The sequence below is a fragment of the Arvicola amphibius genome, chromosome 3, assembly GCF_903992535.2.
Source record: "Arvicola amphibius chromosome 3, mArvAmp1.2, whole genome shotgun sequence".
Lineage (NCBI taxonomy): Eukaryota > Metazoa > Chordata > Mammalia > Rodentia > Cricetidae > Arvicola > Arvicola amphibius.
This window is the reverse complement of record NC_052049.1, coordinates 92,346,731-92,418,819: the sequence shown is the minus strand read 5'-3', so window position 1 is coordinate 92,418,819 and position 72,089 is coordinate 92,346,731.

Here is a 72,089-nt window from a genome sequence, read left to right as displayed (position 1 = left end):
AATGTCATCTAAAAGCTCAACTCTTGTGGATTTTCCTATCTGCATAATTAAAAAAAGTAGCCAAGATGAATTCCAACTCATCAGATCTCTGGTTAGTGATTTTTGTCATCAATGCAGGCAGCCATCTCCACTGCCAGCTCTCTGGCCCTGCATGGTGAGCAAAGTGACCTGGTGCACCTTACCCTTGCCAGAAAAGTGTGAGTGTTCAGTGCAGCCAGAGAGCAGAGCTTGGTGTACTGATGTCGGAACTGTGGGACAATTGATGGAGAACCCCAGCCTTAAGCTGGTAGCATCAACAATGAGCTTTGGCGATAATTCACTGTAGATATTACAGTCTCCGTCATTACATGCTTACACTTCCAAATATTCCTGGGGCTGGGGTTTCTAGTAAAGTCACACTGCTATGAACTTGACGCTCATTATGATACTTGATATGAACAAGGGGTAGGAACTGGGTAGTCGGTTTGGGATAACACGCCCCCCGCTGCCCAAATGACAAGTTTTTTTTTTTTTTTTTTTCAGTCCAAAAGCCAGAAATGTCTTGACCAGTATCAGTGTCCTTGCTGGAAGCCAGTGACACCAGAAGGATCCAAGCTGAAGCTGTTTCTGTTTTTGCTTGGTCTGAGGCTGGAGACATCGGGCAGGGGTCTGAGGTTTCTTTTTTCTGCTCCCTAAAGGCAAAGCTCTGTCCTAGAAATGATACCAAGGACACAACCAAAGAGGACAGGACATGGATGCCTTTGAAGGGAACTGGGCTGACCAGCTCATCCCCGAATGCCCAGGGGTGCTCTACTGCTGGAGACGCCTGCTGCCTAGGAGATCTGTCTTCCACTTTTAAACTCCTGATAATAAGTACTTCCTTTTTTCTAAAACTCTCCCTAATTGGTCTATGAATTTCATTCTTTGAGTCTGTGAGACTAGAACCTGGAAGCTTCTGGCATAGAGTGGCTTTCATCCCTGTTGAGTTTCTGGGACCCTGGCTTCTCAAGTCAAGCACAAAAGAGCCAAGCAAGGCTGTGTCTCAAAGATGCTGATGTTCCTATATCATTGTGTCACTGGTCTTTGCTAAACAGCAACAGCCACGGTTTTTTTCTTAATTCCCACCTCCCTTGGCCTGTGAAAATCATAAATAACAATTAAAATGTATCTAAGAATCAGAATCATTAAAGATTTGGGAATTTGAAAACCACATAAGCAGTACTGTGTATCACATGCCTCTGAGCTGATGCCAGCCTTTGCACCAAAGCTGTGAAAATGCAGGGTAGCAGAATTGTGTGGCCTCAGAGGTGACAGCGACAATGGGTGCGAAACTGATGCAGGAGCTGGAGCATGTCAAAGGCGTGCATGCACGTGAAAGCTGATAGAGGAGCCAGAGAGCAGCTGTGTGTGTTTGATTGCAGCCTCTTTCCCTTCTTCCCTTCATTCCACACTCTCACAGAAAAGAGTTCCTACTGAAACCTGGTTTCTCCCAAGTCCCGAGGGGCACAGCATTCTTCACCTCTCCACCTGCAGCCCCTAAATTTTCACGCTTGAAACAGGAACGCATCCCTTCATTGGCTCTACAGGTGATGATGATAAAGCCAAAGCCTTCTGAAGACTACTGCTTGCTCCACCCTGTACCTACATCTGGAGTTCTGAAGTAGTCGTGCAGTCTGGGTACAGCCACACAGCTCTGTGATGTGGGATTCCCCTCTGTATGCTGTGAATGCCATTGGTTAAAAAAGAAACTGTCTTAGGCCTGTGATAGGGTAGAGTAGAGCTGGGTGGGGAAAACTAAACTGAATGATGGAAGAAAGGAGGTGGAGTTAGGGAGAAGCCATGGAACCACTGTAGGAGACAGACACACTGGAACCTTGTCAGTAGGCCACAAGCCTCATGGTAAAATATAAAATAATGGAAATGGGTTAAATTAATATGTAAAAGGTAGTCAATAAGAAGTTAGAATTCATAGGCAGAGTAGTGATTTAATTAATACAGTTTCTGTGTGATTATTTCCTGTGCTGGGCAGCCAGGAAACAAACAAGCAGCTCTCCTACTGCAGCTCTGGTACGGTGAAACTGGAACAACCACACAGCTACAGCACAGGAGAACTGGACAACCACACAGCTACAGCATAGGAGAACTGGACAACCACACACAGAGCTACAGCACAGGAGAACTGGACAACCACACAGCTACAGCACAGGAGAACTGGACAACCACACAGCTACAGCATAGGAGAACTGGACAACCACACACAGAGCTACAGCACAGGAGAACTGGACAACCACACAGCTACAGCACAGGAGAACTGGACAACCACACAGCTACAGCATAGGAGAACTGGACAACCACACACAGAGCTACAGCATAGGAGAACTGGACAACCACACAGCTACAGCATAGGAGAACTGGACAACCACACACACAGCTACAGCCCAGGAGAACTGGAAAACAAAGCTTTCTACTTCTTGTTCAAAGCCTGCACTGTGAGCCACTAGATTGCATAATTGAGCAATTTCTTGAAATTTTATTCTGGATCCTTGCTTAGACTGTTTCCTGTGTAGGGCTTCTCTGAATCACACTTTGCAAAAGCAATTTTGCTCCCCTTTGACTAGCAGGAATGGTAACAGCAGGCTGAAGAGATGCTTCTGCTGTTCTTTTCAAAGACAGTATCAGTGCTCTGGCTCACATTATCTGTCCACATAACCTGCCAAACATTAGGTGCTTCTGGTTGTTCTTCTTCTTTTCTCTTCTGCTGATGGCTAATTTCCCCACCACTGCTGCAGGGGTTACCCTGGACAGCATCTTCATGGGTTACTTGCTCTGAAATTCTCTTTGCTCATTTCATGTTCCTTTCTAATGGCACTGGCATGATTTCTTTATGTTAAAAGAACAAAACACATAAAAGCAAGCAGGACATTCCTTCAACCTCTATTTTCCTCTCTTCACATACCTTTATATTTGTTTGCTGCAGCCAAAGATCCTGAAGGAGCTGTCTCTATGCTTTGTCCCCATATCCTCCCACCATAGCCGTTCCTTAGCCTAGAGCCAGGTGTGTGGCTATTCCTGCCCTTTGCCACTATCCATGCCATGGTTCTTTTTAACTAAATACCAGGGCTTCCCTTCCTTTGCCCTTGGGGTCTTTTAGACTCTGTTTACAATCCACTCCTTACAACATCACTTTTTGTACCTTTCCTTTTGTCTTTTTTTCTCCTTCCCTAGATATATCTCCATGACCGTATGAATGAGAAATATCTCCCAGAGTCTACAGTATTTGAACACTTGGTTCCCAATTGACTGTACTATTTAGCAGGTTTAGGAGACATGGCCTTGTTGGAGAAAGTATGCCATTAGAGGCAGCTGTTTAAATTAAGCATTCACATCATCTTGAGTTCACTTTCTGCTTCCTACTTGCAGTTCAAGACATGAATCCTGCTACGTCCACGGCTGTCACGCCTGTGTAGCAGAAAAATGCCGCTAAGGTGGAACGACGCTGAAGGGTTGGGGTCTGCGCTCCCAGGAGCTGAGCCCCAGGCGGTTCCCTGGCAATCAGCCACAGTCACGATTCCAGATCAGCAAACTCACCTTCGCTGGCCCTGGTGCTGTATTGAGCTTTCTGTTCTTTGTTTCTGTATTCTGTGTAGTTCTTTTATCTTGCCAGCAGATCAAGATGTTTTAAGACATTACCAATAATAATCAAACTATTGAGGACATATTGGACTCTGAATCGATCTCTGGAGGAACTTATGGATACCCTAGAACAGAAAGAGCTCATGATAGGAGAAGATGAGTAAATGATGAAGGAAAACGTATGGAGTGACATGAGTTACCATCTATGGAGAGGCTAGCCAGAATGAGAAACCCCTGGTGCATTTTAGATAGGAAAGAAAGGCAGGCTATTCTTGACAATATGAAACCAGCCATTCAATATTGAAGCAAGCCTTGGGAATGATATCCTAAAGAATGGTGCTCGATATTGGCTGCCCTTGGGGCATAGACAGGTTTCTCGATTAGCTGACTATGCGGGATATGCACAATTTCTTTCATAATAATGATAGTCTTTATATATACAAGACAAGGATCATTCTCTTCAGGAACAGCTTTGAGATAGAGAAGCACAGTATGGAAAGCACAGTATGAGACTACAGCAGAACCTTTGTCATACACAGGGAGTATGATGAGCAAGGGAGTAGATGGGTTAATGTTGATGGACAAAAGACTGTTATGTTATACTTTGAACTTTATGAATAGGCTTGCTAGATCCCAACCCTCATGGTGTCTCCTGCATAAGAAGGTACTAAAAAGTATATCTCCACAGGTGCAGAGAACTGATTAGGCATATTTGGTCACTAGATGATATGAAGAAAGGGCTAGAAAGAGAAAAGGCCATGATAGCGATAATGAGACAGAAACTCTCTATTCATAAGATGTAACCACTTGTCTGAGGTTTAAGCTCCCAAGGACAGGATTTCCTTTTCTAAGGATGTTTTATATCTAACACCTGTCCCTGATAATGTGACTAAGAGAAGCTTTCATACTGTGCCAACTGATGACACATGACCTTCTGGTTTGTTCTTTGTTTGAATACTATATAATGAAAACATGAATTTAGTAAAATTGCAGCAGCATATTCAACCTTATTGAGTGTGTCTGTCTGTCATTTCCTCGCCGATTCCTGATTTCTCCTAGAGCCTTCACCCTTGTTCTCCCTCGGTTGGTGGTCTCCACGAGAGGTGGTCCATGGCAGAGTCCTTAGCTTCTGCTCTAGCCACAGTGTCTGTTGCTCACTTCCATGTGTCCCAGTCAGAATGGACCCTTACTGTTTGGGGACCATATGCCAAACAAACCCTTCCTATTAGCTGCTTTCGTCATGGTGTGTTATCACAGTAACTAATTCACTCTGTGTGAATCTAGGGTGCTGGCTCTCTTTGTGTAGAAGGAAGCGGCGGGCTGCGTTCCCGCCGCCCAGTTCCCAGCAACCGGCTAGCTTTACCCAAAATAATTACATGGAAACTGTATTCTTTTAAAACACTGCCTGGCCCATAGTTTTAGAATCTTATTGGCTAATTCTCACATCTTCCTTTAACCCATATTTAGTAATCTGTGTAGCACCACAAGGAGTGGCTTACCAGGAGAGATCTTAACCTGCGTCCATCTCAGAGAGGAGAATCATGGCGACTGCATATGGCGACTGCCTGAAGCGTCTCCCCAACTCTACTTCCTTGTTCCCACAATTCTGTTCTGTCTACTCCACCTACCTAATTTTCTGTTCTTAAAGGGCCAAGGCAGTTTTCTTTATTAATTAACCAATGAAAGAAACATAGACAGATAACTCTCCTCCATCATTTCCCCTTTTTCTGTTTAAACAAAAAAGAAAGGCTTCAACTTTAACATAGCAAAATTACATATAACAAAACAGTTATCAAGCAAGTATTACAGTTACAATATTTAAATCTATTTTATCTTTTATCATAACTAAGGAAAGCTATAACTATCTATTTATTCTTCAATTCCATCAAAGACTCCAGAAGGATATAATGCTACCTAAGTAAACAAGAAATAAGTAACTTATAAAACTCTAGAAATGACAGAGACAACTCGCTGCCTGGACAGTCACCCAAAGTTCCTCTGTACCGTTGGGGCATCCATCTTCAGCCTTCAGGCCCATAGTGTCCAGCAGACATTTCCATGAAGCAGGAAATTCCAAAGACAGTTCAGTCACTTTCTGCTGTGTCCTGCAGAACGTCTCGCAGACTCTTTCATGAATCAGGAACCCCGAAAGACCATCTCACCTTTAGGCAAGTTCAGCAGTCCTCTTTCTGTGGGTTCCTTGTGTCCAGTTTATGGAACAGTCCAGCCAAGAGCAGTTTCTTGCCCAAATGGCTAACAAACTCCATAAGTAGCCTCTTCGATGCCCATCTTCCTCTCGAAGTAGATTGGTGCTCCCAGGAGCAGACGTGTCTCATTGTCATGAAAAACCCTAAGTTATTAAAACATTAAATGCCATATTCTGCAGTCTTTGAAAGATATGAAGAATGTCTATCTAACTGAAATATATCTCTACATATCTAGAAAATCTAATAACATGACTACAAGCTTAACTATTATCAATGATTTTCCATTAACAACCTATATTTCCTAATTATACATTACAGTTTTTAAAATGAACTACAATCACAATAGCTTAATCAAGATCAGAAATACATATACATATAACAAAATTGACCTTAAAATCTATACCAATGCAAATTCATATCTATATCATCTCCCCCTTTAAATGTAAAAGAACATTTATAAGCAATATTTGGGAAAATGGGCGCAGTTTTTTCTCTCCAAACTGCTTCCTGCTGAATGGGGGCGCTGTTATTTAGGTCTTTCATGGTGTAACCTGTGTGCTAGGTTCCTCTCAGTTGGCAGTTGAGTGAAGTAATTTTTTGAAGATGTTCACAGCAACCTTTCAGGAGGGCGTGGTCTATCATACCATATTGGGATAGAAGCAATCCACAGAGTCTCGTCCTCTGTGAAAACAAAAGAAGAAACTCTTTTCCAAAGCATCATGTTCTTAGATCCAAATCCTGAAGTCATACCGTTAAGATGTCCATTCTGGTCTAGCCTGGCAGCCCATATAATGAAATGTCTCTCTGTACTTAGCTCCTTTACAGTCAAAAAAATCAAAGAAAACACAACAAAATACATAATCCAGACTCTCTGTGAATTTTCCATTTTTACGTGGCTTATTTTTACTCTATCACTTTACTTCTTTTAATCTATAACTATCTGTACTCTGTCTCTTTAAAGACTTTACCCTTTTTTAAGGCATTAACTTTATTTTTTATATTTTTTCTTCTCTCTCTCAAGCCTACGTACATTCATATGTCTGAATCTGTCCTATTGTGAATCTGTAATTTTTTTACTGTCGAGAAACATGTTTGATTTGAGCCTTTACATTGCTAAGCGCTTAAGACTCTGAGCTGTGACATTCCTAGGTCAAAAACAGGTACTGTGAGCTTGCCACGCCCAGTCCAACATGGTGGAGCCGCTTGTGCCTCTGAATGGGTTGCCCCTCTGAGCTGCAGAGCTGCGGGCTGCTCTGGATGTTGGCTCCACCTCTCTCCAATTTCAAAATGGAGGATGTACCATTTTCTGCTAGCTCTGGGGCTGCCAGGTAGGAGCCACACTCAGCACTTTAACTCTGAGACTGAGCATGCGGCACAGAAACTCTTTTCATCCAAGTTACAATCAAATCTGACACACAGAGCACTGTGCAGTCTGAAAACATCTCTCTGTATGGTGGCAGAAATCCGCCATGTTCTCCCGCTGGCCTAAGCCTGATTCCTCCATCTGCTCAGGTGCAGGTGGGGAGCTCTGAGCCATTGGCATGGTCTCAGTGCACTCTCCTTCCTATCCCAAGCGGGAACACAAATATCCAGGCCCATAAAAGCCACTGAAATGCTTTAAAGCCAGAGTTCGCACTGGCGGCACAGCACCAGGAAGCCGCGTTTTAAAATGACTCAGCGTTTACTCTGCAGCTATTGCCAAAACAGGAAATCTCTCTACGGCACGTCTAGGCAAACAGCAAAAAGCTGTGTTAAACTCTCTCTCTCCTTTATTTAAAGCTTTTTCAGGTTTTTACGTGGATTTAGTCACCACGTTGGAGCGCCAATCTGTAGTGTGAAGCGGCGGGCTGCGTTCCCGCCGCCCAGTTCCCAGCAACCGGCTAGCTTTACCCAAAATAATTACATGGAAACTGTATTCTTTTAAAACACTGCCTGGCCCATAGTTTTAGCCTCTTATTGGCTAATTCTCACATCTTCCTTTAACCCATATTTAGTAATCTGTGTAGCACCACAAGGAGTGGCTTACCAGGAGAGGTCTTAACCTGCATCCATCTCAGAGAGGAGAATCATGGCGACTGCATATGGCGACTGCCTGAAGCGTCTCCCCAACTCTACTTCCTTGTTCCCACAATTCTGTTCTGTCTACTCCACCTACCTAATTTTCTGTTCTTAAAGGGCCAAGGCAGTTTTCTTTATTAATTAACCAATGAAAGAAACATAGACAGATAACTCTCCTCCATCATCTTTGCCTCCACTACTACCTTGTAAATATACACACTCTACACCACCTTACCTTTTCTTTCCTTGAAGTATTTTGGGCATATCTGCCACACTCTGTCTATACCATCTCTCCCTTAGTTTCCTTCCCCAGTGTCTCTAGTTTCTAACTTGTACTTCTGGTCACTCTGAAATGCAAGCCTTCTCATATCGCATCCCTGTTTAAAACACTGTTTTCTTATGCATCTGCACTTGGGTCAAGTTCAAGCTGTTTCCCACAGTTTAAGTGTCTGAGCCAGACTAAGCTGCCACTGGCCTAGTGAGGTACAGGTTAGAGTTCCAACTGAGTGGAGATGTCCCTCTGTGAATAACCCATAAGCCCTATTAATTCTATAGGCTGAGCCTAAAATGCTTGTGCCTATTTGATGAGTTTGAGGGGGCTGATTCATTGTAACATGCAAATTGTAATATGTGACCTGAAGCTAATTTCTCCTTTATAGACTGATCAGTGCTAGATGTTGCTGTGTAGCACTTTCCTCTGGTATTTTAACAGTACATCCTGCAGAAAAGCTCCTAACCTTTTTAAGCCAGAAAGTAAACAAGTCAAATAGTTTCAGGAAGTCACTGAAGCTGACAGGATTTACTAGGACTCTCCCTGCCAGAATAAGCAATAAAGTCTGCTGAACATCATTTTTAGACAAGCCAAGCTGCAAAGAAGACTCTGTGACCAGACCAGCTGCCTGAAAGAAGCAGGGGCCAGCAAGCTGCCTGAAAGAGGGTTAGACCAATAGTCACTTAGAAAGGACATTCTCCAACCTGTTGAACTTTCTGCAGGCTATGCAGTGTGTTCTAGGCTCCCAATTTTTGTGACCTGTCATCCCATGCTAGGGTAGGCTTTGGTGATGCATCTGTCTTTGAGTAATTTTTGCTCCTTTAAGTAACTCACCAGCCATATCCTTGTAAGAAACACCAATAAGCTGAGTGGTGGTGGTGCACGCCTTTAACCCCAGCACTCGGGAGGCAGAGGGGATCTCTGTGTGTTCGAGGCCAGCCTGGTCTACAAGAGCTAGTTCCAGGACAGGCTCCAAAGCTACAGAGAAACTCTTGAAAAACCAAAACCAAAAAAAAAGGAAAGAAAGAAACACCAATAAAACTCTTTGGTTCTCCAAATTGAAGGTTGGGTTGGTGGTAACAGTAGTTTGGTCTGTTCTGACCTCCCTCTCTTGGGAGTAGACGTGTGTATAGTGTTTCCCCAAGAAAATTTTTGTCACCCAACAGATGCCAGCATGACAGCCAACCCTCTTGTACTTGGAATTTAAGGTTCCTAAGGCCTCATCATTTTTTTTTTAATTCAGCTAACAGCAAGAGCCAGAGAGCCTGGAGGGGGTAAACACAGCTTCTCTTCCTACTCTTCAGATAACCATTGCTAGGTGTTTTAGTTACTTTTTTATTGCTGTGATCAGACCCATTGACAAAGGCAATTAATAGGAGAAAGACCTTCTAAGTTAAGCCTTATAGTTTCAGAAGATTAGAATCCATGACTGTCATGGCAGGAGTATGACAACATGAAGGCAGGCAGTGGCGCTCAAGGTTATATCTTAATCCTCAAGCGCAATACAGAGAGAGCTAACCGGGAGTGCAGTGGGTTTTTGAAACCTCAAAGCCTCCTCCAGCAAGGCCACAGTTCTTAGTCCCTTTCCACTAACTAGGAACCAAGTATTCTACCATATGAGCTTATGGGAGATATTCTCATTCAAGCACCACCCAAGGTCATACCTCTTGGGATTAGCTCTGCACCTTCAAAGAGGCACCAGGTGACTATTGTCCTTTTGCTGAGTCCAGTGTAGTCATTGAAAGCATAGTCACGATGAGCACATGATCCTGCTTCACTGTGACACTATGTATACAGAAAGAAGCCGAAGACATGACTGCTGGATGTTCAGACAAGCAAGTGACCCAGTCATAACAAGCGTGCACAGCACTTCATTTTTCGGAGGTCTCTGGGCAGGATGCTCCTAACACATGGGAAGCAGCATGGATTGCGCTGACATGAGCCTGACTGTTCATCTCTCTATCAAGTGAGATGCTCTTCGGCCTTTGAGGTCATGCCAGGCTCCACAGCAGATGAGGTATTGGCTCATCTAGTTGATCCCTTTCCTATTTGGCAATTGTTAGATCAACCCTTTCTTTTTAAGGAGAAACATGTCATTCTCTAAAAGAGATCGTTAAATGTTGTTGATTTCCTCTGTGGGAGACTTGCACACTGGTGGCCTCTGAGGATTTCTTTGGAATTAGCCTGTGTTATGAAGCTCTCAATTCAGGATGAGATCAATTCTTTTGGGAATTTCTTCTCCTTCAAAGAAATTTTTTCAGATAAGCCTTGAGAAAAACTTCCTTGGATATATTCATCATCAATAAATTGCTCCTGCAAATGTTTTCCTTGCAATCTTTTATTCAAAGACAGCAGAATATTAGTATGTAATAGTTATCACAGACTACCAGGAAATAGAAATCTATTTAATAGGCTGGTAGGGAAAACCACTGAAGCTGGCATACTTGGGACAAAACCACTTCAAGAACTGGTTCTTTACAATTGCTGTGATCCCACTGCAACCATTTTCAGATCCTGAGACAGGGAAGGGCATTAGCCCAAAGAATTGTCCAAAGAACTGGATGAGTTTCACACAAGGGGCCGGCCCTGAATAGCTCAAGTCATCTTCATTTATACTTCAAAAACACGCATGTTTTCCCCATTCTCCAAGACAAGATTAACCTCAGTAAAAATAAATACATTTCCCCCCAACTTTTACATCAAAAGAGCCTTTAAACCAAAAACGACCCTCAGCATTTTGGTAACTTAGCTAAATATGAAGCAAGCCACATCCTATCCTTACAAAACTTAAAGGTGACAAATATAGGCACACATTCTCAAGAACAATATCATTCAAAACTTAGCAAGCGTATTTATAGACATAATGATGATTTGCCATAAATTCATGCATACAGTTTATATATTTTTCCAAATATTCCCTTGTTCCTACAAAAGGGTCCTTCATGCCTAAGCCTTTTGAAGGGTGAACTTTGACAAGGCACTATTTTATTATGTTAATGTTTTTTCCCAGAATTAGGAGATGCAATTAATGTTCCCTGTGTTGGTTCCTTATATGTGCCCATTAACTTTTATTGCCTCCGATACTGTCAGCACTGAATCAGGAACATTCTCAGGGTCTTGGGTGACAACTAGTGTTTTTAGAGAGAAACCTGAGAAGCATCAGTTTCCATCAAACTTCGGTGGGAAATAGTGGAGAAAAACATGGGGCTTCAGGGAATGATCACATCTGTCCCTTACATGACTGACAAAGTGACACTGAAAACAGCCAAAAGAATCATCAGTATTATGAGAGAGAAGAGAACACGCAGACTGTGTGGTCTCAGCAGGATTCTGTGCTGTCTCAAGGTCCACTGGCTCTTGCCCAGTGAGAGACCATCATAGTGAGTGAGTCTTGCCTTATGGATAATCTGAAACTAGACCACAGGGCTCCCAACACACAATCCTGCTACCCCCCTTCCTCTCACTCTCAGCCCCGCCCTCTCAATCCCATGTGACCTTGCCTTTTTGAGAGTTCTTCCTGTCACACTCTTTGGCCCTGACGGCCTCCTACTTACACATTATTTAATGTTTCCTCAAACTGTGTGCTCCATTTCTGCAGCTGTTCCCTTCAACTTTTGGTAGACTTTGGATTGATGAAGAATTTGCATAGGAGTCGAGTGGAAACCTGAACAAACTGCATGGGATACCTACAAGAATTCTTGACCTCACTCTCAAGTGGTAAGACAGAGTAATCCTGAGATATACCCAACCTAGTAAGTCACCATGGGGAATTATGAAAGTCATCCAAGGTCCGGAAGTTTTCAGCACAGCAAAGGAACAGAGAATTTGAGAATGTTCTTGGATGGGTCTGGGCTTGATGGTATTCTACGTGGCCCATTAGTCCAGAGACATCGAATGACATTGGTGAGGGAGCTTTGATTTTGTTATCAAGCATGGTTAATATTATTATCATTATTTTAAATATGTGTGTGTGTGTGTTCATGGGTATCTGTACATGAGTGCAGATGCCCGAAGAGATCAGAAACATCCTACGGCCCCCCTGAGCAAGAGATCTAAGTGGTTATGAGTTTCCCATCTTTCTAGCCCCTTGCTGTGATATCTTAAAGTGCACATACTTTTTATGATTTTTAACACATCTTCCCTTAGTCGGGATTTGATTTATTATATAAAAAGGAGGGTGAGGGTTGCTACCACTCGATGCATATGCCAATAACCCAGAGTAACTAGGACATGAAGACTTCTGGCTTGTCTGGGTTTGTGCTTTGGTGGCCACTCAGCTCTGGACAGCCGTCTTCTGTGCTCTGGCTGCGGCAGCCTCTCTGCTGTACAGTTCTCATTTTTCTTCCTCTGGAGCCTCCCCTTTCATGTCATCCTCTGGTGCTCTGCTGCTGGTGGACCTGCTGTGCTATCGTGATCATTCATTTCTTGCCAGCTCCATTCTGGGTGAGATTTCTTAAAGCTAAACAAACAAATACGGAACTGGCCACACACATTCCACCACTGATGAGCATCCAAACCCTCTAGTCCTCTGCTGCATGCCGAACTGGTAACTCGAGAATGATTGCCTTATGACCTCCCACAAGACTTGAGGAAGTGTCCCTTGAGGTCCATTCCAATTCTCACTCCTTTGGGGAAGACGATGCCACTTCAGAACTGGAGTGAGGCATTCTGCCCTAGGATCTGGAGGTTAACATCCTTCCTCCTGTCTGTGAGGTCAAAGTTTGATGGACAGTGTGATGGCTTGAACGAAAATGGTCCTCAAAGGTTCGTAGAGTGTGGCATTACGTGAAAGAGTTAGGTCACATGGCCTTGTTGGATTAGGTATAACCTTGTAGAAGGAAGTGTGTCACCAAGGGCAGGCTTTGAGGCTTCAGAAGTTCAAACCACATCCAGTGTGTATGTGTGTGTGTGTGTGTTTCTGCTGCCTGCCAATCCAGATGTATCCAGATGTAGAACTCTCGGCTTTTTCTCCAGCATGATGTCTGCCTTCATTCTTCCCAATATGATGACAATCGATTAATCCTCTGAACTGAAAGCCAGACACAGTCAAATGTGTTCCTTTATAAGAACATATTGTCGTGGTCATGACTATAGAAACCCTAGCTAAAAAGAAGGGGCAGTGTTCCCCAGAAGGCATACATGCTTTGAATCAGCATCTAATATATTGTGCAGTTTCTCCCATAGCCAGAATCCATGGGTCCAGGAATGAGGAGGGGGAAAGAGGGGACAGCTCCACTCACTATTACTCTTAGTGACCCACTAAGAAAATTTTTGCTTCTCACAACCTTAAGTTCCGTTGGTCTAGAAGTTTTGGTTCCAGAGGGGGGAGCACTCCTGCCAGGAGCCACAACAAATATTCCATCAAACTGGAAGCTCGGACTTCCCTCTGGGCACGTTGTCTTCCGATGTCCTTAAACCAACAGGCTAAGAAAAGAATAAGTGTCTGGAGGGGCAACTGATTCAGATTACTATGGGGAAAATGGATTGTCTCTCCACATGGAGGTAAGAAGGATTATGTCTGGAGGGTAGGAGATCCTTTAGGCCATCTCTTGGTGCCCCATGTCCTGTGATTAAAGTCAATGGGAAACTATTAACAGCCTAACTCAGGCAGGATGACAAAGAGTACAGACCCATCAGGAATGAAGTTATGGGTCACTCCTGCAGGAAAAGAGCCACAGCTTGCTGAGGTTGTTGTCAAGTGTAAAAGAAATACAGAATGGGTATTAGAGGAAGGTAGATATACATACCAGCTAAGGCATCATGGGCAGTTGAAGAAATAAGGATTATAGGGGTCATGAGTGTTTCTGTTGTATTTTGTTAAGAATGCCTTTGTACAGATATTTGTGTTTTCTTTCAATTTCTTTATCATGTGTTGTAAAATCTATTAATAGAATGCCATAGATTATTATTTAAATTTGAGGTACTAAAAGACTGTCCCCCAAGGGACATTGCCACCAATTCTAAATTTACAGTGTGTTTGTGGTTGTATGTGGTATAGTTAAATCATGTTTGGCATAATTATGGCCTGAATAAATATATAATGTGCTTGTGCTTGTATAAGGGATAGTTATGTTTAGCTGTTGTTATGACATGGTTATTGTTTTCAATGAGAAATTAATCATGACATAAGGACATGTGACTGTATGTCAAATTGACAAGGGATGTACTGGTGTTGACTCTTCTTGGTTGTCAACTTAACTACATCTGGAATAAATTACAATCCAGAAATGGAGGGCACACCTGTGAGAGATTTTTTATTTGCTTAAAAATAGGTAAATTTACTTTTAATCCAGACCTTTCATCTGGGTATTGAGGTGGGAAACTACGCCTTTTATCTGGGCCAAATGTGCTCCTGGAAATCAGTGTAGGGACATCAAAGAAGGAAGCTTTTGATCTTTGCCTGCTTGCCCTCAACATCCCAGGAATTTATTCTTCACTGGCCGACTTCTTTGTGATTCCAGCATACACAGAAGACCAACTGAGACATCCAAACTTGTGGACTGAGCAACTACTGAATATCTGGACTTTTTAAATTCATAGCTAACCATTGTTAGATTAGCTGAACTGCAGCCTCTAAGTCATTCCAACAAATTCACATGTGTGTGTATGCACATATATAGGAATACTATGTGCATATATACAATATATATATATATACATACATAAATTTATGTGGAAAGAAAGAGATCCCTTTTATGATTTCTCTTATTCTCAGAACCCTGGTTAGTACAGACAACAAACAAGAGGTAGAGGTAGAGCAAAGTGCAAAAACAAAAACTGTTTTCCTGACACATTAAATATAGCTGTTCAAACATATGAGAGGGGCCAAAAGTATCAAAGACATTAAAAATAATGCATCCTTTAAGGAATAAGCATCCCTAACTCATGGAAACCATTATCTTTGAAGTAAGCAATGTGAGTCTTTGGCTGCATTCTGAGACCAGGGCTGGTACAGCTTGGCATAGGAGGGGCCTCAGCCAGGCTTCTGGCTTCTCAGGAGCCTGCCGTCCATCCTTCCCTTTCTCTCTGGCTTCTCGAGAGTCTGCCATCCATCCTCCCCTTTCTCTCTTATCCACCTGCTGTTTCCAGGTTGTTCCAAAAGAGAAGGAATCTAAGAAAAGAAAACAGATGGGACCATTAGCAACTGTGTTTTTATAACAAATCACTAGAAATTAGATGGCACAAAACAGTGTATTTGCATCTTCTCCCAGTATGGGGTACAGGAGTCTGCAATGAAAATACCCAGAGAAGCGTTCTTTATCACTGCCGATTCCGGAGGCTCTAAGCTTTGCATGGCTTCAATCTTCATGACTCTTCATGACTTTTTTCTATGCTCTCTTCTAGGGATATTTGGTATTGGCTTTGAGATCTGCATTGATTCAAGATGACCTCATCTTGTGATTCTTAAGTAAATCACACTTGAAAAGACCCATTTCCCAAATAAGGCCACAGTTGCAGACTCCTTTGAGACCATTTGGTGTAAGACCTGGCAACTTGTCTCCAGCCATTTTCCCAGAGGACACCAACTTATTCTCTCCCACTGCCCAGCCATACTGACCTTGGTTGGGACCCCAAGTCCATCATATTCCTCCCCACACTGGGTGGCTATACTTTTCATGATGAATTTCCAGGTAATGCCTTTCCGCAGTACTTGATGCTCAGTTCTCAGTCCAGGTTGAGAACTGACCACCCCATTTATATTTTAACTTTATTTTTGGATGAGATATAATAATTGCATCTATAAGAATTAAAATGTGACTTTTAATTCGTTTATGCCTACTATTACACCACTTTAAATGATGGTCATTTGGAATCCACTGTCACAGCTACAATGTCCTCTTTTTGACTGTCTGTCCCTCCAGTATGTCACAGGACACCAGCACTTCTTCCTGTCTAACATGGTATGTGCTGGCCAAGTTCTCAACCTTTCTCCCTACTTCTGTCCTCCACTGTGTCTGGGGACCACTATTCTATTCTCCACCACAAAATACACATTTCTATAAGACACATATGAGTAAGACTGCAAGATTGTGGTCTTTGTGGTCCCAAATTATTTTCTTTAACAAGAAATGCACCTCTCTCTTTGACTTGAACCAGTGTTTCCCTGTCTTCCAAGAAAGCAGTTCTAAAGTACGGGGAACCAGCTGGGTGACCTGTAAGCCAAAACAGCTTTGACACTTAACCTGGAAATAGTATCTGGCCCCATGGTGGTATCCCAAAGCTGCCCCCTCACTTCAGATGTCCAGGTAAACATCCAGGTTAGCCTACCAGTTCTAACAGACAAGCTATAGATTGGGGCTCCTACAAGCCCCTCATTGATTTGTCTGAGCAGCTTTAAGCACTTGGAGAAGCCCATTTATTATAAAAAGATAATTAAGTGGCTGTAAATGAAAGAGCTCACCGGATATGGTATGGCAATCCCCCTGCTTCAGTCTCCCTTGGGACTGGATTATAGGGCTGTACTGAGTGACCACAATTTTACTTATCTTGTTGCATTGATTTCTACTAACCAAATTGCAAAGTAGGGAAAAAGAAAAACCAAACCATAAAAATAAGTTTACCTTATTAATCCTACATACCTAAGACCAGAGATAGGAGGTGGTTCAAACAAACAAACAAAAACCAAACCAAAACTACAACAAAAATAACTTTATTTGCTATTAAATAAAAGACTGAATCTGTTGATCAAATGAGCACAGGGTGTTCATGACATCATCTTTCACCTTTTCCTGATTCTAGCTTCCACTATGGTCATTAAACCTTCTTCCTCCTCTTTTTGTAATGAACACATACACACACACACACACACACACACACACACACACACACACCTGGATTAAGTAAGGCAGCCACTCAAAAAGACTTTGTGATTAATTAAGTTTCTAGTGGTATGGTAGAAATCAGGACCAAAAGCAGTCTGTGAGGAGGGTCCTGATCACAGTCCATCACTGAGGAAAGCCAAGGCAAGAACTCAAAGCAGGAATTGGAACAGAAGCTGTACAGGAATACTGCTTACTGTCATGCTCCCTCAGTACTTGGAAATTTCCCAAGTGCACACACGACTGCCACGTTCCCTGGCGCAGTTCCTTGCTGCATGGCGACTTGTGCAGCTTCTGGTTTCTGCTCCCTGCCTGTGAGTTCTGGTTTTCTTGCTCTTTGTATGGAATTAATTTAATTGTTTTTAATTTGTCAAGCAAAGCATATTTCGCAGTATTTAACCAGTACCAAGGCAGAAAACTAAAGTGGCTCAGAAATTAAAGTGGAACAGGACCATTTCTGTCACCACTGGTTGGATTACTTGTAGTTACAACTCTGCAAACAGGACCTCTGATGGACAATAAAGATTACAGTTTACTGGATCACATAACAGGCAATTAATAAATCAATATGGCAAACTACATTAAAATTGAAACTTTTAGTAACGTTTTTGCTAGTAGTATGGATTGTATTATGCGAGGCTTATGTGGTTATGGTGATACTTCAATTTATTGGGTATTGGGACTCACTTTTCTTTTACATATTCTATTATTAAGAAAGAATATGGCACTTTTAGGAATGATACAGTTTTTACAGATTAATAATGAACAGCTAGTTGACAACATTAATACCATCAAAAAATAAAAAGTTACCTGAAAAATTAATACTTTTAAAAAGGATAACATTAATCTTGCAGACAAAATTAAATCCATATCTAAGGGTACTAAGAAGTTATCTGAAAGAATTCATACTGTTGAATTTGACAACCAAAATTTGTTAAAAAGTTATGTTAAGTTAGCAGATAGACTATCTCTTTAGAATGGGAATCTGCACACTATTCAAATAATGTCCAACGATGAGATGTTATCTTTAAAGGAGAAACTTCAGACCATGGAATCACATGTGCAGATTGAAGACCAGAGGCTAGGTGCCTCAATGAAATATCTTTAGAAATATATACAGTCCAGGAGATCCAGTCTTTACAAAAGACAGTAATAAAAAGATTTGAAATAATTGAGGAAATTGCTGGAGCTGATGAACAGGGAAAGAAGGCACAAGGACAGTATTCATCATCTCCAGTAGCTGTCAGAGATGACTTACCCAGGGTTTTTAGCTTCCTACCCTGCAATCTATTCTGACAAAGCACCAAGCTCTAAAGGCCCAAAAGGATCCAAAGAAGGTAGATGGATACCCATAGGAATGAATGATCTAAAAGAAATTAAGCAAGCTGTTGTAACTTATGGTTTGCATTCCACATTTGTTAGGGAGATGATAAAGACATGTTCTTTTAGCATTAAAAAATGCCACATGACTGGATTCAGTTAGTTTCAGCAGTCCTGGAAGATGGACCTCAATTAATGTTTAAAATTTACTTCAGAGAAGAAGCAAAAATTTGGAACAACAGGGAAAAGCAAAAGGCCTTGAGACTTCCCAGTATCAAATTCTTGGTGAAGGCCCTTATGCTGACCCACAGGTTCAAGCTCTTTACGATGGAGAAATCTTGTCTTTATGCCACAAAGCAGCCTTAAATGATTGGGACAGGACTCAAGAATAAGGAAAAAGAATTGAATCATATACCAGGGTTAAACAAGGCCAGAGAGAACCCTTTACTGACATTTTACAAAGATTAACTAAGCCTATACAAATAGGAGTAACAGACCCAGGTGCTAGATGACTACTTATTGAATCTCTGGCTTTTGAAAATGCCAACTTAGAATGCAAAAAGATACTTGGGCCTTTAAAAGTTAGATCAGCACCTATGAATGAATGGATCCCGCATACAATGAATGTTGAAACATTTGACTATAATACTGAATCTTGGGTAGGAGAAGCAATTTCAAAAGGAATGAGGAGACATCAAAATACCAAATGTTATAATTGTGGTAGAATAGGACATTTGAGTAAGGATTGTAGACAAGGAATTTCTAGGAATAATATATCCTCTGGGAACAGCAAAAATAGGAGGACTCAGTGTTCAGGTATATGTAGAAGGTGTGGCAAAGACTGACATTGGACCAATGAATGCAGATTAACAAAAAACAGACAAGGCAACCAGATACCTTCAGAAAACTCATTGAGGGGCCTCTTACAGACACCCAAGCCAAAAGTGGCCCCAGTCATTCCCAGTAACTGTGGAGAACATGTCTCATCAGAAAAATTTAAAAATCCAGAGCCTTCTATAAAAGACCATACTGTTCTAGATGATGGCATAAACATGGAGGATAAGTCAAAAATTTCAATAGAAAATAGGAAATGTATATTCTGGCAGACTTCTATAAATGATCAAAGACTGAAGCTAAGTGTGTATAAATGGCATTGTAATTGTTGGCTTGATAAGACACAGGTGTGGTTGTGAGTGTCATTACCCCAGAATCTTGGCATCCAAATTGGCCTCTTGAAGAGGCAGATGTTCAATTACTAGGAATTGGAACCATATCTCAAATTAAACAAAGAACGAGATGGGTTGACTGTATTGGAACAGAAGGTCAAAGAGGGAAGCCGAGGCTATATGTGGCTAACATTGCAGTAAATTTATGGGTCATGACCTGCTGCAGCAATGGAATACCCAGATTAACATTTTTGCAGTCATAGCAACTCATAATTATGGAAAGAATATTATAAGATACTATACACAAAGGTTACCAGTCATTCAGGCTGTACAAGAACATAAAGCAGTTAGTAAATCTTTAGAGGTACCAACAGCCCTACCTTTAAAATGATTAACTGGAAGCCTATATAGGTTAAGCAGTGGCCTCTAGTTGAAGATAAGTTGCAGGCTTTAGAACAGCTGGTACAAGAGCAATGAGGTACTTACCATATTGAAAATCAACCAGTCCTTGGAATTCTCCTGTATTTATTGTAAAAGAAAAGAAAAGAAAAAGAAAGAAAGAGATAAAGAAAGAAAGAAAGAAAAAAAAGAAAGAAAGAAAGAAAGAAAGAAAAGAAAAGAAAAGAAAAGAAAAGAAAAGAAAAGAAAAGAAAGGAAAAGAAATCTGGTAAATGGAGAATGGTGACAGACCTAAGAGCTATCAAGAAGATAATTCAACCTATGGGACCTCTAAAATCTGGAATTCCTCTGCCTTGTGTAGGAGCTTGTGTAGGAGGGTCTGCTTTCTATGTGTTGCTTTCATTGGTTAATTAAAGAGACTGGTTTGGCCTTTTGATAGGACAACAGCTGAGATAGGCGGAGTAGACAGAACAGAATGCTAGGAGAAAGGAGGCAGAGGCAGAGAGCCGCCCACCATGAAGCTGCCAGGTCAGACATGCTGAATCTTTCCCAGTAAGCCATGAGCTCACGGTGACATACAGATTATTAGAAATGGGTTGAATCAAGATGTGAGAGTTAGCCAATAAGAGGCTAGAACTAATGGGCCAGGCAGTGTTTAAGTGAATACAATTTCCGTGTAACTATTTTGAGTGTAAGCTTGCCGGGTGGCCGGGTGCCAGGAACGCAGCCCGCAGCTTCTCACTACAACAGTCAGCCATTGGAAATAATATGTAAGCAATTTCCTAAGTCTATAATTTACCATTACATGGATGACATTTTGCTATCTGATTCAAACATGGATACTTTAGAAAGAATGAAGAAATAAGAAAGTTTTGCCAAAGTGGGGATGAAAAATTGCTCCTGAAAAATACAGAGAGGAGAGTCTGTCAATTACCTAGGTTATAAAATAGGTTTGCAGAAAATTAGGACACAAAAGGCACAAATTAGGAGAGTCCAGTTGTGGACTCTTAATGACTTTTAAAAATTGTTAAGAGACATTTCCAGTCTACGACTGGCTGTTGGGATAACACCCAATCTAATAATTCATTAAACAAAAGCTTAGATGATGATAAAGACTTGAATAGTCCCAGAGAATTAACAGTTGAAGCAGAAAAGGAATTGACAATTTTTGAGGAGAAATTAGAGGAGGCACATGTGGATAGGGTGAATCTGAATCTCAATTGTATTCTAGTCATATTGCTTTTCAGAATTTCTCCTACAGGAATCTTAATGCAGATGGATGATATTTTCTTAGAATGGATCTTTTTTACCACATAAACCAAGTAAAAAATTAAAAACTTATGTGGAAAAAGCTTCTGAATTAATTATAAATGGTAAATTGAGACTTTGTCAAATAGCAGGTATAGACCGAGCAGAAACTATAGTGCCTTTCACTACTGATGAAATAAAAAATATTATGGGAAGACAATGAACCATGGCAAAGAGCTTATGCTATTTTGGGGGGAGAAATTAATAGCAATTATCCCAAAAGCAAACAATGAATTCTCCTGCAGTAAACTTTGAAGTTTCCAAGAAGAAGATGGGGCTCCACAAGCACAATTCTGCCTGGTTGATATGATGTCATGATTCTGATAGCAGTACTACAAGACCTGTTTTGGGTACCAGCTGCTCAAGATGGTTCCAACTTGGTTAGCTGAAATGGTTCACTTTTTTACAATGTTCTGGCCAGACCTCCAAATAGGAAGCTCAGAATAACCCTACCAAATACCCAGAGACTACTTGCAAATTATACCAGTCAGTTATTTTAAGTTCCAAAAGCTTGGAACTTAACCATCATTTTACTTTCACAGGATCCCATAGAAAGAACATGACAGCTGGAACTGATTCTAGAAGATGACATCCCCTCTCCCAACCTCAGGGTTAGGGACATCATTTAAGGATTAGTTATCATTGGTATAGGGTTGGGGAAAATTTTATAGGCTCAGGAATCTCTTTGGAAAAAAATGGGAAAATTGGATGGGATAATAGATTAGTATGAGCTTACTCACACTAATAATAATAGTGAGTAATACTTGTGAATATAGTGAATACTTGTGAGTTATTATTTATAAGCAATTACATTCTTGTATATTGATACAAAGTTAAATTATATTGAATATTGTGTGCATATTCTTCTTAACATGCTTAACATGCATACTTAAAACATTTTTATTATTGATATATATCTATCATATTGCAATGTACATTTCTACCTCTGATCAAGATACTTATACATTGTTTACATTTTTTGGTCATTGTCCTCATTTGTTTCACATTTGTTTGTTGTATAATATTCTAATATGGATACTTAGTCTTAAAGTTATATAGGTACTAAGAATTATAGATCAATAGACATCCATGTTTGTCATACTTATAGTTAGACTAATCAGGTTCTTTAGATACATAGAGATTATATTCTGCATAGGTAGGTAATCTTCAACCACTTTAAAGAACTATAGAGTATGGCATTTAAATAACTTAGGGTTCTGTTGACGTGAGACACAATTGTTCCTAGCAGCACCGATCTATCCCCAAGAGAATGTTGAGCACTGAAGACACTCCACTAGGAGCTTGTTTTCTTCTTGGCAAAACTGACCTTTGGACAAAGAAATGTCCATGCCTCAACCACTGACAAGACACGTGGTATCTGGAAATCGATAAGCAGGACTGTCGAATCTTGCCAAGACAGGGTAAGATGGTTTTGAAAATTTTCCAGCCTCTGAAAATGGTCTCTCACTTATTCTAGGCCTTAGCCAAAGTTGGTTGCTTCATGTTGCAAATGAGACTTTGGATGATTGCCCAAGTAGCCAGTTGTCTCTGTCATTTGTTGCACATTTTGGAAGTTGCTTGATTGGACTTCCTGCTTACTCAAGTAATATTATTTCCCTCCTCGGATCTTTGATGGAGTTGAAGACTAGATAGTTTTAGTTACTTTCCTGTCATGACTTGACCAAGTTATTTATTATATAAGATTTAAACTAGTTAGGATAGGATAATTATTTAGTATATTTGTTCTTATTGTATATAATTTTGTATTAGGCTTAGGACTTTCATATTTAAACAAAAAGGGGAGGTGCTGTAGGAAGTCTTAAACCAGTGGTTACCCACCTACTATGGCACAGCCTCTTATACTATATATGCTGATGTAGAGCATGTGTCCACTCTCTCTCTTTTCCAGTTGCAGGATTTGGTTTCTGATCTCTGTTCAAGCAGAGGATTCTGATTTGTGAGTTTACCTCTAAATAAATAACCATCCATTTCTCAATTTTGAGCTAGTGTGGGATTTCTTTTCAGCATTCTTCCACAGATTTCTTTGTGATAGCCACTCTGCCTGGGATGAGACAGTATCTCAAAGTCCTTTAACACCTTGTTCTTACTTTCATCTAATCCCATTAGGAGAAGGAGCAAGCTTTGCACGTGTACCCCCCTAACTATTTACAGTTGGTCTTTCTCAGGTCCACTGTAGGGATGACTAAGTGTACCCAACAGCTGCTTTTCTGACTCCAAGCACAATGATTGCTCAGTGGCCACAACAATTTTCTCTAGCAAAGGACATGAGGAACAAGAGAGAGTGGAAGCCATGGCCTCTAATGCAAATGCCAAGTTCCTAAGGTGCTGTACAGGATAATGAATAGCTGTTCCCCATGTTTCTAGCTGAGGTTTCCCTCCCTAAAGAACACTTGCAATAGTCAGAGTATTCCACATTTCCCAAGCTTCTGAGAAAACTCTATTAGTACTTTATTTTTTTGTGATTATGTATGGAGAAATGATGTTTCTTGCTGTAAACATCTTAGGCTTTTTGAAATGTATTAGCATGAAAGCTTTTATAAATCACTCAGACCCCACTACTGAGAAGTGCTGTGCACATAAACATAAGAAAGACTGGAGGGTATGCAAACAGACAGTGTGGTTATTTGCATAGAAAGAGGGTAATACTGAACATAAAATAATAGTCTTGGTGAGAAGATATGAAATCTATATCTTTATGAATTATGTAAAAGGAAATGAAGTTGACTTGGAAATCAAGTATCTGATGAACTTCAGGAATCTTATGAAAGAAATATCAGACTCTAGAAGAACCATCTAGAAATTAAGGAAAAGATTTATTTAAAATGATATTCAAAACTCTTGCAAGATTTTACTATTTATTCTATATTTTAACTGCATCTGAGATCCCCAGCTCTTCTACTTATTCTTATGCTTCTATTCTTGATGTTTTCATCTGTAGGGCCTATGTTCCACAGTTTTCTAAGATTGGCTGCTTTCCTTTTCCACATGCAGTTAACATTTACACTTCCTTAGGTTGTTCTAGGTGAAATTCCTGGAATAACTACTTCTCACAAGGTGCCTCTGCCTTACTTCTCACCCCCTCCCCAGTTTGTATCAACGTATCTATACTTACGTGAATTTGAGGACTCTCCTCTTTTATCTCTGACGTTGCATTTACTACTTTTAGATATAGGATTTCTATCCTTGTTGTTTTTTTTTTTTTATTTTGTTGGGAGATATTTTCAGCCAACTTCCTGATTTGATTGCAGGGAAGAAAAGCTAAGAGAGTTGCTCTGTGTCTGGAAGATTGTTTGCTTGTTGGCATAGGATTGACAGGGGCTAGAGTCAACTGTCTCAGTGAGTGTTTTCTCTCAAGACAGCACATAGACTCATTTCTTCTCAGGAAAGGGCCTATTATCAGCAGGAATTAATTAATGATATTTTCTTCTTTTTATTTTAGTTGAAGTCAGTTTTATCAAAAAGAGCATGAAATTAGTTTTAATTGTTAACTCAGCATAATATAGAATCAACTGGAAAAGCACTCTCGATGAATCATTGTCTAGAGTAGGTTGGCCCATAGGCATGTTAGTGGTGGTATTAGAGTCACATCCAGCATAATTCTAGAGACCAGTCTAACTGGGGATATTGAGGTAATGAAGGAAAGACAAACACACATACACACAGACCAAAGGCTAGATTGAGCAGTCTGGGCTGTCTGATGAAAAACTGTAGAACCCTGGACATTTATTGTGTTTATTATATAGAGTTGAACAGAGTGGTGGGGTTGTTGTATACAGCTGAACAAGGAGCTAGGGATGTTGACAAATAAGGAAACAGAGTTTATGATACATGGATGGATCAAGAAGACAGGTTTAACTCATCTCAGCAGGAGCAGTCTCTGTGAGGAAGCAGTCTTCAGGATGTGTCATGGAGGAGAAAGCCACTGTGGGCATCTTCTGCACACACACTTCAACAGCCACACAGGGACCTAAAGGAAATGTTTTCCCATTTCCCTCTGAGCCTCATCCCAGGCCATTTTCTAGTGAGCCTGAGGTTGGTATCTAGGTCAATAACATATCCACTTGAAGTCTAAAGCACTCAGGGTTTCCTCTGCTACCCATGGATTGTCTTGACTATGTTAACTGAGGGGGGAAGACCTGCTCACTGTGGGTAGCACCATTCTCTAGACCTGCCTACTGTGAACAGTGTCATTTCTTATGTAAACAAAGACTGCTCATTTATTTCCCAGCCACCCAGACCCAAATAATCTATATTTATCACAACACTGTTTGATCAATGGCTTAGACATATATCTAGCCAACTTTTGCATATTAAATTAACTCATTTTTATTAATCTGTGTATCTCCATGATATTGTGGCCTACCTGTAAGGATTGGCATGGCATCTCCTGACTCTGCCTACTCTCTATATCTCTGTTCAGATTTCCTGCTTGGCTGTACTCTGCTAAGCCATTGGCTGAAACAGCTTCTTTATTAACCAATAGCAATACAACACTCATAATATACAGAGAAATTCCACTTCACCCCTAGACCTGTCCACAGTGGGCTGTACCATTTCCTAAATCTGCCCATCACAGGGAGGGGAGGGGTGGCACCATGCCTTATCCTTGCCCACTGTGGATGGCACCATTCCCTATCCCTGCCCACTATGAGCAGCATCATTCCCTAGACTGGAATCCTGAACAGTATGACAGTGAAGAAAGTGGCTAAGCACAAATGCAGTAATTCATTATTTTCTACTCTTGACTATGGATATGATATAAGCTGTTGATTCAGGTTCCTTCCATCTGGACTTCTCAAAAATGATAAACTGTTTATTTTTTACCTGAAATTATAAATCAAATAAATCTTTTCCCCACAGGTGCTTTTGTTAGGTTATTTTATCATGCAGAGGGAAGTATGCTATGATAAAGATTATAAAATGAGCTTTTCTAGAAAGCTTTAAACCATTTTGTAAAACAGATACATTTTTACTTTGACTAGTCATATGTGCAAGTCCTAGGACCCCCTCATCTTTGCCAGAATTTGATTGATGAGATTTTTTTAATTGAAGCCATTGTAGCAAATAAATACTCAAATCCATTATAATTTTTAATTTATAATAATGTGAAAATTAAAATGTTTTTAACAATTTTTGCATACTTACTGGTTATTAATATACCCTTGTTTTCAAAATATCTATTTAAATAATTCATCAATTTAAGTAAGTTTTTAAATTTTAATCATTTTGGAGTGCTTGTGTGTAGAGCTATGTGTGTCTGTAGAGGATTGAGGACAATATTGGATGCTTCTCTGTCACTCTTAACCTTTGTTTCTGAGATGGGGGTTTACCACTGAAGTGGGGCACACATCTTCTGCTAGACTGACTGTCCAGTAAGCTCAGGGCATCACTCTCCACACCTGCTTACACATAGGTGCTGCAGATTGAAACTCAGCATCCTCAAGATTTCCTGGCAAGCAGTTTCCCACTGGATCAGCTCTAAAAATGAATTTTTAAAATGTTCAATATATTTTCAATTCAAGTACTTTGCTAGGTATATGCACACAGAATATCTTATTTCTATTTATCATTGCCTGTATAATTTACTGTTTAAAAATTCTAGGGTATAATTGTTATATAATATATAGCAAAGTTTTAAGGAATTTTGGCATATATGTTTACCCATAAAACTATCACCAAAACTTGTATCTCATTTACCTGAAATGGTCTTTTTTTCCTCCTAGAGTTCAATTCTCGTGACAATAATACTTTATTCCTAGGGAATCCAGTGAACTGGATTTTTAGTATTATAGATTTATATGTTTCCCAAAGTTTCATATAAATAGAACCATAAATATAAACACTTTTCATTTTATTTTACTTAGTAATAGCTTTCACAATTACCTTTGTAGCTATATCGGTCAGTGTTTGTCAACTTGAGTGTGTTAAAACTATCCTTGTCTTTCTTCCTGAGTAGGCCATTATGTATTGCATATATATGCTTGAGTTCACTTTGCTAATAATTATTTATTCACTTATTTAATTTTGCAGTTCTGGGATTGAACTCAGAGTCTTTTGCCCACTCAGCTCTCACCTCCAGCTCTTTGGCAGACTTTTGTGATAGGCTCTGACTATGTCACTCAGGGTGGCCTTGAGCTTGCAGCATTCTTGACTCAGCCTCCCATCTAACTCGACTTAAAGGTATGAGCAGCCATGCCTGACATTAAACTCATTGAGGCTTCATTGTCAGTCTTCTGGAAGTGTTGTGTAGAACTGGAGTAATTGTTTTGCTGAATGGTTTTGGTAATCCATCTGTGAAGACTCTGATCCTAGAGATTCTATTGTAGGAAGGCCTCAACAGCAATCTTGTCTAGAAGTGACAAGAACAGATGGACTTTGCCTTCTCTCCAATCTCAGTGCTAACGTGTTTTGTCTCAGCATAAAGTGTGGTACTTGCTATGGCTCCATCATAGGTCTCCTTTATCTTAATTGAAACATCTTGGTCTATCACTGATTTGTTGAGATTTTCATCATGGAGGATATTAAAGTTTTAACAAATATTCTTCTACAAGTATTGATATATCGTTTTCTCTGATGTTCTTTTAACCCTGGGTTTTTATATTAACAGAATATTGATCTGACTTTGCTTCTCGGGTCTTCATGCCATGTTTATATGTTTTATGTGTTCAAGTTCAATATGCTAGTTGTGAAGACAGTGTCCACGTGACTAGAGCATCCTAGTGTTCAGTTTTCCTTCTTGTGAAATTGTCCTACAGCTGCTTAATTTCCTGAAGCGATTCTAACTCTTCTAAGCAGACACATAAATGAGGAACTTACATGACTTTTCTGACAATGACACACAGAGGAAGTAAGTTGTCTGTTTGCGGTTCCACACCTTTCTGCTACTTCTGGACTTCCTGAATCCAACCCTCTCTAGAACCCTGGAGGCAGGTTGCTGTATCTGGGTTTCATCTTCTTTGTGTACTCTAGAAGGAGCTCTGTCTACTCTACCTCAGCAGATAACATCTTTAATTCAGTTTCTTTAAAAATTATAGGTGTTTATTTTCTGATGGCTCCTAACTCTATTTCCTGATTAATGTCAATGCATACTTTAAAAATTCTTCCTTTTAATTAAGCATAATCTTTTAGGAGTTGATGAACTGTATTTTTTTACAATGTCTATAGCAATAGTTTCTAGCCAACATGCTCTGCTACAATATGAACTTGTTATTTTCCCTTTCCCAACTTGAGGTAGACTCTAATTTATTTCTTCCTTTTTGTTTTTAACTTTATTTCACTTATTGTTATTTAACATATAGAGTATTAACTATTTTTAAATAAAGTTTATTTTTATTTTTTTAACTCCTTCTTCTCCTGAACCCTGACCCTTGAATCCTTCTACTCACCCACCTCCATTAACTTTTTTATGTCTTTTGTATCATCTTGCCTTTCCCCATTTCTTTAGCACAAAAAATAACAACAGTGTAGAGCAAAATGCTATTCACTATATATTGCCATAGGCATATGACCAAGTATAATTACTATGAAAATCAGGATAAAAATTTTCAAAAAACTTAAAAATACAATCTGGAGAGATGGCTCAGTAGATGAACTGCTCACTGCACATAGTGAGGACCTGGCTTTGGATCACAGAACCAAGAATAGGGGGGAGATAGCTACATTTGTCTGTCATCCACAGCATTGAGAGAACCCTGGAGCCTCACTGGCCAGCTAGGTTATCCAACCAGTGATCTCCAGCTTCAGCAAAAGACAATATCCCAAAACAAAAAAGATTAGATAGATAGATAGATAGATAGATAGATAGATAGATAGACAGACAGACAGATAGATATAGGTAGGTAGGTATGTAGGTAGGTAGGTAGAGAGACAGAGATAATGGATAGATAGATGATAGATAATGGATGAATAGATAGATAGAGAGATAGATAGATAGATAGATGGATAGATAGATAGATAGATAGATAGACAGACAGATAGATATAGGTAGGTAGGTAGGTAGAGAGACAGAGATAATGGATATATAGATGATAGATAATGGATGAATAGATAGATAGAGAGATAGATAGATAGATAGATAGATAGATAGATAGATAGAGACAGATAGATATAGGTAGGTAGGTAGAGAGACAGAGATAATGGATATATAGATGATAGATAATGGATGAATAGATAGAGAGATAGATAGATAGATAGATAGATAGATAGATAGATAGACAGACAGATAGATATAGGTAGGTAGGTAGGTAGAGAGACAGAGATAATGGATAGATAGATGATAGATAATGGATGAATAGATAGAGATAGATAGATAGATAGATAGATAGATAGAGACAGATAGATATAGGTAGGTAGGTAGAGAGAGAGAAAGAGAGATAATAGATAGATACATGATAGATAATGGATAAATAGATAGATAGATGGTAGATAGATAGATAGATAGATAGATAGATAGATAGATAGATAGATAGATAGACAAAGACAGATAGATATAGGTAGGTAGGTAGAGAGAGAGAAAGAGAGATAATGGATAAATAGATGATAGATAGATAGATGAGGAAGAAGGGAATTGGAAAAGACTCCTGAAATTTACTTCTCACCTCCATACATATATTTCTACACATGAGTAAAACACACATATCCTATATTCTTTTTTAAATTGAGAATATAACTATCATACAACCAAGCTACATCACTACTAAGCATACAACTGAAGGACTTTGTAGTCTACCACACATATAAATGTGCAACCATTGTTGATTTCTACTTTATTTATAATAGCAAGGAAGTAGAGATGACCCAGAATGTCCATCAAAAGATAAATGGATAATGAAAACATGACATGCATATATTTCAGGGTGATATATTATTATTGAGATGGTTGCAAACACATCATTCCTACCTATCAACCTATGTTGCCTGAGTATCAGAACAAGGACCAGAATGGCAAGATATCCCTAAAAATGCTATAGTGGTACCCACATCTTGACTGTAGACAGCAGCTGCCTGCTTGGATTTAAGGCTGTTCAACAGCAGGGTAATAAGTCTTGGTACTGGAAACCTAGGCAACTTCCCAGGGCTAGTGAGGTCACACATATTAGATGGGAACTTATTGCTATCACTTCACTAGTCGATTGTAACTCCTAACTGCCTTCAACATACACATCCTTATACCACAGATAAATAGCTCTCATTCCCTTGCCTAAGAAGCCTCTCTTCACAATAGAAGGATACCATTACAGAAAATCATAACCGGTAAAAATGCAAAGAACAACTAATCATTGGTTACCAAGCCCCATTGGATACATCTATAAAGCAACCCTTGCACCTAAGTCTCAGGACACTTAATAGAAGTAAGGCTGTTAAGGTTGCAGAGCAGAAGAGCAGGAAGTGAGCTGCAAGACTGTGTCTCCTAGAAATAAAAGGGAAGCTTCACTTGTTATATTTTAACAATATGGCTGCCTAAAAGATACCTGACTGAGAACATCAACAGACATTCTAATATGGAAGGGGAAATCTTACTGGCCCCTATCCCTAGACAAAGAACTAAAGGAAGCTATGCATTGCTGAGAGAAAAATCAGTTGTTTCTAGGATTGAAGCCCCCAACTGGTTTTCTAAATGGTAAACCCTGAAGCAGATACATATAAGCAACACTAGATAGACTTATCAGGCTGTGCTATGTGTTTACACATACATACATACATATACATACACACACGTGCATGCACACACACACACGTGCATGCACACAAACACACCCCCCCCACACACACACACCAGTATACAAAACAAAGAAAAGAAGCTCATGAATTTGAAGAGTGAAGGTGGTGCAAAGTTGGAAAGAGAAAGGTGATGGGGAAATGATTTATCCAAAATTTAACTATAAAAAATAAAGGACAGCAACTGATCACAGGATGTAGGAAGAAAAAAAAATGTGTTTCCTTTTCCTTACGACCCTAGAGTCTCATCAGGACCTATTCAATCATTCATGGGAGATCTCTGAAAGTAAAATACGTTGGAAGTGGAACACAGCAGACTTCTGTGAAGTGGAAATGGAACTAAGTCTCTAGTTTTAGTTCTGGTTTAAACTTGGCAGGATTTGAGAATGTAAGCTCATTCTTGCAACTCAAAAATATTCATCGAACATTTTGTTTTTCTTATTCACATCATCACCCTCGGGTGTCATCACCTTCACTCTGAGAAATAGAGTTGTAATCCACAAAACCTGCGGTTTCCTTTCGGGTTCTCAGAAGAATTTAGGGACAGACCCAGAAGGAAGTTTGCTAACAATATTATTAGAGAAAGCAAATAAACAAACCAGGGCAGGAAAGTGAGAGTCTTGGTGGCTGCTAGGAGGATGGGAGGAGAAGAGGAGGAGAGAAAGCTGTGTCTATTCTAAAGGAGGACAGCAAGCTGCCAAGCAGTGGAAAAGGAAGACTAGCAGAAGAATAGAAAGGAGATAAAGGTGTCTCCACGACACGATGAGTTATTTTAGAACAAATCTGTACAGGATTCCCTCAGAGAACGTGAGAGAGCTATTTTCTCTCACGGGCAGGGTTTAATCTTGATGGCAGCTGAGGCTGAGGTACCATTCATCCAGCTAGTGTTGTTCACTGGTCAAAATAGGATGTGCAGGAATGCTGCTAGTGGTGTTGACTTTAGAATATTAGAACTGCTAGCCTCAGCAAAGAGGAATATTTAAGGTGGACTATATATCATGGGAGGAGGTGAATCTAGCAAGATCTAGCAAGGAAATTCCAAGAAAAGAAAAGAAAAGAAAAGAAACAGAAGAAATAGGAATAGTTACTTTTTTTAAAAAAAATATTTATATATTATTTATACTGTGTTCTGCCTGAACAGATGCCTGCAGGCCAGAACAGGGCACCAGATCTCATTTTGGATGGTTGTCAGCCACCATGTGGTTGGTCACTGGGAATTGAACTCAGGACCTCAGGAAGAGCAGGCGGTGCTCTTAACCACTGAGCCATCTCTCCAACCCCAGAATAGTTACTTTTTCCAAGTTTAGACTCAGTGAAAGAAACGGACTCTGCAGTGTTGCCTGATGGAAGGAAGCATTGCAAGTATCTGACCTCAGAGATGGGCATCTGGGAAACATAAGTGCTTTATCTCAGCAGACAGATCTTCTGTTCTCCTTAGCTCATTCTTGATGGGAAGGATGGGTGCTGTACTCCCAGCCAGGTGATTGACAGATCTAGCTGAATTAGCTTTTCAAAAGAGCAGACAGTAATATGGAACGTTTTGGATAGCTTAAAATACTAGGTCTCTATACAGGGCCAGAAATAGAACTTAGATTCTGTGTTTGTTTTTTGTTTGTTTGTTTTAAGCAGAAGCCAGGAGCTTGACCTAGTGGACCTCAGCAAAGCTCAGATACTTCCACCTCCTCATATGGTAACCTAGATCCTATGGAGGGTCCTAGGGAAGATCTCCTCTTCCAGGAATTATCAGAGAAGCAGGAGGTGGGGCTACAAAGTTGACCTTGAGAGAAGGGTCCATCCTTAATTATGTTAATCCCTCTGACAGAGTTATCTTTATAAACAGCTGATGGCTTTCTGATTTCCAATTTGTTTAGGTTTGGCAGAACGCTGGAAGGAGATTGGGGAAAGAAGGAAATTGAAGTTGGATATTTATTGCCCCAGGTCTTTTTATATTATTGTTATAGTGACCATATTCCCCAGTGAAGTTAATAACCTCTCTCTAAATGAGACTTTGTCTCTCTAGCTCCATGAAGTGCTCCTTCAGGCTTAGGAGTGGTAATTACATCTCAGTATGACTGGCCCCAAGGTACACCATTATGCTTCATCATGTTCTTAAATATTCCTTATGTCTTTGTGACTAAATCCTTTAAAGAATTCTCCTGGAGTTATCCTATTTCAGACATGCCATCTGTCTCCAGCAATGAAATTAACAGTGATGTTCAAATGGTCCTTGGCACTGCTATGGCATAAAGCGTTTTATAATTCTACAAGGGAGACTTTTGCTAGATATGATTCTTTGTCCTCAAGATCCTACTTTATAGTGTCGACATATTCTTGACATGATATATTAAACCTATTTCCACGGGCAAATGCCTGCATATAGTATACATGTGTTGATAGGATTCGTATTCTCCATTCACGTGAATTTTACAAAGAATAGGAATTGGCTAGCCTGTGTTAATTCAGCTGAAGTTCACTTTCTTGCCAAAGAAAAGATGTAAGGAATGAAGATAACATACTTTCATTCGTGCTTGCCATTTTCAGAATGCGGTCAGTGGTGGTGTGCTTCACAAGACAGCACGATATCTGCCCCGACTCTGAGACCCACACACAAACTAAAGTTTTGATTGTTTTCTATTTGGAGGGGGAGGGGTCTTCTCACCTCAGATAATCTGATGAAGAAAATCCCTCACAGTGTCTTGAGTTTTAATTCCATATGGAATCAAGTTGACAACCAAAATCAGTCATCACAATATTTTAATTTTTTGCTGTTTTTGAGACAGATTCTCACTCACTGTGTAGCCTTAGGGTCATTATCCCCATGCCTCATTTTCCTAAATACTGGGATTACAGGCAGGAAACACCAGAAATGGTGAACTAATAACTGACAGCTGAAGGATTGTTAGGGGATAGAGCACTGACAAGCCCAACATATTGGTGAAAGATTTTGAAGAAACATAAAGAAATGGAAAGGTATTTTGCTTATACTGTACACGTAACCTTGGGAAAACTATCCATACTAAATGTCCACCAAAATTCCAATGGCATTTTTTATTAGAAACAAACAAACAGAAACAATCCGTATGCTTGTAATGAACTCAAACATTTCCCCAGTGTCTAAAGCAATCTTGAGAAAAACTGCACAGCTTAGCTAGAGGCATCAAATGCCCCATTTCAGAATCTCCTGTACAGTTCTAGTAATTAAAACACCATATTACTGGTCCTAAAACAACAGGATAGACCTTAGAAAGAAACTCATAGCTGGTAGGGTTCTTGGGCCTCTTCCTCCTGGCTCCTCCATTTCAGACTCTTCAAATCTCTACCTGTTGATCTGCTGTCTACCACAGACCCTTCAGGTGCCATCCATGAGACCCAGGACCTATCCACATAGTCAGCGAACTGGCCCAAGATGCCCTGGGCACCAGAATATAGCTGACATCTAGAAGGTGGGCTATAGAAGCGAGATCCAGCCATTGGGATCTAATAAATCTTTAGCTGGCTTGAAGTAAGCTTAGAGCTTTGTAGGGAATGGCTACCTGCCCCCTGCCTGGGGATAGGGGCTGGTTGGCAAATCATAAATAAGTCTGAAACGCATTCAAGATGCGCAGTGGGTAAAGGCACTTGCTTTGCTCTGATCATCTCTTGGGACCACGTGATGCGAGGAGAGCACCAATTCCTGAAAGTTGGAAGTTGCTCTCTAATTTTGCACGCCTTCCCCCATCCCAATAAGTAAATAAATAAATAAATTTGGTTTAAATGTGTTTTTTAAAGAACTTCAAATCTCACTGACACTATGTGACAAGGATTCTCATGAGGCAAAGCAATCCATTTTGTAAGGAGTGTTTTCTGCCCACACATCATACTCTCCTGCTCATAAGAGCAATTCTGTCTTTATCTATGCTCAGAAATTCACATTCTTTTTCCTCTCTCCACTTACTTTTTTTTTTTTTTTTTTTTTTTGGTTTTTCGAGACAGGGTTTCCCTGTAGTTTCTAGAGCCTGGCTGGCCTCGAACTCAGAGATCCGCCTGCCTCTGCCTCCCGAGTGCTGGGATTAAAGGCGTGCGCCACCACCGCCTGGCCTCTCCACTTACTTTTAATGGTGTGTGTTTATTATTTATTTATTTATTATTAATTTCCTTTGTTTCTTTACACCAAGTGATGTGACATGGTCCATCTCAGGAGAAAAAGACCCGGGGGTTATAGTAACAAATCATTAACTATTACCCCACTGTCTGGCATGCGATGGGGCTTTCCTGTGGGAAGGCCCTTCTGTAACTGCAGTGCATTTGCAAAGAGAAAGCTGCTTCTCAGAGATCAGCGAATGTGTATGTGTGCATGTCAGCCATTGCACAAATCCACGGATTTCCTTTTATTCTTTTCAAATCTCCCTATTCCCTGTGAGACTCTCCCAAAGTTTGCTAAATAATAACTAAAATCACAATTCCTCCCTATTAAATGTTCTGGCAGAATACATGCTTTTTTATCTTTACAATGATCCCATGGAAGACGGAAGAAGCTTTCATGAATATGATTAGTAAACAAATAAAGCCAAATACCCGTGTTAACCCAGTAGCTATAGTGAGGGGGTCTCTGAATCAGGGTCAACTGAGCAAACTGAGACCAGTAATATAATATAATATAATATAATATAATAATATAATATAAATGGATCTAGCATAGAACTCCTGCTCTTTTTTTTTTTTTTTTTTTTGGTTTTTCGAGACAGGGTTTCTCTGTAGCTTTGGAGCCTGTCCTGGAACTAGCTCTTGTAGACCAGGCTGGCCTCGAACTCACAGAGATCCGCCTGCCTCTGCCTCCCGAGTGCTGGGATTAAAGGCGTGCGCCACCACCGCCCGGCTCCTGCTCTTTGAAATACTTCTCCTGCCCACTTACTTAGATGCTTGGCAAAGTTTTAGTAGATTTTAATATTTTGCAATAGTCTCACAAACGCAAGCAGATGACATAGACAGTGTGTTAGTCATTCTAGGCTGCTGTGACAGATTATCACAGGCTCAGTGACTTAAAATGCAAACACTATTTATCATATTTCTGGTAATGAGGAAGTCCCTCAAAGTGTGATGAGAGTGTGGTAGAATGTTCTTCCTGATCTGGGGATGACTTTTCTTTTACCTGTACCCTCCTTGCAGTATTAAAAACAAGGTTTCTTAAAAGACCACGAATACCATTCATGTGAGTTCTTCTCTCATGATCTAATTACCTTCCTCCAAAGCTCACTTCCTGATACCTTCCTATTTGTGTCTTGTCAGGGTCTTCTTAAAAGTGAGAATTTCTCAATTTCTCAGAATCACGTTGATGGCACTATTAATGCTGGTTGTCAACTTGACACACCTGAGAAGTGCCATCACCTAAGAATTGCCTCCATCAGAGTAGCCTGTAGGCATATCTGTGAGAGTATTACCTTGACTGCAGATTAATGTAGGAGGAGGCTCAGCCCACTGTGGGTGGTACCACCCGTAGGTAGACGAGCCCAGGGTATGTAAAAGAGCCTACTCAGTGTGAGGTTGGTGCAAGCCAGTAATAAATGTTCCCCTGTGGATTCTGCTTTGGCTCCTGTCTTGGCTTTCTTTGAGAATGAACTCGAACCTGTAAGCCAAAAAAACATTTTCCTCCCCATGTTGTTTTTGGTCAGGTTGTTTATCATAGCAACAGGGAAGCAAACTGTGACATTTGTTTTCTCTTGCTTTTGCTATTGTGATATTTGGAAGAATACTAGTTAAACATTTTCTACAATTTCTGGAATAGAGATTGCCAATGTTTTCTCAAATTAGACATGGAGTCTACGTTTAGGAAGAATCATAGAGCAATGTCATTCTCAACAATCCAGTCATATCCAACTGTCAAAATTCTTTCTCCTTGTGACACAGTATTCTGGCTGCAGTAGCATTGGCTAGAGTTCTCCACCTCTTCTCCATCCTTTCTATACATGGTTCCTCAGATCCTACCCTCTTGCCTTGCTGAACTCCTAAGTCTTCAATAGCAGAACACTTGTATATTCTATAGAGAGGTCTTCTGCACAGAAATTGACCATTATACTTTTAGATTCAAGAGTTCTGTGGGTGAAGTTTTGTATCTTGTTAAGGTCTAATTTGCAGTCAAGCATGGTGGTGTATGCCTGAAGTCCTAAAAGATGACCAATAGAACTGTAGCCAGCAATTCAGCCTAAATAATGCTTAACTTACATTCATTCTGTCACAGTTTTAAGAAAACATGTAAGAGCCATGTATACTTCCATTTCTGTAAGCATCCAGCTCGTCAGATTCTTTGCTAATCTCTTTTGCAGTCTTGTCTCATTATTTTGCAAAAACGATTTATTTAGAAAACTGCTTTAATATCTAATATATTGATATATTAGATATAATATTTAAAATATTTATTCTTAATGTTTTTGTCTATTTTTAAATCTTTGTTGATTTTTTATGATAAAACGTGAATTTTGTATAGGACTCCATTTATTTATCGTTTATGCTAATTCTGCTTTTATTCTGCTTATAAGTATCTAAAATTATTCAACAGGCTTTAATAACTTTAATATTCTAGTATTATATGAATCTGGATATTTGCATATCTATCAAGATCTCCAACCTCATATCATTTTTACTTAGTTAAACTGATATCCAAGATATTTTAGAAAGATGAATTAGAAAATACAACTGTAACTCTTGTTTATGGGACTTTCAAAAAAGAAAGGTATTTAATTTAGTCCCATTGTCTAAATGTTCTAAATGTTTACATACTTATGCTGTAGGAAGTCTTATAGCTTATAGTTACCCGCCTACTGGGGCATGACCTCTTATACTATATATGTTGATGCAGAGCCTGCGTCCGCCACTTCTTCCCCTGCCTCTCTTTTGGGTTGCTGGATTCAGTCTCTGTTCACCATTCAAGCAGAGAATTCCGATTTGTGAGTTTACCCCTAAATAAATAACCATCTATTTCTCAATTCTGATCTAGTATGGGATTTCTTTTAAACATCCTTCCACATATTTATTTGTCCTTTAATAAAAAATCCTTGTAAAATTAGTCAACCTTTTCAGCATATTAAGTTCCCTTATTAAAGCATAAAGTAACAACAGGATCTAAGTCATGGCAGCGGCAGACAGTATTGAGGGAGAGGATGATGCCTGCCTGACCAATGCTAGGAAAGTCCAAGACAGATGCCTGTTGTGTGGGGGCACTGTGACCTGTGCCACTGACAACACACAGCAACAAGGGATTCGTGATGATGTCACAGCACAGTGGGGTCCGAGACAGGAATTGTTAACAAGGCTTGCTTCTTAGACAGACAATGCAGGTGATCCCACAGGGCCTCTCATAGAGCAGGCTCTATGCTGGGTGTTAATGGTCTTTGTCATCATTCTGAAATCCACAACTCTATCTTTGAATCTGAGATTTTTTTTTTTTAGTGAGGACTAGAGGGATAGTGGTTCACACACCAAAGGCTTTGAGCTTAGGTTCATGTGCAGCCCCAAAGCTGGTAACCTCCCACCACCCTGATGGAATATCAGGCTGCCTTTCTACCTGCAACACCGCATTTTGTCTGTTTCTTTTTGCTAGCTCTGATTGTTACCGCTGTCCTTCTCTTGTAGGCTGGAGTTTGGTTTGGAAATGATTTGGGCTAGCTACATGTGTCTATGGTGTCTTGGTGAGGCATATGAAGGTTCTGCCCTGTCCCAGGCCATCACTACTGTGGCATGACATAAAGCCCTGGAACTCAGGGTCCTAAGAAGTATTTCAGCAACACTGTGTCCCTCCTGAGGGCTCCAGGATACATCTGTTCCCATATATACTGGGTTCAAGAGGATACCTAGATTTCTTGTGTGGAGTTTTCTTTCCAGTCAAAATGTCTACCTTCGAATCTCTTCCTCTGACTGACTTCCCTGCCTTGTATCAAACTAAGAAGTCTTGGGAATACACTGAGTCCAACCAGTTTATCCAAGAGAATTCTCTCATCACAAACCTTTGTCTCAATCCCATTGCTAAGTGCTCTCTTCCAAAAAGGTAGCATTCAAAGTTCTGAAGATTAAGTTATGGACATGAAGACATCCTTTGGAACAAGAGATGATTTGCTCCATAATAAATTACTAAATGACATGGGATTGCTCTGCTATAGGAGCACATCTTTTATTTCCTGTGTGTGTGTACGTGCGCGTGCGCGCGTGCATGTGCTTGTGTGTGTGTGCTTGAGTGTGTGTGTGCGCGCACGTGCATGTGTGCCTATGTAGGTGGTCAAAGGGGCAAAAGATTCTCTGGAACTAGTTACAGGCAGTTATGAGCTGTCTGATGTGGATGCTGGGAAATGAACTTGAGTCCTCTGCAGGAATGGTATGGACTCTTAACCACTGAGTAATGTCTCTAATTCTCATCTTTTATTTCTTCTGAGCACTCTACTCTGACACCATAAAAATTACTTCTTTTCATTGCTTGTTGATCCTAAATACACCATTCCCAAGATTCTACTCAGTACAAAGTTGATAAGACAAGAGCACTGGTTTCTGGCCACAACAGATAGTTGCAGAGACTTAAATGAAGGCCTGAAGGATGCTCGGTCAGCCAGAAGATAGACTTTTGTCAGTGTGTAGCTTACTTTATACATGGAATGCAGATGGTAAGGGCTGGGATTTCTGAGGCACAGCGTTAAGAGGATGCTTAAAGGTTAAAAGAACATCACAATGTTTTCCAAACAAAGAGATCAATTTTGGGTTCACATTGGGAGATAACTTTTCAGTTATAAGGAAGTAGTATGGAATATAATTTATAACTGAGAAAATCTACTCCCCACACTATTAGTAGAATAGATTTCCAGCACTGTAACTTATATCTGAGATAACCAACTTATAAAGATGAGAAGGTGATTTGGCCTCATAATTCTGGAGGGATTCAGTAGAAGGTCAAATGGCACCATGGCTGTGGACTAGTGGCGGAGAAGAGGGGACAAATTGCAGAGCATGAAAATCACTTCACTCTGTGGCCAGGAACGTGACAAAGAAAGAAGAGGCTGACCAGTGTTCCACTGTCTCCTTCAAAGTAAGGCTCCCAGTGACCTGATAACCCCCTATTTGGTCCATCCTATTCTAGGTCTCAGGATTTCCTGATACATGATTTTGGGAACAACATCTCAAATGTATGGGACTTTGGGGAAAACATTTGGGTTCTAAACTATAGTAATCTGTGTCTAAAAGGGAAATTTTATTTCTCTGCTGTATAAATACTTGCCTATTCTTTTGATGATACTGATGAGCTGCTAAACAATTTAAAATATGAACTTGATAAATTTGGGTATTACCTGAAATATGCAGGTGCATAAATTGACATTGAAAACACATTGGATTGATGTTCAACCATTTGTCTTATGTATAGGCAAAAAACTTAAGTACAGCATAGTATTTTGCAACCACTTTTTTTGAGACAAGGTTTTACTTTGTAGCTCTGGCTGTCCCAGAACTCTTTGTGTAGACTGGCTTTGAACTCACAAAGATTAGTCTGTTTCTGCCTCTGGAGTGTTGGGAAATAAAGGCGTATGCCACTAGACCCTGGTCAATGAACATTTAGAAAACACCATCTTACTACTATTGGAGAACTCTTGCTTTGAGGGGCTGAAGACCTGGATGTACGGCTTTGATCTCACTCCTGGCATGCTGCTGTACTCCTGAAAAGTCCTCCGTAAATACAAGCACAGCATGCGTAGACTTTTGCTTTCTCTTCACATTCTTCCTTTCTAGCCTCAAAGCTCAGTCAGTTACTGGGATAGAATCTAAGAATTCTGTTGCTTGACATACTGATTTCTAGAACACCTGATAGATTCCAGCCACCACGTTTTACACTTTTTAGTTGCTACTGGAATTCATATATGTAAAGTTTCTACCTAAAAACTTTAATTTTGAGATAGCAAGCTAAAAGTCCAACTTCTCCCTGAACTGTGGTTTGTTGTGGTTGACGGGTGTGATAGGTGGTTGTCTTGACAAAAGTCATCACTTGGTCTTCTCAACCTTCTCCAGGATGAAGGTGATGTGGGCTCTTACTCAAGAGATCATGAGAGAAGCAAAACCAGAAGAGTAATATGTGATATCTGGGTGCATTAGTGACATTTGGTGGCTGGGGTAAAAGGCCATGACCAGAAGCAACTTATAGAAGAAACAGTTTATTTTGTCTTATTGTTCCAAAGGGCTAGAAATTAAAAATGGTGGGGAAGGGAGGCATGGCATCAGGGGAAGGAAACTACACAAAGTAAGCAAAGAGTAAGAAGCAGAAGTGGGGGGAGGCGATAAACTCCGCCCCCAGTGCTGTAAATCCTCCAATGGGGTTCCATGTCTCAAAGTTTTCACAATCTCTCTAAACAGCGCCACCAAGGGTTCAAACAGATGCGCCTATGGGGCCATTTCTATTCATATCACAATAGTGAGGTGCGGGAGAAAAATCAAGGAGGTTGGAGATGGAGTGCATTCAGCAGCTTGAGAGCAAGGGTTTGAACTGTCTGATGATGTGTCTCTGGGTCTGTGCTATACCTTGATCCTTCATCCTCTCTCTCCATCTAACAAACTCGTGACTCACAGAATGTTCTGGGCTCTGCTTCTCTGCTTTCAAGAGTAGAGACTGCTGTAGGGTGCTGAGTTATTTGGTCAAAGACGAAGGGAAAGTCTATATCAGCTAAGATGACTGTGAGCCATCCAAAGACAGGTACCATGTTAGCAGGTGGAGGCACAAGTTAAGAATTCAGGAGAAGATTGTGGCTGGAGGTAAAACTTGGGAGTCCTAGGCTATAAAAAGGATCTGACGCCTTGGGCCTGTGAGCTCTAAGAGCAGCGCTGATGGGAGGAAGATGGCTGAGGGCAGCCATTTCTCAGCATCCCTGCTGCCGCATTTGCCCTCTTTCCCACCTTCTGTAACAAGGACAGCTGGCAGGAGGAAGCCGGACCAGGAAAAGCAACAGACAGGGAGAGACCGTCCTACTTTTCTAGTGAAGCCTGCTCTGTTTTTCCCAAATACTGCTTAATTTACTTTTCTTCCTTTTCATTTTAGTTCCTTTAAGGCTTCAATCTCCTAATGTCCTGCATTTATCTTATTCTAAAGTATTTTCTTGTTAACCTACTAATATATATATATATATATTAGATATCATATATATATGATATATATATATTAGATATCATAGAATTAGTATTGTGACGTGCCTCTATCAAATCACAAGGAGATCAAGAACATGAAGTCCTTTTCGCACTCTTCTGTGGTTCAGAATGGCACTTGCTATGACTAATCTTCCATGGCCCTTTGATTAGACCTGTCAAAAGATAAGCATCTGGACAGGACTGGGAGATTATTTCCAGGAAAAAAAATTACCTGATGGAGAAAGACCTACTCCAAAAGTAGATGGCATCATCTGGGCAGCAATCCAGACATAAAGGGGTTAGAGGGAAAAACAAGGCTGCTTGCTTGCCTGCCTTTATTTTGTGTTGAGTAAATCTATCTAAACACTCGTATCAGAATCCGGAATCCAGCCTCTTCAAGTTCCAAGAAGACAGAACGTCAATCATTGTCTGCAAATTTCCAGGCCTTCAGCACCAGATTAATACTGCTGAGGGGTTCTGTTTCCTAATCAATTCTCAGCCTCTCCAGCCAGCAGTCAGTTTTGAACTACCTAGCTGCTATCGTTGTAAGCTATTCTACTAAATTTCCTTCCCCCCTCTCTCTGTGTCTGTGTCTGTGTCTGTGTCTGTCTCTCTCTCTCTCTCTCTCTCTCTCTCTCTCTCTCTCTCTCTCTCTCTCTCTCACACACACACACACACACACACACACACACACACGCACACACACCAGTTCTGTTACTCTAGAAGACCCTGTATAATACAGTGCCCCTATTGTGAACTCTGCCAGGTGTGGATGAAGGATGAGTGTTTTTATTTTTTTCTTTCATTGCTTTTTATTCTACAGTCCTGGCCCTGACTTGCTGTATAGACAAGGCTTGGCTTGAAATCATAGAAATCCATCTACCTCTGCCTCCAGAATACTTGAATTAAAGGCATTGCGCCACCGTGCTTAGCTTCCTTTCACTTCTTAGTAGTTTGAATTGGGATTTTAAGTCCAGACTCTTTCCTAGTAATATGAATAATTGTTAGCAGTGTTTCAAAATTATGGTATAGGCTGTATTCTATTTGAAAGCTCCTTAAAGGAACCATGCTCAAAGACTATGTATGTGGGTGCACACTGATGTGTCCAGGCTTGTGTTGGAGGTCAGAGGACAACTTGTTGGAATTGATTCTCTGCCTTTACAAGCTTAGATTATCATAATTGCAGCAGGTGTCTTTACCCACTGAGCCATCCAATTGGCGCTGAAAATATCCTAGTGATTGTATGAACATATTTTTTCATAGCTTTGCTCAGCTCAGTACAGAATTCTTTCTCCTCAAGATGTATGATAGTGTCTCTCCTAAAACCTTAGCCGTAATTCCATTTGTATTCAGTGTACAAAAGAACAAAGTTCAAATCAAAACAGAGCGAGAGCCTCTGTTTGTTTGTTTTGTTTTTCTCCCCTCTTTGGGTAATGGTTTCCAGCTGGAAAGCATTAGCGCTTGCCATTGTTTTATCTGATATCTGACCTGTTGAAATTTCATTTTCCTGGAAAAGGGTACAAATTTCTCTTCAACTGGGACAATGTTCACTGAAGTCCTCTTTGCTTTGGTTTTCTTTGTGTTCAGGTCTCTCCTCGCCGCTCCCCACTGATCTTGCATGCTGTGTCTCCAGGTGCATGTTCTGTCTGCTGTCATTTTCTTTATGACTGCGTTCTTCATCTGCTTTGCTCTAAGTGCTGGGACAGAAGTCTCGGTCCGATGTTATCAGCTTCTCAGCACTACTCATTGCCCGGCTTTCTAGTCGTGGGTTTTTAATTTGCAGTCACATTTACTATCTGAATGTTTTTTCCTATAGTGGTTTCTAAAACCACTCTGCAACTTTGGGAATCTCACTGAACACGTTCATTACAAAGGCAGATGTTTGTCCAATTCCTTAGCTCTATTTCTTTTCCTTCTTTTCTTTCTCTAGATAGGTTTTGCTTATTCTCAAGTAGAGAACTATCAAGGAAATGTCACAGCTATACCAGAAGACTCTTCCCTGTGCTGCATGGACCCCAGTGACAGCTGCCAGAGACCTTTGGTCCTCTTGCCCTGTTCTGCACGACAAGGAAGCATACAAAACAAGCCCGACGCTAACTTGTGTGTGAGACTGAGAACCATCAACCCTGGTACATTTCCTGAATCAAGGTGTCTTGCTTAGGGTTTCTCTTAGTGTGATAAAACACCATGATCAAAAGCAACTTGGGGAAAAGGTACATTTTACAGTGTGAAGCAATCCAGAGAAGTCTGGGCAGGAGCCTGAGGCAGGAACTAAAGGGAGATGGAGGAGGAGGGCTACTTAGTGGCTTGTTCCTCAGGGCTTATTCAGTCTGCTTTCTTATCTATCCCCAGGCCACCTATTTAGAGCTAGCACCACTCACAATGGCCTGGACCCTCCTGCATCAATCACTAATCAAGGAAATTCCCCACGGGCTTCCCCCAAGGCAAATCTAGTTGGGGCATTTTCTCAGCTAATGTTCTTTTCCTCCAAAATGACTCTAGCCTGTATCATGAAAACTAGTCAGCGCCCAAGGTCAGTTTTTAAACTTTTGTCTCTATTCCATACTCCCTTTAGCTCAGAATTCAGCTACGATTTATACCATTAGTTCCCCACCTGCCCTGTCTCTTCATAAACAGTAAAATGTGGTGTTTACTGCCCCCTTCCCTCAACTGCTAATGGTACAAATATTCCAAAATTGGAACCCCTTACAAGACTGCAAGATCTATATTACAATGAGTTAGAGATCAGAGTATAATAAAAACAATTAAATTTATATTTAGGTGGAATTTCCAGGGCCTTTTACACTAATCTAGGACCACAAGAACTGTAAGCTCTCTATTACTAAATGGTACCATACATGGGCTACTCTTGCAGGAGTTGTTTGTGGACAAATAAGTCAACCTTTTACCACTATCTATCTATCTATCTATCTATCTATCTATCTATCTATCTATCTATCTATATAATGTATATATATATATATGTATATATATATATATATTCTATGTAGAAAAGAATTTTATTTAGTTTGGGGTGGGAAGTCATCTAAGGTCTTCTCTGCACATGGAAGAATTTATATCAGATGTGCTCACATACATGGAGCCAGAGAGAGGCAATGGTAGGGACAGGTTCAAGCTCTTCCAGATATTCTCCTATGAGAGCTAGCAGGGTGTCACAAGAAACATCTTTATCCCTGTGCAACTGGACATTAGCTAGAGTCATCTGGGAAGAGGAACCTCATCTGAGAAAGTGTCTTTATCAGGTTGCCTTTCAGTAAGCCTGTAGGACATTTCCTTGATTAACATTGATGTGGGAGGGCCCAACCAACTTTGGGCGGCCCTTTTGGGGAAATTGTCCTGGGAAAGCAAACTCAGTAAGCCACTAAGCAGCACTATCCCATTGCTTCTGCTTCAGGCCCTGCCTCCAGGTTCCTGCTTTGAGTTCCTGCCCTGACTTCCTTTGGCAATGGACTGGGACCTGGCAATGTAAGATGAAATAAACCCTTTCTTCCCCAAGTTGCTTTTGGTCATGGTTTTTTTTTTTTTCACAACACAGAAACCCTCACTAAGACTGTGCTATTTATGGTATACTTGCAGTTGAACTAAGGACCATCCATTAAGCCCCATCTCTTAACAGCTCCATCACTTAAAAAGTGATCAGACTCCATACATATGCAGCTTGGGGGAGACAGAAGGAGACAAACTCTACCCAAACCACAGCAGTGAGAGTGAATTGCACAGCCACTAAAGACACTGAGTCTCTGTGTCTCATTCTTCTTGTGTTATCTGAGCTGTGCTTTTGTCTCTCTCCATGTGTTCACCCATCAGCTTTCTGCTACCACTTTCATCACAAGTAAGATAATTATATTTTCTTGCTGACTTCCAAGCTGCTTAGCAGAAGTGCTGATCAGTCTCTGTGCAGGCCTGCTTTGATAATTAGTTCTGAGTAGGTACCGATGTCAGTGGCACCTCAGTCTCCTCCCTAACTGCTGTCACCATGCCCAGCAGACCATGCTCAGCATGGTATAAGACCTATTTAACAGTCTCATCTGTTGAATAATCTTGTTAAAAGTATTTGCCGATCTCATCTTTTCACCAGAATTACCTCTTTCTCTAGCCCAAGCTGCAAAATCTTAAGCAGAACCATTTCACTTGCTAATTTCTGTTCGCCATTAGGGATGATATGAGTCAGACAGACCTGAGCTTACAAAAGAGGCCCTGTGATGCAGGTACCTTTCATCTTGGCGGAAAGGATGAACTGTAGGGAAGATGGGACATGGACATAGACGAACAACAAAGTTTATTGACTTCTGTTGCCTTGTGACTGGGTTTCCATAGTATCATCAAACTATCATTTTTTAACAAAATAGGTTGAAGACAGTCTTCCCTGCAATCTGGCCAAAGCCAATTGAAACCGCTGTTTGAGATGCAACATGTTTGGTCTGTCTGTGTTGTAGTGCCCTGCGGAATTCACTGAGCTTTGTCCCTGAAGGATGAGGGAGGGAAGAGAGGAAGCTGACATTCTCAATGCCTTCCCCACTTCAGGCTGGAATCCTACCTTCTGAAGTCATCTTAAACGGTGGGAGAGTTTTCTTTATACAGCTTACGTGTGAGCCATAGAGGGCTGGAGTAATTAGTGCAAGTTCAAACTGGAAAGTGCTCTAGCCAGGATCTGAATTTTAATTTCTCAGTTGTGTGAGTGTGTATCACTTTCTCTCCATTCTACTTCATCACAGTAACGCGTAGGCCCACAGGCCACATTTGGCATGTCCCCTGGTACAAACGCACTCAAAGTCACTCTTCCCCATAGTCTATCTGGCTCTTGTACTAATAAAGGCAAAATGAGCAGCTATAGCAGAGAATGTATGGCCCACAGTCTAAAGTTTGCAGATTCTCTATCTCTACACTGTGTCATGGGCTGGTCACATGTATTTAAAGCACATGAAATTTTGCCACAATCCAGGTAGTGGTGCAGAAGGTTCTTAGTGACACCCAAGATTCTAAATTGTGTTGCTTCTCCAAAAGAATGCCCATCATGTAGATAAGATGTACACAGGGCAGAACGATCTGAATGTAATGTGTCCAGGCCAAGAGAAGAAAAATACCCCCTCTAGTTAACTTCGGGGTGAGCTAGCTATAACTCTGGGTTCTGCTTCATTGGGCGGGGAAACAACAGCAAGCTAGGCTTAGGTTGATATACAGTGTATACCAACAGTGTACTGAGCAAGCCAGAAGAGCTCCAACTTGTCCTTTCAGTCAGATGCGAGTCCCTGTCTCCCACATGCCCAGCTGTGCCTCTCAGCCCCAGCTACCCATGGAGATTCACTGGAGAATATCCAAAACACTTGAGCAGCCCTGAGAACCAAACACCCAAGGCAGTGATTCTCAGAGTTAACATCATAATGAAGAACCTTTCAGAGAGAATACACTAAATATGTGGACATGGCAGCCAGAAAACAAGATTTCAGAAATCCTCCACAGGACTCCTTAACACATCCACAGTTCTAATAGCTAATCCTAGGTGAGATAGAAAATTCAAGACTGAGGGATTCAATGTTTGCCTGTGACTTTCAAATGTTTTGCAAAAATATTATGTCTAAAAAATTATGTTCACACACACACACACACCCTGCAAAATTACAAGAATATTAGCCATAATTCATATTACTGCAACAAATCTTGAGAACTACTTCTGGAAGCTTCATTCGGTTTATGGTTTCAGTTCATCCTCGAGGGATGGTGTTGGAACAGGCCTATTTATGTTGCGTTGTCCATGAGACAGAGAGGAGAATCCTGACACTAGCTGTCCTGCTCCCCTTCCCTGATTTTTTCCACCCGACTGTCTGGATTAAACAATGATGCCATCCACACTCAGGGTAGGTCTTCCATCCTCAGTGAACCCTGTGGAAATTCTCTCACTGATGCGCCCAGATGTGAACTCTAGGACTCTCCTGGGTGTAACCTAAACTGCACATTTGTTTCCTAGGCATTTTCAAGGAGCAGATGCGGCCCTTGCTGTGTTCCACCACCCGTGGTGATAACAAGTTCGAAAGTCCCCCTCCCCCAACTCTACTTTGGTCACCTCCTTTCCTCTGAGATGTCTCACTGCTTCCAAGTTAGGTCACTGCATGTGAACCAGTCCTTCCAAGTAAGGATATTGAAGACCCAGAGCAGTGCAGAATTGAGGACAGATAGCTGGCATATATTAAAGAATGAACACACAAATGGTAGCCATAGAAACAAGGGAAAATATGAACATGCGTGCACAGTGTTAACCTCACTTAGTTCAGTGACTTCTAAAACCTGAATCCCTTTCATCGCGTAGGAAGAGAAGAAACTGAATGTTTCCCAGCAGAGGGCTAATTGGCATCAGAGCCAAGACCGTCACCCCTGGCTTCCCATCCATCTCCAGACCACAGCCTCTGAGGCACGAGGCATATTTAATTGAATGACTAGAGAACATTTATATTTCACTGATGAAACTGCCAAGCTAATAGCATATCTAAGGATTATCTAACAAATTATTTTTGCTAATTAGAATTTAACTCAGAAGTAGTTGTACATTTTTACAGACGTTCTCACGATCCCATTATTAATTTCCTGTGGCCTTCATGAAGCCATTCTTTCCTTATTCCATATAGTACTTTTTCCTGAAGATCTGTAAGTAGCGAGCACATTTCACAGTTGGTAGAAGCTGATGCTCCCCCAACAACCCTGCCAGCATAGTTGCTATGGTGATAAATGGCTTAAGAAAGTCTCATTTATTTGAAAATATATTTAGAAATAATTGAGCCCCTTGAGAGCAAATTGTCCTAAATTCCCTCTGTGGTAGTGGTTGATATGTTTCCTTTGGAGGGACCAGTAGTCTCTAAAGAAAAATTCCCTTAATCATTGTAGTTCAGCTACTCATAAACACATCTCTGGTCTCCTGTGGTTGTCTTGGGTTGACAGGACTGGTCCAGACCAATAATAGCTGCCTTCACTACACCCCACCTCTGATTAAGAGTAGTCTTGCTGGTGAGTTCCACTGCCTATAGCAATTATGGATTGCTATTGATGTTAATTAGACAAAATGGGGTGAGGACAGAAATGACTTCTAGAGGCGTAACAAACTGGTAAAGGTGAGACAAGAACTTAATATTCTGACAAGGAGAAAGGGGCCAGGACAGTTTGTATGACCTATGATTGTCTGGCCACTTTTGCACATATTCTGAATGAGTTCCTACTAAGGCGGCATTAGCTATTAGCTCAAATGAAGACTAGACCCACTTGGTCGTCTGGGCAATGATCTCCTGGAGTGTCTGTCTCGGGATGCTGGGTTCAGCGTCAGCACTTCACGCTGACTATAAACTTGAGTAGAAACCACAACTGTCCTACTCTTAGACAGCTATAGGACCTAAGTTTCACAACAGTAGATGATGTGCCGGCAACACGGGCATTGGTAGTCGAGCTGGCAATCAAATGTGTACCATATGGCCCTGTTTCTATGTGGTTAGGTTGTGGATATGATCTCTAATTAACACGTCTCTAACTTGCACAGACACCTCAACTACATCATATCACAAAATCCCTTTCCTTACCCTTAATGAACACAGAGCACAAGTAACAGCCCTGATGTCTTGAGGTTCCTAGTGGTATTTGCTCAGGGTCACTTGTCATTTAGTCTTGATATTGGCTCGCTGGCTTATTTTACTTTACCTACCTTTTTGTTCTAATGCATAATCCTATATGACAGGGACACAGAATGGGGGCTTGTGTCATCAGGCGTCAGTAGTGGCAGCACAGCGCAGAGTTTGAGCTTGCGCTCTAGAATTGAGCTGCTGAATAGTCTAGTTCTAGCACTCACCCTGTCTGGCTGAGATGGTGTGACTTAGTTTCCACACTGACAAACTGGGAATGATAATACTGCCTGCCCCAGGAGAAGGATGCTCTTTGTGATGAGAACGGAATGCTAATTAGAAGGCGGGGCCCAGGAACCCAGAGCTTTGCTGATTGGCTCTGAGGCGACCACACACTGGTGTCACTCAGCACAGCTATGGGGCATGAGAAAATGAACAGGAACCCTGAGGTCAGCATCATCTCTGTGCTCCTGGCTTCTGATTTTGTGAGCCTCCTGGGTGTTTATTTGTCAGCTCCTTATCCCTGCTTGAGTTTACCTAGCTTATGTTTCATGTGTCCCAAATTGAATTTTTGGTTTTTCTTAAACTGTGTATTTCTAACACTCTCTCCCTACCTTAAGAAATGATATCACTGTTTTTACTCAAAACTGAAACTTGGAAGTTGTCTTTGATTCCTCTTCTTTGCTTAGAATGGAACAAGAGTGTACGTCTCACTCCAAATCAATCATCATCACCTTCAGCCTGACCATGGCTGTAGTAGCTTTCTCTGCTGTTTGTTACTTTTACCATATCTATTCTTCAAACAGAAATCAGAGTGCTTTGTTAGAAACACGAAGGGACTTGAAGACATTTAGCTCCGTGTTGCACTTAAGATATAATTTGCATTCTCCACACTGATCTGTGAGGCCTCCACATGTTCAGGCCCCACCCATCTTTCAAAATCTAGTTTTACCATTCTCTCCCATGGGCAAGAAGGGGTAGTCACATTGACCCTTACTTTGCAGCAAATGTCAGCGTTCATTGTTATAAGAGCATCAGTCAAAATGCTGAGGTAGGAATGTTACAAGTTCAAGGCTAGCCTGAGCTATATCACAAGACCTTGCCTCAAAAAAAAAACCTCAGAGTACCAGAACCCCATTTTCTCTCTTGTCCCAGTTACTGCTTCCAACCCATTACCACCACATGTCTCCTTCTCTTACCTCAGCAGGGCTCTGTGCACAGTCCCAGACTCCAGGGCCTCAGGCATGGCTATGCAGGAACATCAGTGACTGAACTGTCAGCAGCTTCAGGAAACTTCTCCTTTGTTTCATGGATAATGGACAGACTGCTCCTCCTGCCCTAAGTAGGCTGCATGTCCCTTCCTTCCCCTGGGGGACATGTGTTGCCTTCCAGAATGCTAAGCTTGCTCTGTGTGGAAATCTTTCTTGGTTCAAAAACATCGGCCCTATCTCTACTCCCGGACCCACCCTGACACACATACACACACACACACACACACACCTCCTCCAAGTGTGAGGAAGGATTGTTTGTACTTCACTGAAGCTGTAAGTCTGTGATCAGGACCTCTAAACAAATACATTTGACAATGGCATGCTCTTTCCTGGGCAGGAGAGTATTCAGTTTGTATAAGATGTATCATATTATCTCTCTACTGAGTTGCTCAAGGAATCATATTTCAAGAGGGAGACACTGCCTAGAGTTCTTAAGGTGACCACCAACGCCAGCCCACTTTAGTCATGAATGTGAACAAGTAGAACATTATTTTTCTTTTATGTCACTAGGCCTCAAGAGTTTTTGTTTCTTTAGCATACAGTAAGCAACTTATGCAAACAAATGGAATCTGGGGATTCTGCCTGCCTCAGCGCCTCTGGGTTTAAACACCCTGCTTACTTTAGGGTGCTTTGAGCATCCTTTGCTTTCTTTTTAGGAGACAGCACCTGAATCCATTCCGGGGAAACTCATTCTTATCTCACATCTAACCTAACTCCTCTCCAAAGACTGTGTGGATGGTATATATTTTCAGAACAATTTTAACTGTGTCTTGTGGCATGGTGCCTGCATTTTTATATGGCAAGGATAATAACTGGATATTTCTTTTTCTGGTGATAAAGTAAATCTCAGAAACGAGGATGAAAGCTGAAATAATCACTGGGAATTATAACCTCAATGTTCTCTGAACATTTCCAAATTTGTGCTGAGATATGGCCAGGCTGCTATTATTTGGCTACAAGCAATGATAACTCTGATGACAACTACAGGACGTCACGGTACCTGATTTAGGCTCGCAAAGCTGCTCAGGATTTCAAGCTGTCAGTCACTTTCCCTGGCTGGAACTCACAGAAGGATTGTTCAAATGTGGAACAATTTATGATAATACCTGGTCTTCCATTCAATTGAGCACAGAATGTTCTAGAAACATTTCCCTATGGCCTTCCTCTTCAGGATTGAGTCTGGTAAGCTTTTCCTTTGCAAACCTTGCTTCAGAGTCTAATAATGTAAATAGAGAGGCACAGAGCCACTTCTTCCCTCTACTCAGTTTAATGAAAGTCATTTCTTCTAAGTTCTCCTCAGAGTCGATTTTAAATTTATTTCAAGATTTAAGAAAAGCTCAAATTTCTCCCTTTCAGCCCTGTGATGGTGTGGTGATGTTTTCCAGACACTCCGGTTGCCACAGGTTCACCAAGCAACAATCAAGGTCATGGCCATGAGAAGGGAAGACCTGCTAGAAGGATCACACTTGTAATGGTGACTTCACTGTCCTGTAACTCTGTTTCCCTGACCTAGTCACAGTGGCACCAGGTGCTATGATCAAGGCCTCAGAACCACACAGCAGAAGCAGGACAGAATGTTGTTCGTACCCCATATTGCCTTCTCTTCAGAGACACTCAAGTTCTAAGGAAAGCACCGACTTTAATATTCTACATCACACCCACGGAATTCCAGGCTCCGGGGATCACAGCAGGAATCCATGGACAGTGGATAGCTGGAGACAGTGCTGGAGCTGGAAAAACGTAGATTTCCCGACTCTGGTTCTGATACTTTAGAGTTATGTATGTTTGAGACATTATTTCATTTTCCCGGGTCAACTTTTCCTGGGATAACACCATCAACTCCACTAAGTCATAATAATTCACATTTTAAACTATAACATACATGATGTCAAATGCATAGGTTCTTGGCATTGCGGTTGCTCAATGACTCAAATTCAGACATTCATTCAACATTTTTAATTCAATTAATCATCAACTTAAAAATCAACAATAGTACTTATTAGTAATCCTGGGACAACTAGTAGCCACTACGCTGTACCAAATGTTATTCAACATAATCTTTATATTGCTCCCTTAACATTGTGTGTGATCATTTACAAAGTGGAGCTAAGGTACAGAGATTTTTAAAATCTTGCTCACAGAAGTAGTGCTGAAGCCAAATTCAACTCTGTAAGTGTGAGACCCCCGCTGACTGCCAGTGTGCTCAGCACTCATTGCCCTGCACCTTGGCATGCATTGTCTGAGAGGCAGGCAGTGCAGTAAACAGGTGATTTCAAAGAAGGGAACAGAAGACAGAACTCCACAAAGTCCAGAGACAGACAACTGCTTTAGAGAGAAAGGAGGCGTCATGCTGATAAGGCGATGTGTATGTAGCAGCTACAGAAACGACAGGGATGCAGACATGCTGCAGGTGCTGAGAGGGGCCTGTGAGGCCAAAGGTATGGAACACTTTGTCCCCACACTTATTCTCGGACAAAAATTGGTGTGTGTCAAGATTAGTCCATGTATATGTACCTCATATGTACCGTGTATATGTCCAGGTGGGAGAATGGAACAGAGTGATTGTATAAAGACGGGCAGGCATAAAAGTGTGGTTAGGGGAATATCATATTGCATGGCTAACATACAATGATGGGGATTTTTTGTGTCTGCTGGGATCTAAAGGGACTGAGGGCAGGGGGAATTGGCTGGCTAGGTTATCCACACAGACACTCCGAGACTGTGTCCCACTTGCCAATGTCTTTACAAAAGAAGGAGAGTCATCAGTAATCAAGTAACAAAGACAGCAAGGATAGGGGATGGAGAAATTCCCCACAATGCTGGTAGACACAATTGCTGAAGAAGAAACAATGGCTTATATTGCTGAGAATTTTTCCTATTTCTTAAAATATTTATTACTTCATCCTCTTTTGATGTAAAACTTCCCATCAATACTCACTGTTCTTCACACTATAGTTTAAAAGAATGTAAAATAGCTACCATACTGGTCTCATGGCATATACAAATCTAAATTCAAAGGGAACTTTCAAATATAGTCTACATATTCTGGTGCATCTGGTTACAGCTTCCTTAACTAGATGCTTTTTAGATGGAATTTCTCCTTAGGCAGCACTTCTGTCTTTAGGAATTGCTGACTTTTAAGATGGTAGATGTAGAGATCTTCCCTACTGGCAAGCAAGGAAGATGACCTTTGTGCACAGGAGGACTTGGGGAGACTCAGGGTCAGGATCACAAGATCTACCAGTGAGAACTTTGGTGGGAAAAGTCAGCCAGAAAAATAGGGAAGTGGGGTGTTAAAGCAGATTTAGCATGGCAGATATTGGGACAAGAAATCTATGTCATGTACAGGTTATTAGAGGTTGGATTAGGGAGAAGAATAATGTGTGAGTCCCCTCTGTGTGCTGTGATTACCATTAATGAATAAAGAAACTGCCTTGGCCTGTTAATAGGGCAGAACTTAGGTAGGCAAGAGGGACTGGACTGAATGTTGGGAGAAAGAAGGATGGAGTCAGGAAGCCACCATGGAGCCACCAAAGAAAGACATGCCGAATCTTTGCTGGTAAGTTACTGCCATGTGGCGATATATAGACTAATAGAAATGGGTTAAATTAAGATATGAGTTAGCCAATAAGAAGCTAGAGCTAATGGGCCAAGCAGTGTTTTAATTAATACAGTTTCTGTGTTATTATTTGGGGCCTGAGCAGTCAGGAACAGCCAAGCGGCCTCACTCCCTGCTACAAAAGAAAAACTGAGAAAAGAAGAGAGGCCACAGGGAGAATTCCAAGTCCTTTTAAATTTTAATTTTAAATTTTTGATAATTTAATGTATGAGAACTATATTTATATAATTTCTACTCCTCTCATTGCCTGTTCCAACTCCTCCCAAATCTCCTCTCTCACTCCTTCTTGAATTCATGAGATCTTCCTCTTTAATTATTATTATTATTATTATTATTATTATTATTATTATTATTATTATTATTACATGTGTGAGCATGCACACAGACGCACACACACATACAGAGAAAACATGATGAATTCACTTAGTGTTGCTTGTATTGTTTAGGACAAACCACGTGGGATCACAGATCCTACCTGAAGCTCCTCCCTGAAGAGGCTTGTTTAAAACCTCACAGTGGGGGACTGGAGAGATGATGGCTCAGAGGTTAAGAGCATTGCTTGCTCTTCCAAAGGTCCTGAGTTCAATTCCTGGCAATCACATGGTGGCTCACAACCATCTGTAAATGAGGTCTGGTACCCTCTTCTGGCCTACAGACATACACACAGACAGAATATTGTATGTATAATAAATAAATAAATATTTAAAAAAATAATAAAAATTAAAAAAATAAAACCTCACAGTTTTAAGCATCTTTGAATTGCCTGTAGCTCTTCATTACAGACTTTGTGTGTTACAAGAAAAAGCTTTTCTGATGAGGGGCGAGAGATACATTGTGACTATAAGGATAAGCATTTAGAATGTACTTAGGGTCGGGCCTTGGGAGATTGTCTCTATTCACAATGGTACATCCACTAGTGTTTTCATTTTTAGATCCTGTTCAGGTGATCAAAATTTTAAGTTTCCCTGTGATCTATAGAAAATACCATTTCACAGCAGATGTCCTGGTCCTCTGTTTCAGACAGTCACCCCACTCCATCTTTTTCAGAGTGTTGTTCTCTGGGCCTTAGGCATGGGGGTTATAATGTTTGTAGATGTATCAATTGGCTTGAGCACACCACTGTCTGTCTTTTGACAAATTGAGGTCTACAGTGATCTCTGTCCTAGTTTCTTTCCCATTGCTGTGATAAACAGCACAACCAAACAGCACACAGAGGTAAGTGTGTATTGGCTTATAGGTTATAGTCTGACATCAGAAGAAGCCAAAGCAGGAACTTAAGGCAGGAACCTGGAGGCAGGAACTAAAGCAGAACCAGGGAGGGATACTACTTACTGACTTGCTCCCCATGGCTTGCTAGGTCATCTTTTTATCTGACCTGTCCAGAGGTGGCACTGCACACAGTGGGTTGAGTCCTCCCACATCAATTATTAATCAAGAAGATGTTCCACAAACATGCTTATGGAGAAATCTTTTGGAGACAAGTCCTCAACTGAGTTTCTTCCTCCCAGGAGACTCTAGTTTGTGTCGAGTTTACAAAAACTAACCAGCAAAGTTTTTGTCTGATACAAAATGAAACTTTTGCTTTATTTGTTGTTGTTGTCTGATGAGGGGTGAGAGGTAATCTGTGTGTATAAGGTTACGCATTTAGGATGCAGTTAGAAATCATCCTGGTTTAGGGAAGGTGATGGTAGTAGGTTATTCTCTAGGTCTGTCTTCTCATCAGTCATGGACACTTGCATTGGTTTACAGCACCAGGAATGGACTTATTCCTATAGAGTTACTTAAGATCCATTAGACAACTTCTGGTTAGCCCTAAGATGTAAATGCCACTGTTGCACACCATGGGACATCTACCATGCTGCCATTGTTGTGGTTACTAGGCTTCAGACCTGGGTAAGGCTATTGATTTTTTCTCTCATAGCAGCTTGCACAATACCTTTGGATGCTATAAAATTCTTCAGAGAGAGGTTTCCAGGTCCATTCCTGCTAATTTCTACCAAAACCCATGTTTAATGTGTATGGTGTATCCTGTAATAGGATTTGACCTTCAGGTTCTGGAGCAACCAAAGGCAAAGACAATGTCTACGGCCCTATGGGGAGCATTGCCACCCCCACATGATATAACTTCATTTTTTCCTCTCTCTCTCTCTCTCTCTCTCTCTCTCTCTCTCTCACACACACACACACACACACACAATATGTGGTTTAAACAAACACAAAACGTTTCCAAATGCCCTTTTAAACCTCCCTGATGTTATAATCCCTCTTCCTTCTCAGTACCTCTATGTGGTTCTCCATCCCCCCCTTCCCAGACAAATCCCTCAGTTTCCCCACTTCTGGGTTCATAGCACTTGTGTCCTACTAAATCCCCTCCCCAGGGTGCCTTCTCTTTCCTCTGACTACAGCTCCTTTTGACTTTACTGGATTCTGAGATTATTTCAAGTTATATATTTGTATAATATCCAATGGTGACCGAGGAAAACATTTTGAGCCACAGTGGGCCATGCTATTTGAAGCTGGGGACAGTGTTGTGGTCTGTCTAGATAGACAGACTGGGAGAGAGAGTCGATTAGGAACTCCACAACAGCCTTGACAAGTCTTGCTGAGACCACAGAACAGGGAAAGTAATACACAGGCTTAAAAAACTGATAATATTTAAGAAAGGGAAATAGGAGACACCACAGTCAGTGAGTCAGGAGAAGGCGTCATTGGACACCCAATGGAATGTGGACAGTAGATCTGGATAGGTGGGGTGCTCTACACAAAGCCAGGGGTGGGATACCACTCTCTGGAGTAGTAACCTGTTTGGCAGGCACTGATGCTGAAATAGCTGGAGGAGTTTGAGAGGTTACTTTCAAAGGAAAGACCCTGATGTTTTCGTTGATTTTCCTGGATCACACCTATAAGCCCATGGTGAAGTGATTTTCTTTATTCCTTTGATGTGAATTAGATGATCAGCCCTTCCAGGCTCCAATATGGTAGATATTTCTACAGAACTTATTCCGACCTCAGGACACTGTATCTGTTTTGGAACTGAATGAGTGAACGTCTTCCCCAGACCAAGTTCTCAAAGGAGATTCTCTCAAGCATCTACTGCAGGAACATTCCACAGTGTCACGCACAGGAAAATTAGTGCATTTATCTATGTCAAATTCTCAATGATTACACAGACCTTTGTCAGCACACAGAAGGGACATTTACTCCCAAGTCGGTCCCTGAGAAAGGTTTGACAGAAGTCACATTTGTTTGCGAGTTTTCAATACTGAAAAAAAAAGTAAACAAGAATATTCTGGCAGAGAAAAAAGTATTCAAAATCCACAGGACTGATTGGGCTTATCTGGGAAACTTTCTTCCCTTATGATTTGGATTTTCTGATTTAGAAACAATTTTATAACAGAGACTTAATATACTACATCTAATTTTCCTTGCAACATTTTTATTTTTATTCTAACTACTTTTAACAGTAATCAAAAACTAGGAAGGGGTGTGTGCATGTGTGTGTGTGTGTGCATGTGTATGTGCATGTGTGTGTGTGTGTGTGTATGTGCATGTGTGTGTGTGTGTGTGTGTGTGTGTGTGTGTGTGTTGCATGGTAAGTGATTGAACATGACCACCATCCCTACAGCACTTTCTCTCATGACCCGATTTTTTATACAACTGACGTGTGCAACAGCTGTTTGGTACTAGTTAGAGGAACTTGAGAAAGTTACTTAACCTTTCTGCCCCTCAATTTTCACATCTAGGAAATGAAGGATAATGGTACCTTTGCTTCAGTCCCATTGTTAAGTTTGAATACTGAAACACACGTAAAGTACCCTGTAGATTGCTCTTTTTACCAAAACCAGAACTGTTATTAGTCTTGTGATTATAATTATTATTGAGAACCAAGGGAAAATAAATTGAGACGAGCACTGTAGGACCTTTTATGGAAGGCCAAACTGTAAGCAGATGAAGCTAGTCTTCCAAACAGGCTGAGGGTGTATAGGGCATTATTATCAAAGGATTCTGTCAAGCATAAAAATGCCAGAAAAACAAAACGCTAGCTTCATTATCCAGATATGCAGGTCACTCTGAACATCATCTCATTCTAGCCCAGAATAATTGCAGAAGGAGGTGTCCCATCTGCCAAGAGACAAACCAAAGGCCAAAAATGTCCAAAATCCACACAATATGAAGGCTGAAGTACACACCCCAGGCTCTTCGGTTAAGTGAACGTGGGTCGTTCACGGTGGTTCTCACTGAATGCCTCGAGATGATCAGGACCAATATAAACATGGCTTGGAAACTTACTAGAAGTTCAAGTTCTGAAGTTCCTCTCTATCTCTCGGGTTTAGATTTATTGCCTTTAGATCTGTTGAAGATGGGCCCAACATGAGAAGGTGACATCAGAGGATATTGGTGAGGGAAGATGGAAGATGCTTATGCACGAGGGGTCTAGACTGGTACACTGGGCTTCGGGGGGGGGGGTGGAGAAAAAGAAGATGAAAATGTCTTTCCAAAGGGCAGGTCAGAGTGGGAGCAGAGCAGAGGATAAGGGTCCGGCTTGCAGAATGCTGAGCCACAGAGAGTTCAATTCTCTCAGCCTGTGGGGAAGTGGAAAGCCTGGAGTAGTGGTGAGTGTCAGTGTACTGGGAGAGCAGCAGACAGGCCTGCTTTTCATCCTGCCTGGCTCCCACACGGCTAGCTTTATACCCGAAATAACAGCACACAAATTGTATTCATTTAAACACTGCCTGGCCCATTAGTTTCAGCCTCTTATTGGCTAATTCTCATATCTTGCTTTAACCCATATTTAGTAATCTGTGTAGCACCACGAGGTGGTGTCTTACTGGGAAAGATTCAGCATGTCTGACCTGGTGGCTGGCTTCATGGAGACTGTCTCAGGTCGGAGAATTATGGCAAGTGCCCAGAGAGGTTAGGCATGACGATTGACTAACTTCCCTTCTTCCCAGCATTCTGTTCTGTCTACTCCACTTATCTAAATCCTGCCCTATCAAAAAGCAAGGCAGTTTCTTTATTAACCAATGAGAGTCCTCCATCATGTCAGTGTATCAGAAGATTTTCTTTTAGTTTCTAGTCTGTTAGACGGGTCAGTATTTTTTATTTGTTTGTTTGTTTGTTTTTTACATTGTTAGTGAATGAAGGGCATTGGCAGAGCCCATTCTGCCCAGAAGCAAACACTATAACTAGTTACACAGGCTCTTCTCTATGAAGCAAAAGAGAACACCTTGGAGCAAATGGTAGTTCGTGAGTACCTGGGTGGGGGCATTTCTTCTGTTATCTGACTTCTTTCCCATGGTATGCCACTGCAGATGAAGGAAGTCAGGCTCAGGAGGCTCACACAGTCCATGCCTTGCTACAAAACCATCACGGCAGGTCATGTGTGCTTTTCATCCACCAATGGCTTCATCGTCCATACAGGCTTTATTGCATAAAGAGGAGAATCGCCATGTATCATAATTTATAAATCAGTCCTACATGCCAATCCCTAAACTAAGAAGCAAACTCTGCTCAGATTTTAAACAGATATGCCAGGTGCCATCCAGTGTCCCTCGGCTCCCTCAGCACCTGGCTTCCTACCGTTTTGACTTTGAGCTTCACCTGTGCTTCTTCTGGTCCCTGTTCCTAAACTCTTGATCCCAGGATGCTCTTCTGCTACCAGCTTTGTTTCCTCCGAATTTGCGGCTGTTTCCTTGGAACCCGCAACCACATGAGTTTATTATTCAGGCATTGCTTCAGCTCCAGGAATTCTGTTTCTAGTGTTTGCTGCTGGGGTAAGCCCTGACCTCCAGGTCTGACCTAAGACGTAGGCCAGCTGCTAGAAAAGACAGCCGATTTCACCAGCTCTAGCCTGGCTGGTTTGGAGCATAGAATTGTGGATGTCAAGCTCCCATCTGCCCTGAATGTTCTTCCTAGCATCATTTAAATTTGTCTTTGCCTGCTGTGACTCTGGTGTTAGGGCCTGACCCATCTTTTTCTTCTTGAGATATAATTTGTCTTACTTCTGAGATTCTCCCCGGGGAACAATGCAGTCCTTTCCTTTCTCTGTTTCTGGCTTCAGTGCATCCATCTCGGTGCCACAGATGCTAGTGAGCTTACCCTGATTCACGATTTCAACTAGGACAAAGTCCTGGAGAAGAAACAGGTGTAGGGATGGGAAGCGGCGAAACTGATGGTCAGAGAGAGCATTTTACAGTGTGGTTTGGAGCTGGAGGGAACACTGCAAAGTCAGTTTCTACCTAAGATGCCAGAAGTAAATGCATTTGGGGCTCTCTTTCCTTTTTTCATAAGATGACAGTGATTGTAATTGGAAAGCCAGACACGAGAGAGGGGCTACGTCAGAGTAATTTTTAAACCCATTTAAGAGTTGGAGGAAGTCTATTGTAATTCTCTTGATTCTAGAAATTCATGCCACATAAATTATAACCTTTTGATTTTAGGATACAAGGTAGCAGTGATGGGAAGAGTGGATAACCATGATGGTCCTGGTAGCTAAGCCAAGCTGAGCGCATGCTTTATCCTGTTACTATGTAACTTGTCACAGTGTAACTAGTGCTCGCAACCCTTTTGCAAAGGGCTTTGAGGCTTTGATCAGGAACAAATAGCATAAATTTTGACTATGGAAAATGCATGACCACATAGGAAGGCCCTTTCAACATGAAATTACCTTCAAATATTAACTAATGTTGAGAACTGGGCCTTCAGCCATGTAGGCTAATGACACACACACACACACACACACACACACACACACTAAAATTAATTGGATTTGGAAGTGCTGACTCAGTCTAATACAAATAAATAAATAAATAAATAAATAAATAAATAAATAACAAAATACAATATTAAAAAAACTGATGAGTAAGTGAGAATCACAGTTTATCAATTTGCAGTAAGAAACTGCTATCAACCTTGTGTAAGCCTGGCCAGTACGTTCCCTCTTTGTAGCCAACTTTGTGGAAAGTCAGAGGATCATTAGGAAGCCTTAGGGAGCTTGGGGAGTTAGTTGAGTGTTGATTCACATGGTGCCATGTTAGGCCATCACTGTGGTTTCCAGGAGGGACTCGTTCTTGCAGAGGGGCAGGAGTCAGGGGGCCATAGACAGAACTCACTCCACCAAATCCTGCCGCTGCCACTCTCAGTTTGCTTCACTCAGTTTTAGACTATTCTGATTATTTCAATACAAACTCTTATGTTAATTCTATCCCTGCAAACCAGAATTCTCTAGGCCGTTCTCTAATTCTGCATTGCCTACAAACTAAGAATAGGCTTAATGTAAGAAATGAAAACGACAGAAAATTCAAAATAGCTTTTTAGGATATGAAAATTACATGGGATTTACATGTCATTGCCCATAAACAGTCCTATAAGATTGCAGCTACGTCTGTTAATTGGGATTGGTGGCAACTGCTTTGGAGTTAGTGTGGCAATGAGGCAAACCGATAGTTGTACCAGCCAGTGCTCCACAGCTAAGCCACAGACCCTCTTTCCCACCATGGTTTTGATTTTATAATCCATCACTCACAGAAAGACTTTATTTCCCTTACTACATAGCAAAGTCTGCCTCCACTCAAACTTCCTCATCTCATGGACATAACATTTAGATTAAAATCTAGAGATGGAATATAAAATCCTTCGACCACAGAGACAGTAGGAGTCATTTACTGAATAGCCATCATGTGCTATGATTCTCTTATTTCATCCTCAGAATTACTCTGTGTGCTGTTTGATTGAACCTGTTTTTAAGGACGAGGAGAGTATGCAGCAGACGTTGTGATGCTTCTTGGCTGTGCCCTGATTAAACCATTTAATTGAAACCATCCTGCCTAACTCCAGTGCCTGCATTTGTCCACTTTCCTACTATAAACTAAGACCATACTCGGGAGGGACAGTCCTTTATGTGGGGAAATGCATTAATGTTATATCAGGTTTGATTTGTGATCCTCCTTGTTTAGTTTGCCGTTGTTTAGTACCTCTCTTTTGTAGAAACACGGAGGCAGAGATAAGTATTTCTTAAAGTCCTACACAAAATCAAACTAACCAACATTCCAGTAGGATAAGGGAGGGACTCATGAGACCTCTCCCCAGCTGAAGAACTGCTGACAGGTGATGGCTTCTCAGGGAGGCAGAGTCTTTAAGGATGTGGCCCCTGATCGGATAGCCAAGCTTGAGTGGGGGCCCCATACCCTCGGGTATATGAACAGCACAAATTGGACTCAGTGGGTTATTTACAAAGAAAAGAAAGGGAACACAAAGTTAAGAAGGGTGGGGAAATAGGGAGATGTAGGAGTAATGGAGGGGAGGAATGAGGTATGTGACCAAAACACACTGTATCAAATTCTCAAAGAAATAATAAGAATAAATGAAGCAACAATTAAATAACACCAAGCACTGCGTGTGTGGTGGTGACTACGAACTTCATAACCTGTTAGATGGCATAGGTGGGTTCACATAGCAACTGTCCCTGTCTGGGGACTCAGGGCCAGGGTTCCTACCTTTCCTTGGCTTCCAGGAGATGTTATGGGGTCAAGTTTTACACTGGACTAAATCATGTGGATTTAAATACACCTCTCTTCAGGGCAGCTATGGGCCATGAGGTGCTGGGCTATGACCTCTGGAGTATGCCTGGAGTCCAGTACCTTCTATTCTGAAAGCCACATACTGTCCACCCACACAGGAGTGATGAGAGTCTCCAGTCACGTAGATGGGTCCTTTGTTCCCTTAGAGACATCTAAGCACACAGGTAAGAAACGTCACTTGTGAGGCCTTCGTCACAAACAAACTGTTGACACTAAGCATCATCATAACAAACAGACTTCTGGTCCCCATTGCCGTGACATCTCTGGGTTAAATTAGTCCCCACCTTTGTAATAGTCTTCCACCAGTTTTGACATTATGTGCCACCTAATTTGACTAGCTTTCCCTTCGTGCCTTCTCCAGCCTGGTGGGTGTCTAACAAAATGGAGAGATGGTGAGTTTATTCTGGTTTATATTCTGACATTTTGAGATCTAGATCTTGAACTTCTACAAGATGCCTAATACAGCACAGCCCATCCTAGGAACGCAAGCAAGTTGTACTCTGCCTTATCTGAAAGTCCCAGAAGATTCCCAACTGCTCATTTCCCCGCTAAGTTACTTTTTAATGTTTGAACAAAAACAGTAAAGCAGTTTGAGCTGGAACAAATCTATTTTTTATACCTATTGAATCAGAATTCAAAATAACTCTAAACCTTGGTCCAAACTCACTTAAAATTTTATTCCTTGTGAAACTCCACCAGGATGAATTTTAAAAAGGGATCTTTCAAAAATCCAACTTGGAGACCTAGAAGGCTCTGCGAGAGTCTCTACCCTGGGTCTGAAAACGATGCTCAAGCCCCTCCAGGCTCACTTGGTGACTGGGGCAATAGGCGGGAGCAGCCAAAACAAACTGCCTGCCCACCATGGAAATGCACATCCCTTGCTGACCTTTGGGATTCAGCACACTCAGCTACAACTGTACATGCCTGGTGAGAAGTCGGTATTCCTGGAATATTCATGCAATGAATTATGAGTGAGTTCCAAACTTCCTTCTCTATAGTCTTCTGCATATTTCACCCAAGCTGAAGTCCAAAACTCTCTCAACTCTCCTAAGATTCATTTGCATAAGTGACTAGGGTTGCTTGTAAGTAACTATGATGCGTTTCCTGCAGCAGTTAATCCTCCTTACAATGTGGATTTCTGCAATATCAAAATTGTCCTAAACATATGGACTCCCACCAGATGGGGAAAATTAAACCGAATTTAAAACTCAAATTTCTTTTTTAAAATAAACAGTTTCTATAGAAAAGGAACAAAACTCATTTTCGAAAAAGAAGATATTGATCCTGGATTGGTAAAACTGGCAGTTGTCATGCAGACCACCAACAGCCTGAAACAGAGGTCCCTGTGGGAGGAATGAAGCAGCGAGTGGCAATAGACAGAGTCCCTGAAGATGGGTGGGAGAGGGAAGGCCCTCGGTGATCTGTGTATGGGAGGAGGGTTCTGAGCCTACCCCTCACACATCAGCCCTGTGCCAGAGTCACATAAAAGAGGTGGGACTTCTTGCAGTATCTAAGTTTTACTTCCTGTGGTTTCTGATTCCAAACTAGAAATGGGACTGCAGAGGATATAATTCAGCTCAAAAGTACACAGATATTTCAAGGGTGCTGTCCCAGTGCACGTTGAGTACCCCGCCATAACCCTACCTTCACAGGAGCCTAAACCTCCTCAGGATGAGCAGCAAGAACATTGTCAGAGGGGAGACTGTGTATGAATGGTGACTGTGACCAGCTGATAGCACATCTGGAAACCTGGAAGCCTATGGCACCTCCCTATCCTCAGCCTTCGATATCCAGCTCAACAACTCCAAGACTAGGCCCCTTCCCTTCATTTCCTGTCACCCTGCCCTGCGCCTGCTCAGCTAAGAGCATCTTCCATTGAGTGACAGTCACTGTCCCAACGTTGTTCTCCTGCACTCCTCCTTCTATACCACGATCTCTGTTTTTACACACAAACCTAACATTTCTCCAGCCCTGTGTCTCAACTGATTGTCTTCATGATATCCCTGAGCTTCCAGAAAACATAAAGCAGGGCCTTGCATCTCTTCCCCACCTTGACCTTCACCTGGATAATACATTCTCACTCTCCAGAATGACGTGCAAGCCCGGCTTCCTGAAACGTGTCCTCGACAGTCCTACCCTTCTGCTAAGGTTCATCTTTAATAACCAGCAATGCGCTTTGCTTCAGTATGCCCTCTCACTGCCTCTGTTCTTCCCTGATAAGATGGAAATATTAATTAAGTCAGTCTGCCATGTGCGAATTAAGATAACAAGTGTGAAGCAAGTAGCCAGAGCCTGGCACGTGACTAAATGAGTTTTCCTCAGGAAATGTTCCTATTTTTAACAACAGTGATTGGTGGGTGGATTTTCTGAGGTTCCACTAATATGGAGTAGATCAGACTGCCTAGGTGCAAGTCTGGATTTTGCCTTATGAATTTCCTGAAGTTTCTTACCTTCTCAGTGCCTGTTTCCTTTGAAGAACCAAAGTTCCTCCATCTGGTACTTAGGAGCAGGCACAGCTTCCCAGAACTGCAAGTGACTTCCCAGAGTTAGCTGAGGCAGGATGGCTACCTGGAGAGAGCAGACAACCACAGAACGTTCCCACCCAGAGGACAGCCAATGAAAAGGCTTGACAAACAGAAGTGAGGTTTGAAATATAGGACACTGGCTAGTCCCCAGACAGGAGCCAATCAGAAGTGTACCCATTACCCTGCACCATGCAGATGTAATCTTGTGGGTTTTGCCTTTAAGTACTGGTACTTAGGAAAGGGGGCATCTCTTCTAGCTGCGACACCTCCCTCATGAGGTCCCTGTCAGTTTGAAATGTGCATCAATAAACTTTGCTTTTGCATTTCGGTGAGATGGTCTCCCTGGTGGTCTTATTGGGGTCTCCATGGACTGGGCATAACATCCTTGTTTATAGGATGGCATGAGAGGTGAACAATTTCTTCATTGCACATTGAGGGAGATGTGAACGAACACAGGGAAACTCTTTAGGGCCTAAGCCAACACGTGTTGTTTGCATTTCTCTTGTACGATTGTTTCTGAGGATGAACCACGACACTGTAGACTGCCGTGGGACAGACCCAGGATCCAGTTTCTGCAGGTTTCTCAGACATGGACTATCAAAGCTTTATCAGGATGCAACATTTTAGCAGTTGCAAATTTAACTGCATCCCTGCTAGCATCATGGTTCCTGGAGGAAACCAACCACTCATTGCTGTTTTACTAAATAATGTTTCAGGTTGCTTTTGCTTCTTTATTAGTCAAGTTAATCCCACTGAGCTACAGCACACACACTGAACTACAGGACACACATGGCCAAAGCACCCTACCAAGTCCCCTCCGATAGAAAGTGAAGTTTGGCTTTTATATTCTTGTCACTGTTCTGTCTCCTTCACGTGAAGATTGTGAGCATTGTCAGAGGTGATTTTCACCAGCTCTTCTCTGAGACTTGCCAGCCCTGCCAGCCATGACTCCCTGTACTCAACAGTCAGCTGAGTGAGCTTCAGATATCTTAGCTTACCTGTATTAAACATTCGTTAATGGGTGTTTCTTCTGAGTCATTTATTTTTATCAGATAAATATAAAAGCAAAGTCTAAGTTGGATTGGTCCTATTATAATACACTATAAAGGGCACTTCAGTGATGGGTCGCGTCCTCTTTACTCAAACCTGTTGTTTATGGGGTTTACTGTGTGCAGGATGCTGCTTATAAAATAATCTAATTTAATTGTCTATAACCTTATAAGTTACATACTTTACGCCATAGAAGACGGAAATAAGACTGTGATAGCTTAAATGCTTGCAGCCACAATTCAGAACTGTTCTCTCAGCTCTTGCATAAGAAATCATCAAAGCAAACATTAGATAAGAACGGTTTATGAAGAGCTTTGAATGGGTTAATCAGCCAATGGGAGACACTGGGCTATTCACAAGTATCCATGAGAATTCAACTTAGGCATAGGATCTAGTCCCCACCAGGGGGTATTAGTTAGTGTCCCAGTTTCCTCCTTCATCCCTATTCATCCTGGCATCCTTCTGCAGCGTGATGACAGCAACATGGATGTCAGCACTGTGTATTTCCCCTTGCACACATCTTTTCATTTCCCTAGAGTGTAACATAGAATAGGCTCCCCCAAAAATGTTGTTAGATGACCTAGGTTGTGACATAAGCCAAAAGTCATGATGTAGACATCAGTTTCTCCAAGGGTATTGGTTGGACATGGAAAGTAATGCCAGTAAAAAGTCAATTAAATTTTTAAAATATCTTTTGTGTTTAATAGTTTATATTTATAAGCCCTTCCCATCTACAAAGAAAATGGTTGAAACTCTGAGGTTGAAGCTCACATGACTCTGAGTTGCTTTGCACAGACAGCTGCCCTGTGGCCACTCTGCCCTGTTGGCACCATCAGAACTCTAAATGCCACCACAGAAACAAGGATCCGAATCACCTTCCACACTTAGCTCTGTTTTCCCATGAAACTGCTTGTGTCAAAGGAATAAAATTATTCATGAAAAGAGGGCCTTTGAAATCTGTGTTGACTCACTCTTCAGCCCAGAAATTCCTTTGATTAAATGTTACTCAAATTCAAACTCAACTTGAATTTGGCTAAAACCAGAAGTCCTCTATGGAACCTTCCTCTACCTACTCTTTCCTCTGAGTCTATGGAAATAAAATCTCAGCAACCACCTACCTATAGTTCAGTGCAAAGCTGGAGGCAGTTGCGAGGGACCACATCTCCGAGGATAGTGAGGCTCAGTGGTGACTCTGTACCAGCGTTCTCACTTAACGAATATGGAAGAGCAGACAAAATAATGAGCCAGTCTGGAAGTGCTGATAGGAGAATTACTGAACTAATGAGTTACTTAAGAAAAGTGTGTCAGCCCAGACTGTATTGATGTGTGGATAGGTTTTAAGACTGAAATTTTTAACTGTTTATGTAATGCCTATATGTGATTTAGCAAAATCTAACTTCCTCACTGAGACTCTGCATCCAACATTTGAGGCTTACTGTTGATTTCAGTGTGTGGTCTTCTTCCTATGATGACTTTGAATGACTGTTACATTTGTAAAAGGTTCTATTCTGAAAACATAAATGTAAGCACTGTTTCCCAGCTTCATTTCCTCAGTGACCATCAGGACAGCTTTAGATGTTTGGCCCTGATGACTCATTGTTTACACCACGATTGAACTCTGGAAATCCAAATAAACACCACACAGCCTTTTCCTGATATTCAGGAAGCAACACATGCTTTCTCTCAGTTGTGGCTACAGAGATTTCATGTTGTCCTTTAATTCTTGCCATGTGTAATGCCCTTTGCTGGTTATTTAACCTTGGAAAATAACAAACCCTGCAGACTAAAGTTTGCTCTTCTATAAAAGGCGATTGAATGATAGTGACCTCTGAGGTTTGTTGGTGAGATTAAAGGAGAACCACGTGACCAGGAACCAGGCAGTTGACACGCACTTATTAAATGCTAGCTATTATTATCATAGCATGTGACGAATTCAAAGGAGAAAACTGTGAGCTGAAGAAAATTATAGGTACATTGTAATAATTGAATAATACACCCTGTGAATTTATTGCAAGGTCTTATAATAAGGGGTTTTGTATGAACCACAAACAGACAGTTTGGTGAAACAGTATTAACATTTTCTAGAGGCATAGTATATTATTGTGATTATTTCTTTATAGTTTTTCTGTTTCACTAGTAATTTTTGTTTTTTACAATTTTATACATGTACACTGTGTATTGTGGTTATCCTCAAACCTGCTCTATTTGTTCTCGCTCCTACCAGCAAACCCCCGCCCCCGCCGCCTACAAATCTCTCTCCTGTCTTTTTTCTAGTTAGGGTTTTTATAGTGGGTCAGTGTTTAACTAGGGTTGGAGCTAACTTTCAGAACCTGGTGGGCTCACCATTGGTCACACAGCTGAATATCATGTCTTTCCTTTTCCCAGAATCTGATGGGTACCCATAAATCAACATAAATTGGAAGGGTCGCATGAGTCCCTTGCTTCTTCATATCTGACTGTTAGGAAGGACCGAATTCTGTAGGCCCTTTGCTAGCATGCCCGGCTGCTGTGAGCTTATGGTGGCCACGACTGTGTCACTTAGAAGGAAGGATTCCACAGTCCCTCCTCTTTCCCTCAGCTCCTTCATTCCTTCCATCTCCTCTTCCACAATGTTTTCTTAATATCGTGGGGATGCTATAAACGTCTTCTTCGGGGTGAACCCCAGCTAGCCCTTATTCTCAGCACTTGTACAGCCACGTGTCCTTGCATTTGCCCCATTCGGGGCTGCAAAAGAGGCTTCTCTGAGTAAGGCTGAGAGCAGCTTTTTCTATTTGCATAATCATACATATTTAGTAGAAATTTTGGTGCAATGGTTTTCCAGGGTCTAGGACATCGTTGGCCATGAGGTTTCCTATATTAGGCATGATTTCTTGTTATACAGCAAGCCCCAGGTCCAATTAGAGAGTAATTATTTGCCCCAGGAAGTCACACTGCTATTGCAACAATGGACGCATCTTCCCTGGGAGGTGATATTATTGTTCAAAGAGTTCACCGTTGAGATAGACCAGCAGTACTTCTATACACCAGCAGCCTGATTAGCATCATCTGGCACCATGAGAACAAGCTAGCCAGCAGAAAGGAATCTTTTAGACCAGTTCTAGATTGATTTCTCTACACTTCCGATCCAACAGCAACAGGTTCCTATCATCTAGTTCTGATGGGTTACCAGGAGGAATGGCAAGGACCTGCATTGTTTGGGGGGGGCTCTCTGACAAATGGAAGTGCCCCACACTTGGCACTAGAGTTTTTGTTTAGTGGCCCATTGCTTCTAGGACCAGAATTGTCTGATCTTGCAAGACATCTCCCTTAAAACTCTCTTTTATGGTTTCACTTGGGTTCCCAGAAAGGAGGTTAATGAATGGGTTTCTTACACCTGCTTTACCCTCCCCACATTCCCTCAACTCATTACAAACTTTCATGCCTGATATTTTTTTATTTCCCACATTAAATGCTATTTGAACACTTGCATGTATACACATACACACACACACATACACACACACACACACACACATTCCTGGAACACATTTGGACAGGTGAACCTATACAGAGTCTAGACTACCTGCCTGGATTGAACATAATTTAGAAAAGCTTGCTCTAAAAAAATATTTACTTTTTTTTTTTTTTTAAATTTGCCTTCTTTTTTTTCTGAAATGGGGAATAATCTTGCATGGTGAAGACCTATTTGATTGATTGGTGGGGTGGTTTGAAAAAGATTAGGACTGAGATAGCCTGCCCCTCACTGAACATTACTACAGGAAATCTGACACCTCTATCCATGGAAGAACTGCACATCTCCCGCCCCTGCATCGGAGAAAAATGGCCCCACCCCTCACCATGGGCTTGGGAAAGCTGGACCCTGATGGCACGGGCATAGAGAAGCTGTCTCTATTCTTTATCTGAGCAGGATAACCCCAGTGGCCTGGACTGACCAGCTTAACTACCACCCAGACCCACTTCTTGGGCCTTGAGTTGGCCTACCCTAGCGTCTACCCCATCTATGACCTTCTGGAGTGCATGAATGGGCTGGTCCTGCAGAAGGATAACCACAGGATCTCCATGACCCGCACCACAACAGGATATGCAAGAGAAGATTTGGTGAGACTCCAATGATGGTGGTGTGTCAGAGGCCTTGGGCTAGACCCATGAATCATTGTGATGAACATTTGGTGGAATGGACCGTTTACTGCATAGCACATTGCAGCACCCAGTTCCACTAGGATGAATGAAGACATGTTGGAAAGATGGAGAAGCACGATATTTTTGTTTGATTTGTTTTTAATTGATTTGGAGGGGTTGGAGGATGCTACAGGGGTGAGGGGAGGATATGGAGGGACTGGAAGGTGAGCAGGATTGGGGTACATGATGTGAAATTCCCAAAGGATCAATAAAGAATTACGTTTTTTTTTAAAAAAGAAAAATGGTCCCAAAGGCTAATATATTTGATTGCTTAATTACCAGGGAGTGGCACTGTTTAAAAAAGACTAGGATTTTTGACCTCATTAAAGGCAGTGTGTCACTGGGGGTAGGGTATGACATTTCTTTTTTTTTCTTTTTGTTTTTGTTTGGTTTTTTGGAGACAGTGTTTCTCTGTGTAACTCTCTGTGTTCTCTCTGACTGTCCAGGAACTTGCTTTGTAGACAAGGAAGCTGGCCTCAAACTCACAGAGATTCACCTGTCTCTGTCTCCTTACTTCTGAGAGTAAAGGTGTGCAGCACTACTGCCAGATACTATGATATTTCAAAAGGTCACACCAGGTCCAGTGTCTCTCTCAGCCATCAGATCAGGATGTAGCTCTCAGCTGCTTCTCCAGCATCATGCATGCCGCCATGTTGCCTGCCATGATAACTGACTAAATCTCTCAAACTGTAAGCCAGCCCCAATTAAATGCTTTCTTTTATGTGAGTCGCCTTGGCCATGGTGTCTCTTCACAGCAATAGAACACTGACTAAGACAAATGACATTCCTATAGTTCAAGAGTCTGTATGGTGTAATTGGAAGAAACCCGTCATTTAAATAAATCTCCTAATAATTGCATCTCCAGGTATCTCATCTGCAGACCAGTCACCCCTTCCTTTGCTTTCATTTACATCTGTCCTATCAGTATGGCCAGCTCAGTAGAATCCCCATGACATGGGAACATTGGATAATTTCCTCCACAATTTTATCCCTCGTGTCTAAATTGCTCTCCTGACAGTGATTTGAATAAGTAAGTGAATATTTTCTTTCTGAGTTTCCTGTGGGACTAAGGGTGGAAGCCCTTGAGGATCCAAGTTCTTTATTGCTACAGGTCACACTGTCCACAAAGATTTAAATACATAAAATCACCTCAAACTGCCACAGCATCGAGATAGAAGATAAAAAGGACCCTTGAGCTCTCTCGGTTCAGGAGTGCTGAGGTCATACT